Raw genomic sequence first — 72089 nt, forward strand, 5'->3', positions numbered from 1 at the left:
GTTATTCTGAGAAAATGATTTTTATTATGAACATGAAACTATATCCAAAAATTATGGTTAAACTCAAAGTGGAAGTATGTTTTCTAAAATGGTCATCTAGACGTCATTCTTTCGACTGAAATGACTACCTTTACAAAAACGACTTGTAACTTATTTTTCAGACTATAAACCTATACTTTTTCTGTTTAGATTCATAAAATAGAGTTCAATATGAAACCATAGCAATTTGATTCACTCAAAACGGATTTAAAATGAAAAAGTTATGGGTAAAACAAGATTGGATAATTTTTCTCATTTTAGCTACGTGAAAATTGGTAACAAATCTATTCCAACCATAACTTAATCAACTTGTATTGTATATTATGTAATCTTGAGATACCATAGACACGTATACAATGTTTCGACCTATCATGTTGACACATCTATATATATTTCGGAACAACCATAGACACTCTATATGTGAATGTTGGAGTTAGCTATACAGGGTTGAGGTTGATTCCAAAATATATATAGTTTGAGTTGTGATCAATACTGAGATACGTATACACTGGGTCGTGGATTGATTCAAGATAATATTTATCGATTTATTTCTGTACATCTAACTGTGGACAACTAGTTGTAGGTTACTAACAAGGACAGCTGACTTAATAAACTTAAAACATCAAAATATATTAAAAGTGTTGTAAATATATTTTGAACATACTTTCATATATATGTATATATTGTTATAGGTTCGTGAATCAACCAGTGGCCAAGTCTTACTTCCCGACGAAGTAAAAATCTGTGAAAGTGAGTTATAGTCCCACTTTTAAAATCTAATATTTTTGGGATGAGAATACATGCAGGTTTTATAAATGATTTACAAAATAGACACAAGTACGTGAAACTACATTCTATGGTTGAATTATCGAAATCGAATATGCCCCTTTTTATTAAGTCTGGTAATCTAAGAATTAGGGAACAGACACCCTAATTGAAGCGAATCCTAAAGATAGATCTATTGGGCCTAACAAACCCCATCCAAAGTACCGGATGCTTTAGTACTTCAAAATTTATATCATATCCGAAGGGTGTCCCGGAATGATGCGGATATTCTTATATATGCATCTTGTTAATGTCGGTTACCAGGTGTTCACCATATGAATGATTTTTATCTCTATGTATGGGATGTGTATTGAAATATGAAATCTTGTGGTCTATTATTATGATTTGATATATATAGGTTAAACCTATAACTCACCAACATTTTTGTTGACGTTTTAAGCATGTTTATTCTCAGGTGATTATTAAGAGCTTCCGCTGTCGCATACTTAAATAAGGACGAGATTTGGAGTCCATGCTTGTATGATATTGTGTAAAAACTGCATTCAAGAAACTTATTTTGTTGTAACATATTTGTATTGTAAACCATTATGTAATGGTCGTGTGTAAACAGGATATTTTAGATTATCATTATTTGATAATCTACGTAAAGCTTTTTAAAACCTTTATCTATGAAATAAAGGTTATGGTTGTTTTAAAAATGAATGCAGTCTTTGAAAAACGTCTCATATAGAGGTCAAAACCTCGCAACGAAATCAATTAATATGGAACGTTTTTAATCAATAAGAACGGGACATTTCAGTTGGTATCCGAGCGTTGGTCTTAGAGAACCAGAATTTTGCATTAGTGTGTCTTATCGAGTTTGTTAGGATGCATTAGTGAGTCTGGACTTCGACCGTGTTTACTTGAAAAATGATTGCTTAACAAATTTTGTTGGAAACTATATATTTTTAACATGTGAATATTATGTGATATATTAATCTCTTAACGCGTTTGATATTATGTGATAGATGTCTACCTCTAGAACAAGTCCCATTGACTCACCTAATAATAATGAAGAGTCAAATGTAAATTGGAATGATTCGTGGACTGATTCACAAGTTCCCGAAGAGGAACCGGAAGAAGAGTCGGAACCGGAAGAAGAATCGGAACCGGAAGAAGAATCGGAACCGGATGAAGAAATAGAACCGGTGGGGGAAGTAATAAAACGGTTAAGTAAAAGAAAATCCTCAACCAACCGACCAAGGTTAATTATGGTCAATGGCGTTTCCGCCAAGGAAGCAAAATATTGAGAGGATTACCAATTCTCTGATGAATCGGATTCCGACGAGAATTCCGATGATGTTATAGAAATTACCCCAACTGAATTTAAAAAGGCAAAAGAAAATAATAAGGGAAAGGGCATAAAAATAGATAAATCTAATTCCAACCCCGATGAACTTTATATGTATCGTCAACCCCCGAAGTCCTTAAGTTGTAACAATGACCCGGGAACCTCTAAACCACCAGGTTTTTCTAAACCGTTGTGGAAAACGACAGTTAGTATTAGGGGAACATCATATATCCCTAGAAACTTGGCAAAACGAACCAAAACCAAAGAAGAAGAAACGAGCGAGTCGGAATAAGATAGTTGTATTCTTGTGGTGTAATATATGTAATATAGTGTGCTTATGCTTTATGATATATGTAAAAATTGCTTGTATTAATAAGTATTTTTTTATGAATCTAACTCTTGTCTATTTTACAGTTTAAAAACACAAAATTGATAGACAACCCAATATTTTAAGAGACCTACCCGGAGACATGATTGATGAAATCTTATCTAGAGTCGGTCAGAATTCCTCGGCACAACTATTTAAGGCGAGATCAGTTTGTAAGACATTCGAAGAACGTTCCAAGAATATCTTGGTTTATAAGAGACTTTCGTTTGAAAAATGGGGGATATCACATTGGGAAACCTATAAGTTACGATGTGTTTACTTTGACGCATATATTGCGGGGAACCCAAATGCTATTTTACGCAACGGGTTAAGAAATTATTTTGACTCAATATATCCGAATATTGGACTTCGTGATTTAGAAAAAGCGGCTAACATGCAACTTAAAGAAGCATGTTATGCTTACGGATTAGTAATGTTCGCTTCTCACCAAAGTGAGAACAAGAACATCGGGCTACAACTATTAAACAAAACGTTTCCACAAGTGACGGAGTCGGTAATTGGGGTAAGAAATGAGGTTTTTAGATTGTTACGGGACTGTTGGACATTACGTAACCCTCGTCCCTTTGACGACGTTACAACACGATGTCTTATTAATGGCCATAACGGTTATGTTCCACAAGACCAAGGATGGGAAGTAGTCCTAGTAAAACTAGAATGCATGACTTGTTTCTGGACGTATGAATTATGTGTCTTTATTGCCTTTGCTGAACGACTTGTGTACTAGCTAGAATTATCTTCACAACTATCTTGTATCAAAGTTATTGTGTGCTATATTTCATGCTTTATGTAAAATAAGCGGTATTGTAAGTTTGTAAAATATTGTATAAAAGTTTGAACGCGAAATATTATTATAATCAGTTTTTCATATAGAATTGTAGTAGTTGAATTGTATATTAGCTACTAAGTATGAACTTAACGGGTAGGTACTACCCGAATTTAAACTTATAAAACGCTAATATGAAGAAAAAGCTTTTATAAATGAGTTCATATTATGCTACGAAATACTATTAACTACTCTTAATATTCTGTATGATTAACTTGTTCCATTTGACTATTTTGAAGGAAATGGCACCGACTACTCGACACACTGTGAATATGAATGAAGAGGAATTCCGTACTTTTCTAGCTTCAAACATAGCCGCAGTACAGGCTGCGCTACATACCAACAATAACCTTGGATCTAGCAGTACAGGAAATCGTGTAGGATGCACCTACAAAGAATTCACTGCCTGCAAACCTTTGGAATTTGATGGAACCGAAGGACCGATCGGATTGAAATGGTGGACTGAGAAGGTCGAATCGGTGTTTGCCATAAGTAAGTGTACTGAAGAGGACAAAGTGAAGTACGCTACGCATACCTTCACAGGTTCTGCGTTAACATGGTGGAATATCTATCTAGAGCAAGTGGGACAAGACGATGCGTACGCACTACCGTGGTCAGCATTCAAGCACTTGATGAACGAGAAGTACCGTCCCAGAACCGAGGTCAATAAGCTCAAGACAGAACTTAGAGGGTTACGAACCCAAGGATTTGATATTACCACATACGAAAGACGATTCACAGAATTGTGCCTATTGTGTCCGGGAGCATTCGAAGATGAGGAAGAGAAGATCGACGCGTTTGTGAAAGGATTACCGGAAAGAATCCAAGAAGATATAAGTTCACACGAGCCCGCCTCCATACAACAGGCATGTAGAATGGCTCACAAACTAGTGAACCAGATTGAAGAAAGAATTAAAGAACAGACTGCTGAAGAGGCCAATGTGAAGCAAGTCAAAAGAAAGTGGGAGGAAAACGGTGATAAGAATCACCAATACAACAACAACAGCAATTACAACAATAATCGCAACAATTATCCCAACAATCGCAACATCAATCGCAACTACAACAAACGACCCAACAACAACAACAACAACAACAACAACAACAACAACAGCAGCAACTACAACAATCATCCCAACAACAATAATAACCGCAACAACAACAACAATCAGAAGCAGCTATGCCAAAGGTGTGAAAAGTATCACTCGGGGTTCTGCACCAAATTTTGCAACAAGTGTAAAAGAAATGGTCATAGCGCGGCGAAGTGTGAGGTATACGGACCAGGGGTTAATAGAACGAAAGGAACAAATGGTGTCGGAACGAGTAATGGCGGAGTAAGTAGTGTTGGAGCAAGTTATGCCAATGTAGTTTGTTATAAATGTGGAAAACCGGGCCACATTATTAGAAATTGCCCGAACCAAGAGAACATGAATGGACAAGGCCGCGGAAGAGTTTTCAATATTAATGCGGAAGAGGCACAGGAAGACCCGGAACTTGTTACGGGTACGTTTCTTATTGACAATAAATCTGCTTACGTTTTATTTGATTCGGGTGCGGATAGAAGCTATATGAGTAGAGATTTTTGTGCTAAATTAAGTTGTCCATTGACGCCTTTGGATAGTAAATTTTTACTCGAATTAGCAAATGGTAAATTAATTTCAGCAGATAATATATGTCGGAATCGAGAAATTAAACTGGTTAGCGAAACATTTAAGATTGATTTGATACCAGTGGAGTTAGGGACTTTTGATGTGATAATCGGTATGGACTGGTTGAAAGAAGTGAAAGCAGAGATCGTTTGTTACAAAAACGCAATTCGCATTATACGAGAAAAAGGAAAACCCTTAATGGTGTACGGAGAAAAGGGCAACACGAAGCTACATCTTATTAGTAATTTGAAGGCACAAAAACTAATAAGAAAAGGTTGCTATGCTGTTCTAGCACACGTCGAGAAAGTACAAACTGAAGAAAAGAGCATCAATGATGTTCCCATTGCAAAAGAATTTTCTGATGTATTTCCGAAAGAATTACCGGGATTACCCCCACATCGATCCGTTGAATTTCAAATAGATCTTGTACCAGGAGCTGCACCAATAGCTCGTGCTCCTTACAGACTCGCACCCAGTGAGATGAAAGAACTGCAAAGCCAATTACAAGAACTTTTAGAGCGTGGTTTCATTCGACCAAGCACATCACCGTGGGGAGCTCCTGTTTTGTTTGTCAAGAAGAAAAATGGTACATTCAGGTTGTGTATCGACTACCGAGAGTCGAACAAACTTACCATCAAGAACCGCTACCCACTACCGAGAATCGATGACTTATTTGATCAACTACAAGGCTCGTCTGTTTATTCAAAGATTGACTTACATTCCGGGTATCATCAAATGCGGGTGAAAGAAGATGATATTCCAAAGACTGCTTTCAGAACACGTTACGGTCATTACGAGTTTATGGTCATGCCGTTTGGTTTAACTAATGCACCAGCTGTGTTCATGGACCTTATGAACCGAGTGTGTGGACCATACCTTGACAAGTTTGTCATTGTTTTCATTGATGACATACTTATTTACTCAAAGAATGACCAAGAACACGGTGAACATTTGAGAAAGGTGTTAGAAGTATTGAGGAAGGAAGAATTGTACGCTAAGTTTTCAAAGTGTGCATTTTGGTTGGAAGAAGTTCAATTCCTCGGTCACATAGTGAACAAAGAAGGTATTAAGGTGGATCCGGCAAAGATAGAAACTGTTGAAAAGTGGGAAACCCCGAAAACTCCGAAACACATACGCCAGTTTTTAGGACTAGCTGGTTACTACAGAAGGTTCATCCAAGACTTTTCCAGAATAGCAAAACCCTTGACTGCATTAACGCATAAAGGGAAGAAATTTGAATGGAATGATGAACAAGAGAAAGCGTTTCAGTTATTGAAGAAAAAACTAACTACGGCACCTATATTGTCATTGCCTGAAGGGAATGATGATTTTGTGATTTATCGTGACGCATCAAAGCAAGGTCTCGGTTGTGTATTAATGCAACGAACGAAGGTGATTGCTTATGCGTCTAGACAATTGAAGATTCACGAACAAAATTATACGACGCATGATTTGGAATTAGGCGCGGTTGTTTTTGCATTAAAGACTTGGAGGCACTACTTATATGGGGTCAAAAGTATTATATATACCGACCACAAAAGTCTTCAACACATATTTAATCAGAAACAACTGAATATGAGGCAGCGTAGGTGGATTGAATTATTGAATGATTACGACTTTGAGATTCGTTACCACCCGGGGAAGGCAAATGTGGTAGCTGATGCCTTGAGCAGGAAGGACAGAGAACCCATTCGAGTAAAATCTATGAATATAATGATTCATAATAACCTTACTACTCAAATAAAGGAGGCGCAACAAGGAGTTTTAAAAGAGGGAAATTTAAAGGATGAAATACCCAAAGGATCGGAGAAGCATCTTAATATTCGGGAAGACGGAACCCGGTATAGGGCTGAAAGGATTTGGGTACCAAAATTTGGAGATATGAGAGAAATGGTACTTAGAGAAGCTCATAAAACCAGATACTCAATACATCCTGGAACGGGGAAGATGTACAAGGATCTCAAGAAACATTTTTGGTGGCCGGGTATGAAAGCCGATGTTGCTAAATACGTAGGAAAATGTTTGACGTGTTCTAAGGTCAAAGCTGAGCATCAGAAACCATCAGGTCTACTTCAACAACCCGAAATCCCGGAATGGAAATGGGAAAACATTACCATGGATTTCATCACTAAATTGCCAAGGACTGCAAGTGGTTTTGATACTATTTGGGTAATAGTTGATCGTCTCACCAAATCAGCACACTTCCTGCCAATAAGAGAAGATGACAAGATGGAGAAGTTAGCACGACTGTATTTGAAGGAAGTCGTCTCCAGACATGGAATACCAATCTCTATTATCTCTGATAGGGATGGTAGATTTATTTCAAGATTCTGGCAGACATTACAGCAAGCATTAGGAACTCGTCTAGACATGAGTACTGCCTATCATCCATAAACTGATGGGCAGAGCGAAAGGACGATACAAACACTTGAAGACATGCTACGAGCATGTGTTATTGATTTCGGAAACAGTTGGGATCGACATCTACAGTTAGCAGAATTTTCCTACAACAACAGCTACCATTCAAGCATTGAGATGGCGCCGTTTGAAGCACTTTATGGTAGAAAGTGCAGGTCTCCGATTTGTTGGAGTGAAGTGGGGGATAGACAGATTACGGGTCCGGAGATTATACAAGAAACTACCGAGAAGATCATCCAAATTCAACAACGGTTGAAAACCGCCCAAAGTTGACAAAAGAGCTACGCTGACATTAAAAAAAAGATATAGAATTTGAAATTGGAGAGATGGTCATGCTTAAAGTTGCACCTTGGAAAGGCGTTGTTCGATTTGGTAAACGAGGGAAATTAAATCCAAGGTATATTGGACCATTCAAGATTATTGATCGTGTCGGACCAGTAGCTTACCGACTTGAGTTACCTCAACAACTCGCGGCTGTACATAACACTTTTCACGTCTCGAATTTGAAGAAATGTTTTGCTAAAGAAGATCTCACTATTCCGTTAGATGAAATCCAAATCAACGAAAAACTTCAATTCATCGAAGAACCCGTCGAAATAATGGATCGTGAGGTTAAAAGACTTAAGCAAAACAAGATACCAATTGTTAAGGTTCGATGGAATGCTCGTAGAAGACCCGAGTTCACCTGGGAGCGTGAAGATCAGATGAAGAAGAAATACCCGCATCTATTTCCAGAAGATTCGTCAACACCTTCAACAGCTTAAAATTTCGGGACGAAATTTATTTAACGGGTAGGTACTGTAGTGACCCAAACTTTTCCAAGTTTATATATATTAATTGAGATTGATATTTACATGATTAAATATTTCCAACATGTTAAGCAATTAAACTTGTTAAGACTTGATTAATTGAAATATGTTTCATATAGACAATTGACCACCCAAGTTGACCGGTGATTCACGAACGTTAAAACTTGTAAAAACTATACGATGACATATATATGGTTATATATATAGTTAACATGTTTTTATTATAAGTATGTATCTCATTAGGTATTTTAACAATGAGTTATATACATAAAAATGAGACTATTAATTTAAGAAACTCGAAAACGATATATATAACGATTATCGTTATAACAACGTCTTACTAGGTACATATGAATCATATTAAGATATTGATACACTTGGTTAATTATGTTAAATGATAAGTAAATATATTATTGAGTGTATTAACAATGAAATACATATGTAAAAATAAGACTACTAACTTAATGATTTCGAAACGAGACATATATGTAACGATTATCGTTGTAATGACATTTAACTGTATATACATCATACTAAGATATATTATATATCATAATATCATGATAATATAACAATTTAACATCTCATTTGTTATAATAAACAATGGGTTAACAACATTCAACAAGATCGTTAACCTAAAGGTTTCAAAACAACATCTACATGTAACGACTAACGATGACTTAACGACTCAGTTAAAATGTATATACATGTAGTGTTTTAATATGTATTCATACACTTTTGAAAGACTTCAAGACACTTATCAAAATACTTCTACTTAACAAAAATGCTTACAATTACATCCTCGTTCAGTTTCATCAACAATTCTACTCGTATGCACCCGTATTCGTACTCGTACAATACACAGCTTTTAGATGTATGTACTATTGGTATATACACTCCAATGATCAGCTCTTAGCAGCCCATGTGAGTCACCTAACACATGTGGGAACCATCATTTGGCAACTAGCATGAAATATCTCATAAAATTACAAAAATATGAGTAATCATTCATGACTTATTTACATGAAAACAAAAATATGAAATGATTATATTATTTATTAGATATGTATATTAACTTTGTTTGTGTTGTTCTCAGATTATAAGGACAAGGAGGAAGCTCAGAAATAATAACTGAGCAGTTGCTGGTAATTGGTGAGTGGGTCTATCTCCGGATAGAGTTTAAGTAGCATATCATGCTACTGTGGTTGACTCTTTTACCATGCATAGTGTAGAAATTGCCATGTTAGAATGATATAGTATGCCTAATGTTGTATGTGATCTATGTGTACATTGTGTGAATGACACCAGTCGGGCCTAGGGAGACTGGGGACTCGAGACCGTGCCTAGGAGAGGTTAGAGTCCGTATGAGGTCAACCGTGCCTAGGGGAGGTTGGGTCCATAGGCTACTGATTGTAGAGTATAGTGTGAACGATGCATCCCCTGCATCTAGATAACTATACTGTGAATTGAGCAGCAGGGGCTATCGGTAGACTCAAGTCCGATCAGCTAGGAGTCGTGTGCTCCTACAAGCCGCCGATCCTCGTATTGTCTTATTGTATGCTAGTTGATAGTTAGCATGTGTTGTTGTTAGTATATAGCTTGTGTGTGACTTAAGCTATATCTGTTAGATAGATTCCATTCACTTAGCGGTGCGCTAATCCCCCACATATTCTCCTCTTGCAGGTTTACGTACTGCTAGTCGGGATGGGTGCAGTTGCAGAAGACATGTTTGACAACCCAACTCTGATGTGGACTTTTGTATAAATAATGTTTTGTGATAACGTAACACCGTTGTGTAAACTTAAACTTAATTACTCAGATTAATGTAATGACGCGACTTATAGTGTGTTTGTTAATAAAGTCTTCCGCTGTGCTTTAAAAAAAAATAAAAAAATTTGCCGGTGTTACATTTTCGCTCGATTTGAATCACACACATACACAAATATATATATACTCCGTAATATTATTTATTTATTATTATTATTATTATTATCATTATTATTATTATTATTATTATTATTATTAAGATTATTATTAATCTTATTATTTTTTTTATTATTAGTGTTATTATTTTTGCGATACAAAAATAATAATGTACATAAAATATTACGACGGAGTGCTGTCCAAGTAATTTTCAAAACGAGTTTCCGAGTGAGCTAGAGCTAAGGAAAATATGGGTTATTTCCAAGGAAATTATGGGTAATGTTCGGGGGTATTTTTGTGAATCAAACCTCGTGTTTATCATCTCCGATGCGTCTACGTGCTTTCCTGCAATATTGTATATCAATATTAAACTGTGAGTTTCATTGATCCCTTTTTAATTGCTTTTGCAATATATATTTTTGGGCTGAGAATACATGCACTTTATTTTAAACGCAATGGATACAAATACATACTAAATTCTACACTGAGTTTGAACCGAAAATCCCTTAGCTTTGGTAACTGTTAACTGCCAGTTATAAGAACTGGTGGGCGTGAGTAGTAGTATATAGATCCATAGGGCTTGACATCCCCGTCCGTTTCAGGTATAGAAACCCTAGCCTGAACTATAAAACAGACGTATGCTATTTGAGGTTAGTACACGTTAGTTTGCGTGTATTGTACATGTTGGTTGCATGTATGTTAAAACAGGGGTACTTATTAAAACGTTAAAGTTTAGTTACCAGGGTGCTCTGTTACGTAGAATCTATTGACAAACTTTTGAAAAACGTTTCTGGATGAAACAACTGAAATCTTGTGATCCACTTTTATATACAGATTATGCGAAACACTAAAACTATGAACTCACCAACCTTTGTGTTGACACTTGTTAGCATGTTTATTCTCAGGTTTCCTAGAAGTCTTCCGCTGTTTGCTTATATGTTAGACAAGCTATGTGCATGGAGTCATACATGGCATATTTTTCAAGGAAACGTTGCATTCACCAAATCATCACCATGTATCTTATTTTGACTTCATTGTCAATGGAAGTACTATTATAAACTATTATTTACAGTGATTGTCTATATGTAGAAATCATCAGATGTCGAAAACCTTTGATTTAAATATTCATTTATGGTGTGCCTTTTCAAAAGAATGCAATGTTTACAAAACCTATCATATAGAGGTCAAATACCTCACAATGAAATCAATGAATGACGTATTGTCCATATGGATTTGGAGCGATCGTCACATTCGGTAAAAAGTTGGGTATGATCTATAGTCATGATTTTTGCGTTTTGGAGGTCTAGTAACGCTTCTAACAACATCAACATTTGTGCTTTCTCTGGTCTATTGATGTTTGAAAAGCATATGTTTGTTAAAAAATAATAATCATATTTTGAGCATTCTTGTTAAAGGTGGCAAATGGGTGGGTTGGATAATATATGTAGTGACCCGAACTTTTCCATGTTTATATATATTAATTGAGATTGATATTTATATGATTAAATGTTTCCAACATGTTAAGCAATCAAACTTGTTAAGACTTGATTAATTGAAATATGTTTCATATAGACAATTGACCACCCAAGTTGACCGGTGATTCACGAACGTTAAAACTTGTAAAAACTATACGATGACATATATATGGTTATATATATAGTTAACATGTTTTTATTATAAGTATGTATCTCATTAGGCATTTTAACAATGAGTTATATACATAAAAATGAGACTATTAATTTAAGAAACTCGAAAACGATATATATAACGATTATCGTTATAACAACGTCTTACTAGGTACATATGAATCATATTAAGATATTGATACACTTGGTTAATTATGTTAAATGATAAGTAAATATATTATTAAGTGTATTAACAATGAAATACATATGTAAAAATAAGACTACTAACTTAATGATTTCGAAACGAGACATATATGTAACGATTATCGTTGTAACGACATTTAACTGTATATACATCATACTAAGATATATTATATATCATAATATCATGATAATATAACAATTTAACATCTCATTTGTTATAATAAACAATGGGTTAACAACATTCAACAAGATCGTTAACCTAAAGGTTTCAAAACAACATTTACATGTAACGACTAACGATGACTTAACGACTCAGTTAAAATGTATATACATGTAGTGTTTTAATATGTATTCATACACTTTTGAAAGACTTCAAGACACTTATCAAAATACTTCTACTTAACAAAAATGCTTACAATTACATCCTCGTTCAGTTTCATCAACAATTCTACTCGTATGCACCCGTATTCGTACTCATACAATACACAGCTTTTAGATGTATGTACTATTGGTATATACACTCCAATGATCAGCTCTTAGCAGCCCATGTGAGTCACCTAACACATGTGGGAACCATCATTTGGCAACTAGCATGAAATATCTCATAAAATTACAAAAATATGAGTAATCATTCATGACTTATTTACATGAAAACAAAATTACATATCCTTTATATCTAATCCATACACCAATGACCAAAAACACCTACAAACACTTTCAATCTTCAATTTTCTTCATCTAATTGATCTCTCTCAAGTTCTATCTTCAAGTTCTAAGTGTTCTTCATATATTCTACAAGTTCTAGTTACATAAAATCAAGAATACTTTCAAGTTTGCTAGCTCACTTCCAATCTTGTAAGGTGATCATCCAACCTCAAGAAATCTTTGTTTCTTACAGTAGGTTATCATACTAATACAAAGTAATAATCATATTTAAACTTTGGTTCAATTTCTATAACTATAACAATCTTATTTCAAGTGATGATCTTACTTGAACTTGTTTTCGTGTCATGATTCTGCTTCAAGAACTTCGAGCCATCCAAGGATCCGTTGAAGCTAGATCCATTTTTCTCTTTTCCAGTAGGTTTATCCAAGGAACTTAAGGTAGTAATGATGTTCATAACATCATTCGATTCATACATATAAAGCTATCTTATTCGAAGGTTTAAACTTGTAATCACTAGAACATAGTTTAGTTAATTCTAAACTTGTTCTCAAACAAAAGTTAATCCTTCTAACTTGACTTTTAAAATCAACTAAACACATGTTCTATATCTATATGATATGCTAACTTAATGATTTAAAACCTGGAGACACGAAAAACACCATAAAACCGGATTTACGCCGTCGTAGTAACACCCCGGGCTGTTTTGGGTTAGTTAATTAAAAACTATGATAAACTTTGATTTAAAAGTTGTTATTCTGAGAAAATGATTTTTATTATGAACATGAAACTATATCCAAAAATTATGGTTAAACTCAAAGTGGAAGTATGTTTTCTAAAATGGTCATCTAGACGTCGTTCTTTCGACTGAAATGACTACCTTTACAAAAATGACTTGTAACTTATTTTTCCGACTATAAACCTATACTTTTTCTGTTTAGATTCATAAGATAGAGTTCAATATGAAACCATAGCAATTTGATTCACTCAAAACGGATTTAAAATGAAGAAGTTATGGGTAAAACAAGATTGGATAATTTTTCTCATTTTAGCTACGTGAAAATTGGTAACAAATCTATTCCAACCATAACTTAATCAACTTGTATTGTATATTATGTAATCTTGAGATACCATAGACACGTATACAATGTTTCGACCTATCATGTCGACACATCTATATATATTTCGGAACAACCATAGACACTCTATATGTGAATGTTGGAGTTAGCTATACAGGGTTGAGGTTGATTCCAAAATATATATAGTTTGAGTTGTGATCAATACTGAGATACGTATACACTGGGTCGTGGATTGATTCAAGATAATATTTATCGATTTATTTCTGTACATCTAACTGTGGACAACTAGTTGTAGGTTACTAACAAGGACATCTGACTTAATAAACTTAAAACATCAAAATATATTAAAAGTGTTGTAAATATATTTTGAACATACTTTGATATATATGTATATATTGTTATAGGTTCGTGAATCAACCAGTGGCCAAGTCTTACTTCCCGACGAAGTAAAAATCTGTGAAAGTGAGTTATAGTCCCACTTTTAAAATCTAATATTTTTGGGATGAGAATACATGCAGGTTTTATAAATGATTTACAAAATAGACACAAGTACGTGAAACTACATTCTATGGTTGAATTATCGAAATCGAATATGCCCCTTTTTATTAAGTCTGGTAATCTAAGAATTAGGGAACAGACACCCTAATTGACGCGAATCCTAAAGATAGATCTATTGGGCCTAACAAACCCCATCCAAAGTACCGGATGCTTAAGTACTTCGAAATTTATATCATATCCGAAGGGTGTCCCGGAATGATGCGGATATTCTTATATATGCATCTTGTTAATGTCGGTTACCAGGTGTTCACCATATGAATGATTTTTATCTCTATGTATGGGATGTGTATTGAAATATGAAATCTTGTGGTCTATTATTATGATTTGATATATATAGGTTAAACCTATAACTCACCAACATTTTTGTTGACGTTTTAAGCATGTTTATTCTCAGGTGATTATTAAGAGCTTCCGCTGTCGCATACTTAAATAAGGACGAGATTTGGAGTCCATGCTTGTATGATATTGTGTAAAAACTGCATTCAAGAAACTTATTTTGTTGTAACATATTTGTATTGTAAACCATTATGTAATGGTCGTGTGTAAACAGGATATTTTAGATTATCATTATTTGATAATCTACGTAAAGCTTTTTAAAACCTTTATCTATGAAATAAAGGTTATGGTTGTTTTAAAAATGAATGCAGTCTTTGAAAAACGTCTCATATAGAGGTCAAAACCTCGCAACGAAATCAATTAATATGGAACGTTTTTAATCAATAAGAACGGGACATTTCAGTATACATGCTTTGGGTTGACCCAAACACAAAGTCTAAATATAAAAGAGTCTAAACATGGGTGTATGGGTCTTTATATAAACCAATTTCTCTTAATAAATTTGTTTAGGAGGTTCCTAGATTATGTTCAGACTTTTATTCAAATATCGTAAGTCTGAAGCTAAAAGTAAAGAGTACTTATAAAAATAAATATTGTACCTCGAACAGGATCACAATCAAGGTTCAATGGTACATGCTGTGACTGTATCACAATCGTTTTGATTTGATATTCGACACAAATCCGGTACTAAGAAGCCTCTCGACATACTTACCCAATATATCCACTTCCAAATTCACCTTTTGCCCGATTTTCTTCAACTCAATCAGAACTTTCTGTTGTGTATACTCAACCAACATAAAATTAAAACATGATTCTTCATCGAACACATTAATTACAGTCAAACTAGTCCCATCTACTGCAATAAACCCTTTCGGCACAATAAACTTCAAAATCTCGGGAGACATTTTAACCTTGACCCATAACGAATCCCCTTCTGTATCCAGCGAAACAATTTCTCCTGTACCATCCACATGCCCCTGCACAAAATGCCCGCCCATTCGGGTCGAAGGTTTCACCGCTCTCTCCAAGTTAACAACCGAACCTTTTTCCAGTTCAACCAACGACGTTTTCCTTAACGTCTCGGGTGCTAACCCGACCTTGAACTCCAACCGTTCAGAGTTGAACTCGGTAACGGTTAAACACGTCCCGTTTACAGCGATACTGTCGCCTAGGTTTACGTCTTGGAGTACAGTTGGCGAACGGATTATTATATCGAATGATTCACCGGATTCGTCGAAACCTAATTGTTTTACTTCTCCCATTTCTTCAATGATTCCGGTGAAGAGTGATTTTATCTGAGTTCTACATGCTACCGATTGGTTCAATTTCGATGTGTGGGGTTTGAAAATAAGAGGTTGCCCTAATTTAGGTTTAAGATCTGTTGCATTTGTCAATCTAATTGGAGGTTGGATTCTGCTGAAATTATTGTTAACCGAGATTTTTGTAATCGAAGCTGGTGTTTTTCTTAGGGTTTTGGAGAGTGTGATGCCATTGAAGACGGATAATATTGTCATTTCTGTTTGATCCGTATAGGATTTAGGAGCTTTTTTCACAATGTTTTAGTTTTTGTTACAGTATCTAGATGACCTAATTTCTAAAAAGAATAAGAGTAAATTCGGATTTAAAGATTCAATACAATAAGCTACAAACCTGAAGCTGATGTGGTGAAAGTGAGTGAGTATAAAGGCAATTTGTGAGGAAATGCCCGAGCAATGGCAAGCTGAGAATGAGATTAGACCCAAAGGTGTTGAGAGGGCGTGTTGACTTGTTACCATATCATATGAGAATTTCTCTTTATTATTAGAAGGGTGATGACATATACACAACCATTGTTTACACATACACAATCAAATCTGCTTTATAATGTTGTACTGTACAACACTGTAAAACATATTTGGTTGTGTATGTGTAAAAATTGATTGTGTACATATCACTCCCCTTTTTAGAAGCTTCCTTCTTCTAATATTAAATATTTAGGCCCCGTTTGACTTACGGAATCTAATGAGATTCTGACAGAATTGATATTGAATCTAGACATGCGTCGTGTTTAAATTTAAATACGCGTAAATTTTTTTCTTTTAGAAACTTTTTTTTTTAAGTGAGAGAGACTAAACTTTAATATGTGGACATACTGATTTTTTTTAAAAAAGACAAAATTCCACATGGCTTATTAAGCTGTTATACATTCAATTTATATTTATTTATATTTATATCTATACATTATTATACTACATTCGTCTCATTATAAGTGTCAACTTACTTTTAACACATAATTTTAGAAAAATTTCATTAACTTTATTTTTCACCAATCAAAAATCTTCTCTATTCAAATTTTTTGAATTACCTCTTCTTATTGGTTGAAATATATAGTGGACTTTAAATGAAATTGGACATCCCGAAATAGAAATGTTAACATTTAGACCATTTGTAGTGGTCATTCGTGTTGTAGGTTCGTGTTGTGAATTTTTTTGCACTTTATTGCTGACTAGTTTGTGTTGTGTTAGTGAATGGAGTAGTGGTGGTGTTGGATGTTGGTGTTGTTTGTTAGTAGAATGCTGATGTGACAAAATATAATTGTCAAATATTATAAAAGGGATAAAAATAATATTTATATAATAATAAAAAATTAATAAAATGGCGAAAACGTGCGTTGGCTACCTCGTTGGACTCTCCCCAACGCCTGAAAAACGTGACCGGCCAATGCCGGGATACGGCCGAGCTTCGGCGTTGCCGGCTTGCCACATAGGCTTCAACGGGGTTGAACCCCTGGCTATAGTCTTATGGTTGGTGTGACGATCATTTTTCTAGAAAAATAAAAATTGAAAAATCATAAATAAGTAACCCGTGAAAGTTGTATTATCGGGCCGGGTACTTGAAAGGTAGTTGATAAGTTAAAATTCTGTTTCGAATTTGCTCCGATTAAGCACAAGTCACATCGCCGGTTACCGGAGCTAAGGTCTATTATATTATAATTTCATATATTTCTATTTAACTTATACGCAAATATTGCTTGATTTGTAAAACTTATAATCCGATTAGGTTTTTGTGATTGACTAGATTTGTTATCACACACGCTGGTTAGGATTTGATTGGCAATCTAGTTCCAATGGGGTTTATCCTTACAACCCTAATTTTCATTGTAATTGGAATCATTGCTTCCTTTTGCACACGTGTCTGCTGCAACAAAGGCCCTTCTGCAAATCTGTATGTTCTCATCTTACTTCAGATTTGGTCAAAAAAATTATTTTTTTTGATAATTATGGCATTATGTATGTATTATTAGTCTGTATTTATTTTAATCATTCAATATGTATATGCACAATTATGCACACATGTGTTCATGTATCTATCACTGATGAGTGTATGCATTGATTGAAATTTCATTAATCATTGGTAAATTGTAATTATAGATATTTGATTTTGTATTTCAGTTTGAAACTATCGATTGCTTGAAATATTAGGATATTACTGTAGTAGACATTACTTACTATTAGGAAGTTAGTAATGTTAATCAAACTTACATTATTTGGCCTTGAGCAGTGTTTGGTTAAAAAGCGTTGAATATTATGCTTTTCAATTTAGCTAAACAATGACTTTGGCTTTCAGTATATTCTTCAACGATTAAAGCTACATTGTCTTTGATTATTAAAGTGTTTCTTATGGTAATATTGGATTGGTACAAATACAGTATAACTATTCAAATACAACAACAACAACAACAACAACAACAACAACAACAAAAAAACCCAATACCACATAAGTGGTGTATGGGGGAGGTGAGATGTAGACAATCCTTCCCCTATCCGAGAATAAAGACAAGTCATTTCTCCACCCAAAGTGGAAACACTTTCAAACGTAGAGAAAGTCATCCCTCTTTCTATTCGACGGATAGAGAGATTGCTTCCGAGTGGACCTCCGGCCAATAAGTAGGAAAACATTTTAAAAAAATTAAATTAAATTAAAAATAAAATTGAGACGCCATGAAAATGGTAAAATCAAATTTCCATGGGTTTTAAATACTGCCTGAAATTTAATTTAGGCTCTAAGAGTCAGTCAAGTCGCCAATAAATCGACAAATGTATTTATATTTTAAGTGGGTTCCGGCACCATATATCATTCCTTGAAGTTTTGATCAAATAGTGAAACTTGTGTGCGATTACGCAACAAAGTATATGTATATTTATAAATGTGTAGGATGTGCTCGGCTTTCTGTAATATATTCCCGATGTTCATCACCATTAATGGACAAAGATTATAATCGAATGCTACTAAAAATGCACTTTTGTTTTTTCTTTTGCAGGTTCCACCTTACTTTGGTGATTACTGCTACTGTGTGCTGTTGGATGATGTAAGTTTGGTTCCTTGATTCTTTAAAAGTCTCGGTGTAAATTCTGAACATTACATCACCTATTGTAGATTCTTATACATGCTACTTTATTTATCCCTAATTTGCACTCTTCATGCCTTTAAATGAATTTGGTAAAATCCTGACATTTTTTACGAAGATACTGGTGTGAGTATACAGACGCATCATGTATATAAGAGAATTCTGGATTCAACGATATTAAAGTTCATGGATATGAGGCTGCATTTACATATGTGCATGTATAAGCATATTTTTGGTCAAAACTTACGTCTTACTTTTTGTTTTTTTTTTTTTTTTTTTTTTTTTTTTTTTGGTGTGTGTGTGTTGCAGGTGGGCAATTGTTTATCTTGCACAGATGAACCCACTCATTGTCCCAATTTTGAGTGAAGGAGAATGAATCATCTTCATTCTTCACAAGGAAATTGCAGCAACATACACCTTGGACTTTTAGCATTTGTGAGTTAAGGACTGAAGGGATCTCAGTTTGCTGAAGAGTGATTATCTGAATTTTTTTATTTGATTCTAAATATAATGTGTTAAGATCCGTAAGAATCGTAAACATCTACGCATTAGTTTTCTTGTATTGTTTCTGAGAATTAAATTGTTGGGTTGGTAGTAGCTTTCTTGTTCAATTTTGAACATGTGAAATGAAATAATTTGATTATATTTAGAACTCCTAAACCTGCTTTCTTTGTTATATTGTAATTGTAGTATCATATAAACTCATTGTTGTATATTGAAGGCAATTACAAACCATGTAAAGAGGTTTATTTGTGTTAACCTTGATTTCAACATTACTATGACAAATGAGTACAATAGAAAGAACAGAAGAAAAAAAACAACACTTGTTATTATTGCAATTTATGATACTATTCACCTATGGACGTTTTTGTTAATGTTAATTAAAACACTTTCTTCGTGTTAGTGCAGGTGCAAGGTGTAATTTTCCACTTGCGAGCCAGGTTTGTGTTATAGCCTCTTGTTGGTTTCTTTCATCTTGTGATGACAGATCTTAGTTATTTGCACAAGGTGTAATAATGTATGAGTGAGTGAAGTTGTTTACAACTTTTTGCAACTTGCTATTTGCATAATGTAAAAAAAAAGTCTTTGCAACTTCTTTAACTGAACCACTTAGTACTTAACTATTTATACAAATTTTAAAGGTAAAAAACAAACAGTACAGATGAAGGTCAAGAGCATTTCTCAACATTTAATTATTATAAGAAAATATAATAATATAATTGTTACCCAAGATTCTTATATCACAAGTACTTTATGATCATCCAGATAGCCACAAGTAGCACAACGATCCCCAATAACAGACAACTACAAGCCTAAACAAGAGCAGACACCCTTGGTTTGTTTATTCAAAATCGCCAGGTTCTTCTGCACTCTCTTTTCCAGAAAGCACGAAAATTTTCAATAATTGACCACCAAAACAACAGTTATCTAGTAGCATGTTGTAAAACTCTCGGTAAGTGGCTTAGAGTAGCATTACTTACTGAAGAAATTAGGGAGATAAACATACAATGAGCCTAGTGTGCAAAGGTAAGTTCCTTATTAACTGCCAATACAATATGTTTGGTGCTTATAACTGTCTCCTCCGGTTTCCTTAAGCCATCATCCTGCTCTGTAGATCAAAATATCATGACTGAATAACAGATAATGAACCCATGAAAAGATAATGAACGCATGAAATTGAAAGGCACGTTGGGCCTAGAAAATAACAAAATTATCCATAGAGCAATAACATTTTTGATCCGTTCTCATTTTTATTGTTTCAACTCGTGTACAGTATATACATTATAGCCTTAGAGGTGACAAATTAGGAGGGTCGTTAAAACTACCAGTTTATATTTTCCGTTAACCAGCAGCCATAAGAAAAAAGAAAGAGCTCAGAAGGGCCTAAGTTGTCAACCTTAAATTCAGGTAAATCTGATGAACCCAACATCAGGAAGGCATGTCATCATAGCTCAATTATATGCACCAGCCGGGAATCGAACCCGGGTCTGTACCGTGGCAGGGTACTATTCTACCACTAAACCACTGGTGCCTTGTTGTTTCCTATCTTAACAATACTTATTTATCCAACAGATAGTTTCATGGAACCATAGTTGTTTTTAGGGTTTGTTTACGCAGCAGTTGGCCATGGATGATCGCATCCACAATAACCGGTAGATTCTTCTGTAACTCAAACTCATTTACCTGTTTCATTCATTGATTTCATCACTTATAATTAATAATTAATCGTGATTTGTTTTTAAATATATGCGATGGCGCGCAATCCAACAGTAACAAGAAGAATATTACATCTCAGAATGCTTTATATACACGTAAAGCTCTGATTTTTTTTTTAATTATAAGTAGGTTATTGCTGTTGCTTTGGGCTAGGTTTATTAATTCCTTTGTAATGATGGTAAAGAAATTAAAACACTAGATTTCCAAGAAAAAAAAAAGACTGAAATGTCATGCAGGTATGCATTTCTTTGATAAAAAATGAAAAATCGTCGAGACCGTTAACATACATTTTTTAATGGTTTGATAGAAATTACACCAGAAACTCCAAATGATACTCTGATCGATCAACCGTTTTACAACTTGAGTACAAAACGTGGAATATGTTTGTGTATTGATTTCACTCTTCGATATTCGTGAAAACTCGATCGGGAATCAGTGTTGTAACAAAGGTTTATCATGAGATTGGCTAAATGGAAGAAACTTTCTTATGTTTGGCGTGAAATTTTAAAGTTGTAAAATACAGCAAAGTTGGCAATGAAAGATTAGAAAAGATGGACGCATTGCATATATGTTTTACATCAATGAAGACAGGTCAATGGCGTGGGATTTTGGGTTGTCCGGTGTTCTTGATGAGTATGAAGAGAATCAATTACTAACGTTGTAAAATTTAGTGATGCACACGATTTTTGTTCTTGACAGAGAAAATGGAATACAATAGGTACATTCGGTTGACGAAGTGTATATGGGTGCGGTAGGGGTGGGAGTTATGATTGCGTCTAATTTGGATATAAAATTTGGTTGGATTATTGTTGTATGGAACAAACAAGTTTCCTCAAAAATACCTATATTCCATTTGTTAGCGATTCAAGGTGGTGTTCCCGTTAAGGAAGTCTTGAGTTATAGGCAATGCTTGCGAGATGGAGCCGATAACAAACGTGGTTGGTGCTTAACGTATAGGGAATTGATAAACCACTTACTTCTTCATTGCTCATGGACACATAATATTTGGTCGACTTTATTTAATTAGTGGAACTTGTGTTGGGCTATGCCATCATTATTGAATTCTCTTATGATTGTTATAATGGTTTGGGCATTAAGGTCGGTAACTTTTGAAACTTAATTGGACCGATAATTTATCAACTTACTAAATTAACCTACTTATCAACACTTATCAAGGTCAATGATATAATGACACGTGGAAGATTCAAGATTAATGGGTTGAAGAGAGAATTAGTAGATTGAAATAGTTGAAGAGAGAATTAGTAGATTAATGAGGAGGTGATCCTCATCAGGGGCGGATTTACTTAATACCCAGTGGTAACACGAGCTACCACTGAAATACGCGATGTAGTGGAAATTTTTTTGAAATTTTAAATAATGACACTACTGAATAATGTAATTTTTTTTTTTTTTGTGACACCATTAAATGGTGTAAATTTTTCTGAATCTTTAACTAGTGACACAAGTAGCTACGATTTTAAATCCGCCACTGATCTTCACACATCATTTTTTGATCCATGTACACTTTTATCTAATAAACACTTATATTATTATTTTAAGTATAATTAAGTGTCGAGTAAACAAAATTACTCATTTCGTCCTGTATTTTTCACTTTTTGCCCGTTTCATCCTTGTGTTTTATTGTTTTCATTTTTCATCCTTAAAAGCATTTTAAAGTCCCAATTTCATCCTTCACTCTGACGAAAGTTAACTGAGTCCGTTAAAACTATTCACATGGACTATCCACGTAATCTTTAACTAATTTATCTTCAATTATAAATTATAAATGAATCTTAAACTACACAGATAAAAATTAAAACATCCAAATTAACTAATTCTCATGTCTCCCTCACCGCCCTGTATCATCTTCATTCAACAAACCCTAAATGAAGTAATTTAGTTAACAAAATTAGACAGTTAATCAAGTTAACATAGAGAATAAAACAAATAATAAAGGGAACAAAACTCACCAAATTTGTTTGTTAGGAGGCAACTTCACCGGTAGATTTGCCTCATGAAGTATTAATAATAATGAAAGATCCATATTAATAATTACACATTCCAATACACTATGATTCATATCTAGAGTTTCTCAAACCATTTTGATTAACCACTGTTGCTAACAACATTTACACCACCAATTCCATAAGTATAAAAAATAAAAATTAAAACAAAAGATAACTTCCATAGATACAGTTGACTGTGGTCCTGGTCGAGAATACGCTGTCAGAGATGAAACTTTTAGGTGATACCGGAAGTGTTGTGTGGGTCGATGCGGCAGTATGTTGAAGAAAACTCCATCAATTTGATTTGTTGTTTCCTTTGCGATAGAGGTCGGTTTCTTTCTTTAGATTCAATTCGCATAGTTACGTTTCATTAATTAATTTCACTGTTAATTTATAAGGTCAAAAACGATTTAATAGCTTTGAAAAATTATTTGATGTGCAGCTTGAATTTTTGATGATGAATGTGGTTACGGCGTGACCTGATTTCTGATAGGGGACCAATCATGAATTATTTTCTTTTTTACTTAAAGATTACGTAGATAATAGTTACTGTGAATAGTTTGAACAGACTCAGTTAACTTTCGTTTGAGTGAGAGATGAAATTGGGACTTTAAAATTCTTTTAAGGATGAAAAATGCAGAAAATAAAATATAGAGATGAAATGAGCAAAAAGTAAAAACTACAGGGATGAAATTAGCAATTTTGTCTAAGAGTATTATACGGTAGTTAATTATGTGTACATGGTGGTGTGTGGGTCTATCGATATGACCCACCAGAGACAAAAATCAAGACCATCATAAAATTTCAGCTGAAACTTAAACATCGGGCGATCGGAGAAAATATCACTCCGCCGCCGCCGCCGCCGCCGTTGTAATCAACTTATATTAGAAAAAAGGGAGGTATGTCAGACCTAGACAGACAAATCGAGCAGCTGAAAAACTGCGAACCACTTAAAGAATCTGAAGTGAAATCTCTTTGTTTAAAAGCTATGGAAATACTCGTTGAAGAAAGTAACGTTCAAAGAGTCGATGCTCCCGTCACTGTAACTTCACTTCTTTCTACATTTATATACAAATATATATACATACACACTTTGTATCCATCTATCTGTTCATATAATACTTAATTCTAGGGTTTTGTTTGTATTTAGTTATGAAAACTTAAATAATTGAACTGAATTGTAAATTAGTTAGCTGGAATTGTGTTTAGTACTGTATTGAGTGGTTTCAATTGAAGCTAGGGTTTATACGATTTGATTGTTTATTTGAAATTTTGTCAGCCTGCTGCTATAAAGTATATGCGAATATCTTTAAGCCATATATGATTGATTGTAATTCATTTTTTATTTTATTTTTTATTTTAATGAACAAAGTCGTTATTTTCATATTAGAGATATGAAAGACTTGAGAATAATTAAATTAGAAATTATTTTCATATTCCGAACAAGTTTATTTAGAAAGTAAAATTGAACTACTTAGCTATAGGATGTTTCAAATAAGCTACATAACTGAATTGTTATTACACCTTGCTTTGATCGGTTCCTTTTTAATTATGTCCCTTTCTTAGTACTCAGGGTACCCTTTTTTAGTAATTATATAGTAATTATAATAATGTTGTTATTTTTGGCATTGTTTTCCTATTGTAAGATATGCGGCGACATCCATGGGCAATTTTATGACATGAAAGAGCTCTTTAAAGTAGGTGGTGATTGCCCGAAGACGAACTACTTGTTTCTTGGAGATTTTGTTGATAGAGGATTCTACTCTGTTGAGACCTTCTTGCTTTTACTTGCCCTCAAGGTAAAGTTTGATTTTTTAACAATATAATTGAATACCAAATAAACAAATATCGTGAGACCAAGTATAAGATGCAATGATGCGTGCAATATGATATCTTTGTTTTACTCAAGGCAAAAATGTATTGATGCGGTGTAACCATCATGTATTTGTTCATTACTAAACAGTTTCATGAAGCCTAGCTGCATATGTATATAATGTTTTTTATGAACTTGTAGCTTTCTAGAGTACTCATATTGTTATTATATTCATTTTTCTTGGTTTTTTCATTTTTTTTTTAATCGAGGACTGCTGTAAACAGGTAAGGTACCCTGATCGCATAACACTGATTAGGGGCAATCATGAGAGCCGACAGATCACTCAGGTATCAGATTGTGATTTACTTATGGCTTGATTTGTTGAGTGTTTTAGAGCTCACCACTATGTTATATGGTAGGTATATGGATTCTATGATGAGTGCCTGAGGAAGTATGGTTCGGTCAATGTTTGGAGATATTGCACTGATATATTTGATTACCTAAGGTTTGCAGCCTTTGCTAACTTCTTGCACTTGGGCAAATTGCCATTATGTTTATATGAGGTTTCATAGATTAAATTAATGCATACTTGAAATAATATTGGTAACTAAAAATAGTATTGTTCAAACTTATAGTGACTCGTGCAATCAATGATATTGTAAATCTTGAAAGGCATTCCACAAGCATAAAGAAAATGATACTCAGGGTTGCTAGCTCAGGCTACCGTTTACTTTTCTTTAAGTTAGATTACTTCTTTAAATTTTGCATAAACCAATTGCAATTAGGCCATTGTTTTGCATAGACCTATTGCAAGCAGCACATTTTTTTTTGTATAGACCAATTGCAAGCAGCCATTATTATGCATAGACCAATTGGATAGATAATAGGTTATATGAATAATAGGTGACCAATTGGCATGTTGGGTAAACAGGTCAAAATAGTTACGATTTTAAGACGTGTGAATACAGGTTGGCCTGACCCGTGGACATGATGTCCGTTAAGTTGTATTTATAATATGTAATGTAATAAAACTTAATTACAGAACTATCATTTAAAAATTTAAAATTATGATCTTGTCTTTCGTTTAGGAGGTTTTAACACTTGTTCTGGGTGAGTTTAATGTTAGTTGCCTGGTTTCGTGACTTAATTTTTTTAATTATAATCGCTCACTTATAATGGGAATTGACCGATTGTCACATAATTTGCTTAAAATTGCAATCTAGTATTAACGTTAATTTGACCTGAGCATAGCCAGCATCCCCGATTGCACGATTCTTTGGCAACCTTCTGATATTCGTTTCTTGTTCTCTTGGTTGTAGCCCTTTTTTAAAAAGGCGAGTTTTAAAATTATCATATCTAGGTTGTACAATTGTTGATACAAAGCACCATTCTAAGTCGCTTGTGAATTATGATTTTTCTTTTTCACAGTTTGTCAGCTCTCATTGAGAACAAAATATTTTCTGTTCATGGTGGTCTCTCTCCCAACATCAACACGTTAGATCAGGTTAAACCTATTTGCTCATATTATCTCAAACTCTTTAAAATATGTAATGTAATACTAACAGAACTGATTTTCTAGATTCGGACAATTGATCGAAAGCAAGAAGTACCACATGATGGTGCCATGTGTGACCTCCTATGGTCCGATCCAGAGGACATTGTTGACGGCTGGGGTTTAAGTCCTCGTGGTGCTGGTTTTTTGTTTGGTGGCAGTGTTGTTACTTCTTTTAACCACACTAATAATATTGATTATATCTGTCGTGCACATCAATTGGTAATGGAAGGTTTTAAATGGATGTTCAATAACCAGATAGTTACAGTCTGGTCAGCTCCAAATTATTGTTACAGGTAATTTGGCTATTACTTTAATTTATTATCTGTTTGATTGTTTTGAATATATATTTTGAAACTTTGTGTTGCAGGTGTGGTAATGTAGCTGCGATTCTTGAGCTAGATGAGAATCTCAATAAACAGTTCCGAGTATTTAAAGCAGCTCCACAGGTTTGTTATCGATAAATTCGTTCCTGCTATATGAATTACAATTTGGGTATTTTATAATTAGTAATTTTGATAATAATTTGAATGTTTGCATAAAAGAATATAAGAGGTTATATCATCTATAACTTGAGATGACCTTTAATCTGTTTGACTTATCTATCTTTAAGCTAGTATTTCATTCTTCTTCTTTTACGAACACAACCCCAATATCAACTTGTAACAAATTGGGTCGAAACTGTCTCATCTTCTACCCATAATGACGATCTTTTGAAAATCTATTACTTGCTTGACTTGCAGGAATCTAGAGGGGCTCCGGCTAAGAAACCGCCACCAGATTACTTTCTATAACATCGATTCCCTCAAATTCTGTATCTATCGCATCCTGTTTACATGCATTATCAGGAAGATGATTGTATGCTTCACCAAATCAAACATGTGTCATGACACCGCCGAATTAGTGGACCAATTAGCCATGGGTTTGTGATTGGGTGGATATATTGGTGCACCCACTGCATCCTTATTCCTTAAAACTGTTTGGATGGCTATTCTTCTTCGGTTCTATTTCCTATCTTATGGGGTTCATCTCAGGGGTGTTTACAAGTGGTGTTATGTCTGTTAGATTGTAGTATAGTGGTTGTTATGATTATTTGTGCATGTACGCAAAATATGTAATTATAGCGACAAACCGCCACCAACCACCATGGGTTTGATTGGTGGAAGAAACTTTGGGAGAGTGAAGTTCAATTGGGAGTTGTCATAGGGATCTTATAAAATGTTTCATCTGTTTAGATGCTTGTGTTCTGCGTCAATTTCTAATGACATTAAAAGTAAAACACTAATGACATTATTCACTTTTTCATATGGACTTTTCTAATGACAACTCTTAAGAGTTGTCATTAAAAGTAAAACACTAATACATTAACTTGGTGTCTTGGTCAATATGAAAATGGCGAAACAAATTGGTTCATGGCGCAACTGAAAAAAGGGGATCAATTTTAAGGGAGAATGTATTTGCATAAACTCGGCTGCTATCTCACTTAAGATGCTCGAGTAGGTACAACTCGAATGATGCTCGAGTAGGTATAACTCGAATAATGGCGATTTGGATACATGGCAGGAAGACTAATCTGAGGAGCTTCGTTACATAAGGATGTTTTTAGAGGTCAATATTGAGGGGTGTACAACATTGATTTCATATATGTAATTGTTCTATAATCGTTGGTTTTTGCATGTTTCTTGTGTGTCGTTTTTAATGAAATTCAGCTTTTCAGAAGAAAAAAAAAAAAAGTAGTTGATTAGTTTAATTGTACAAACAATTGAAGCATATAGGAATTCTTTAGTGACAACCCTTGGGTTGTTTCTGCCCCGTCTCCTTCAATGGTCAACTTGGAGACGAAATTGACTTCGATTGATGCCTCTAATTCTCTAGGTTCGGTTTGTTAGTCTTTAGGTTTGCTTGTGTCTCTAGGGGCAGAGGATTTGTTGCTTGTTTTGTTCCGGTTTGGCTTGCATGTAGATTAAGGGTTATGTTTTCTAGTTTCAAGTTAAGTCGTTATTATGTTGTATTTTATTCGGCTTTTTCATCTTTTGATGAATTCGCCTTTGTTTATATAGTGTTTGTTATTTACGTCAAAAAAGTAACTTTTGGATTTGCTAACGGCAACAACCCTTAAGGTTGTTGTTAACACGTTTTAGATTATTGTACACATTGATAACCGCTAGTTAAAAAAATGATTGATAACCGGCATGTACAATTATTAATGAATGTTAAACGCACCCTGAAAGCGCTATTAACTAAGTGTGAGATATGGGCGTGAGATGATGTGGGAAACAAGGTGGCAGCTGTCTAACACCCTGAGGCCTCAATGAGGCCTCAGTCACCAATCTGACGAAAAAAAATTGGAAGTATATAGATTTTTTGTTATCAGAATCTACCATTAACTTTTATATATAATTAATTAATTAATTTATATTTATTTTATAAACAACTTCCAATCATATATTACTACATTCTACGATACCCAAAATCTTTTCATTCAATTAAATTTAATACTCACTACTATTTAATTTCATTGTCACGTGACACTCAAAAAATTGATTCCCTATCGTCACTGTTAGGGTTAAATAAAAGATGTTAATAAATTCATTTATTATTTAATTTTGTATTTTAATTTAATTTAATTTAATTAATTTAATTTGACATGTTTATCAAGAAAGTCAACTGTATACTAATCTTGGAACTCGAATATACGTATAAAAGTAGGTAACGTTATTACTTGATTCGCTTCCAAACTCTCAATTCTCAACAATCATTCAAAATTCATTCCACCAATAAATATATAATATTATCACATAAGCTGATGATCACGCATTCACTCACACACACGTAAGTTTAATATGATCCTCAAATCAATCGTCCACCATCTCTTTACTCCTTCAAACTCAAAACATGTTTTTTAATTCAGCTAACACAATAACCTTTCACTTTCATGCCTAAATCTTCATGGGTAACAATAAAAATTTAATCTTTTTAATCCCCATATTATTAATTATCTCATCATCATCATCATCATCATCGACATCATATGCTAGTAATAATACTTATGTTTATTCAGCTGATGCAAATGGGTATATATCCTTTGGTATATCACAAAAAGGTCTTGAATTTGCTAAAGATTTATTGATAAACACTGCAATTTCATCTTTGATTCCTTTACAGTTACCTGAAATTGAACAAACTGTTCAAATCCCATTATTGGGTAAGGTTAAAATGGTTGTTTCAGATATTGTTATTTATCAAGTTAATGTTTCTTATTCAATTGTGCAACCTGGTGAGATGGGTCTGACTATAGTTGCTGCCGGTGCAACTGCTGATTTGAGCTTGGATTGGAGTTATTCTTATAGTAATTGGTTGTTTGAGTATTCTGATAGTGGGATTGCTTCTGTTCAGGTAAAGATTTACACCAATTTGTAGGAATTTGTTACTTTATATTTAGCTGATTTTATTTTATGTTTTTTTGGTGGTTTTTGTGATTTTTTTTCTTTTGTTTTGTTTTTCAATCTAACTTACCCTAATCTTGTAACCAAAGTGGAATGAATTAATTTACTAGTTTTTTGCTTTGAACATAATAGAAACTATAACCAAGTACCATAAATTATTGTCATCTGCCCATATCTATATAGCAAATGTGGTTACTGGTTATAGCTAGATTTGCTGACATCAGTAAAAAGTGATGTGCATGTTCCAATATTGTGTTTGCCTGTTTGGTACTTTTTCTAAAAATGACACAATTTATAATACCATATAGCCAATTTCTTTCTTAGCTAAAATTACAAAAAGTTTCAGATTTGACCCGTAACCGATAGATGAATACCTAAATTGGCCCGTTTTCTTTCGAACGGGTTGGAATGTCCACCTTTAGTTGATTCCAAATTTCTATACTGTCTTTTTTCTTTAATTAATTGGGAAACTATTTTATATGGTTAACAGGTTAAAGGTATGGATATTGGGATTACTCTTGGTTTACAGAACGAACAAGGGACTCTAAGGCTTACACCCATAGATTGTGGATGTTTTGTTCGTTATATCTCCATAATTATAGATGGAGGAGCATCTTGGTTATATCAGGGGTATGTTTCAAATATTCTTTGCATTTTTACACAAACCAAATCGACCCATTGATAAGTTGACTTGTTAAAATTATCCCATTTTAAAACTTTCTTTGACGGACCTATTTGTTGTATTTTGCAGGATAGTTGATTATTTTACAGATGACATAGGTTATGCAGTTGAAGATGCTATTACCAGTAATGTCAAAGATGCAGTAATAAAACTCGATTCGGTTATTCAATCACTTCCTAAACAAGTCTCGTTTGGCGACATTGCTACTTTAAACGTCACCATTACCGACGGCCCTATCATGAGCAGCAACTCTCTTCTTATTGGTATCGATGGGTTATTTACACAAACGAACAATGAATTAACTTCTGTTCGATATGGCAACAGTTTACTATCAACTGAATCGTGTAATAGTCAAGACAAAATGGTTGCAATTTCAGTAAATGAAAATGTTCTCAACTCTGCATCATCAGTATACTTCAATGTAAAATCTCAATACCCATTTTACATTTTAGAGACCAAACATAACCCAAATTGACCCATTAATACTCAGTACTGTTTTATATTTTCTAATTTTCAGACAAATAAGATGCATTGGATCGTTGATAACTTACCAGATCAGAAGCTAATGAACACTGCTGGATGGAGATTTATAATTCCAAAATTGTATAAAGAATACCCAAATGATGCTATGAGTTTGAACTTTACCGTATTGTCACCTCCAATAATGAAAATTGAAAAAAATGGTATTGCTGCTACAATAAACTCGGATGTCGTCATTAACGTCATGGATGATGGTGAAGTTATCTCAGTTGCATGCATCTCAATGGTATTTCACCCCGACCAATCAAATCAAATATCTTTATTATAGGTGGCATATTGGGCCGGTTGCAATGGCGAATTCAGGATCAAAACTCAATGCGGTCCTTAATTTTTTTTTCACAACTAACTATATTTGACGGATACTTAAGCGGTTGTTTACCTCCAAAAAACTATAAATCCTAAAAATATATGAGGTCGTGTAGTAAAATTTAGTGGTGTCCTGTACAATTTGAAGAGTAATTCGTAAAAAGAATTTCCAGACTAGTGGGGTCACAGGACCCCACTCCTCATTACCTAGAATCGTCATTGGCCGGTTGGGTTGACATGTCAACACTTTATTGCCTATATGTTTTAGAAAAAAATTACATGAGGCGTCTATGTGGTTTACCCTAGATTTCGTGAGGGGTCCCTGTGACTAATGGCCGTCAACTTTACGGACAAAATTGAAAGCCCTTAGTCACAGGGACCCTGTGAAAAACGAATGTAAAGTACGGGACCCCGCACGTAAAAAAAAAAATTAGGGACCCGCATGAAATCTGGGGTAAAACACAAGGACACCTTATGTAATTTTTCTATTTTTTATTTTATATCGTTAATGAAATTATCATATTTTATGGATGGCAAGATGGTGAAAATGGTAATTTATACTTGTATATAACGAGTTGACTTATATTTGCAGGAGATCGAAGCTTCCGGATTTGCAGGATTTTCATCGAGCACTCTTGCTGGCAGTGTTACTCTAAGCAAATTAACGATGTCGTTAAAATGGAGTAACATTGGCACACTGCATATGGTTCTTGTTCAGGTAGATTCATCTTTATTCTTTAACTGCATGAAGTTAAATAACATTTTTATTCAATTAGATCTTCAATTAGTATGAAATTTAACAGAAGTTAATTCTCTGCAGTCTGTGATGTCAACGCTTTTAAAAACAATTATCGTGCCGGTTGTAAATTTACGTCTAAAGATAGGCTACACGATACCAGATTTTCATGGCTATGCGCTTCAGAATGCTTCCATTGTCTATGGCGATTCAACGATAATTGTTTGTAGCAATGTTGGTCAAGCATATGAATACATTCCTCGCAGAATATATACATAAATACGAGTTTCAATAGACGCTTGTATACTTTGTATACATATGCATATGTATCAGGTGACCTTTGTATATTGTACTAGCACTAGCATTAGAATTTAAGGTGTAAATAAATGCAATAAACACACTATTTTCGTGCATGTTACATATCAAACATTTAGACGTCTGCGACTATAATGAAGATCGGTGTTGCGTAATTGTGGATCCGGTAACCACATTCAGTGGCGGATCTAAGAGTCTAGTCACGAATGTCACTAGTTAAAACCTCAAAAAATTAGACTATCCAATGGTGTCACACACAAAAAGTTACATTATCTAATACATGTTGCATTAGTTAACATCCCAAAAAAAATTCATTAGATCGCATATTTTATTGGTGTCCCGTGCCAACACTGGTAATAATAGTAGTACCGCCATTAATCTAGTTTGATATTTTTTTAATTGCTACAAACGAAAGATATTGGTACGTTGTATGCATTACATCCGCGATAAATATTAACATTGTATCAGTAGTTTATTTATCATATAAATTAAGTACCATTCTAGCTACCAGGGGCGAAACTTATGGAGGGCATGGAGTGGCAACCGCCCACTAAGTTTTGAATAAGTAATAGGATTTGTAGCCTTTTGAGTTACGAACGTTTGAACTTTTTAATCAACTAAATCAGAATTTGTGTGAAAAAGTTAATGGCCAAAATGGTGACAGCCTCGTAAACTTTGTAGCTGACATCGGCGTCCGTATTCGGAGCATACTGAAATCGATTTCCATAATTTGACTAATGACGGCTACTTCAACCGTCGAAGCCTTCGTTCCCTGATAATATTTTAGTTCGTTTTTTTTTTTTTTTTTTTTTTAATTTGATTTTGCCACTTTCGATTGTAGTGTTAGATGCTTTCGATTTCTTCTTTTGCGTATGTCTGTGTGTTTTTGCGTTGAAGACTCAACCGATTTCATGGTGGTGTGTGTTTGATTTCAGATTGGGTTTTTATTAATGGTGATGTCATAATATATATATATATATATATATATATATATATATATATATATATATATATATATATATATATATATATATATATATATATATATATATATATATATATTTTTTTACGAGGAACCTAGCGACGAGCCATAATGGCTCCCCTCTAGTTGGTAAACCCCGGGTAAACGGCAAGCCAGACCTCCACCGCTACCAGACAAAGCATCATCTAGTCAATCAGTCACTAAATGGAGCTCGCCCCAAGGTATTTGCCTTGAAGGGAATCAAACCCGTGACCTCTTGCTTTATTGGAAGTCCTGGTGGCCACCCAGGCTATGCCTGGATGGTTATGTCATAATATATTAATGTGATAATCTACATTTAGTTTTTGTTAATTAATTAGTTTAATTTTTTTTTTTTTTCAGATTTGTTTATTTTCAGAATGAAGATGAAGGTTAATTTTAGTTTAATTTTTTTTTATCTTCAACCTTAATTCCACATATAGCTGGATAGATCTTGAATAGAGCTAGCACAATAAGTTTGAATAGAGCTAGCACAATAAGCAAACGACGTGTAATAAAGAAGTGACGTGTCATGCCACGTTGACGTTTAATGGAGAAAGTTAACGATACTTCTCTTTTTTATTAATTTTTTAAAAAGACTCATTTTTTATATACGCATGAAATAGATTACCGTAAATAGGAAAACATGAAAAATAAGTTATTTTTTAATGTAATTTGCCCAATAAAAAATTTGGAATCCAAATCCCAATGGTCTTGAAAACCCAATGGTTAAATGTTTTGCTTTCTTCGTCCAAAAAAAATTGTCTACATTTCTACTTTTTTTTGTTCCAAAATTATTGTTCATTTTCTAAATAATCATTAAATATATTAAAGTTACAATTATGTCTCTTTCATTTCTGAAAATTTCAACTTTAAATATGGGAGGCGATGCTCACACGTCACTTTTTAATTCATGTAACCTAATTATCTATTATAACCTTAATTATACTTAAAATAATAATATAAGTATAACTCCCTAGATTAATCTAGGAGCATAACTGTAAATTAATGAGAATAAAGTGTACATGAATCAAAAAGTTGTGTGTGAGAATCATCTCCTTAAATATATCAATGAATGTATTAATTACTTTTTATAACTACATTAAATGCTGAGCAAATTAGATAATTCGTTAAATGCAATAAAAAAAGTCAAACATGATTTTTTTTTTTTTTTTTTTTTTTTTTTTTTTTTTTTTTTTTTTTTGACGGAGGGAGCATATTATAGTGTACAAGTATAGATAGTATGGCGTCTTCTTTTTTTCTTTCTTTCTTTTTTTTATCATGTATGTATTTATTTTATTCACTGTATTTATTTATTTATTTCATTTTATTTAAAGGATTTTCTTTATTTATTTCTATTCTTATTTGTTTTTGTTTTATTTTATTTTCTTCTACCTTTTGGGCCGGAGGTCCTCCTGGAAGCAATCTCTTTACCCGTCGAATAGAGGGAGGGATGACTTTCCCTACTCTTTTGAGTGTTTCACTCGGGGTGGAGAAATGATTTCTCTTTATTCTAGGATAGAGGAAGGATTGTCTACGTCTCACCTCCCCCATACCCATACATGTGGGATTGGGTATGTTGTTGTTGTTGTTGTTGTTCATTTTTAAAGTGCATGCAGCTTTTTTTCTCAAAAGTATGCTACGGAGTACTTTTTTCGAAAAGAAACAACTCAAATATCACGATAATGTTTAAAACCCGACTTTCACAAAGTTTTAAACTAACTCAAATACCAGATGATTTTAAGTGTGATTGACAGAGCTTTTGGAATGAATTTTTTCATTTGTGATGCTTTTTTTTTAAGTCCTGCAAATTGAAAACGAATGAGATATTTGCTTATTCATGTCATTCGTGAAGGACGATTATTTTTTACTTAGATGCACACAGTCTAACTGTATTATCCCGTTACAAAATATGATGTTTACAAAATTTGAACCTTAAACTTATTGGGTGTGTTTGGCTGAACTAGCTGGAGCTGGAAGCTTATAGATGGAGCTGAAAGCTGGAGCTTATTATTTTTGGCGGGAAGCTGAAACTTATTTTTTTGTAAGTTTTTGGTAAATGACCTGGAGCTTATAGCTGACGCTTATTTTTTCTATAAGCTCTACATTTTATTGTCTACCAAACAAAACTTATGACTTGTAGCTTGATAAAATCATAAATCCAAACTCCCATACACTAGTAAAAGCTAGTCACCTAAACACACCCATTATCTAGGTATCAATTATCACTAAGTTATCTTTTGAAAGTTATCAAACTGAAAATAACTAAAAATATATACTATATTTTACTTATAATCTTGATATGTATATCAGTATATGTATAGATCTAAAGAATAATAGAGTTTTCATAAAGGTTATCTATATTCATGGCTGGATAATACAAAACTATTCTTGTTGTTTTATATACGTATAAAATAAAAATAGTGTTTTTTCAATAAAAAAAACTGAATGTTTTAGATTATGAGAATTTTACTTACAAGAAATGTATGGAGTTTTATCAATGAATTGCATATTTTTATCTATGATGGTGATTTATTTCATAAGTCATACTCAAACATAATATTGTAATTGTAATTTGTAATTTATAATTAAAATAAAAACAAATACTTGTATTATACTTTCAAGACTGTTAGAGGACTGACAGTGATAACCTGTCCGTTCGATGTCCAGTCCAAATTTTACAAGATATTTTTTTTTTTGAAAGGCTGCATATGTATTATATATAAAAAATTTATACATAGGTGTTTATGCAGTAAACAGAATACTGCAAAACAAAATCACAAAATATAACACAACTTCTAAACTAAAGATACACAAAACTATTTACTTTAATTTACAATACAATCTCGAAAATCGCATAGAATCAGCCCGGATCGATATTGAAAGAGTTCGGGCATCCTAATTCTCTCGGGTTTGACAGCCACTGTAGCCAAGAGAAGGTGTGTTTCTTCGACCGGTTAGAGATCCACTCATATGTCTTTACTTGAATTTTGCATATGACCTTCGAAGATGCCCATGAGTCTTTGTCAAAAACTTTTAGGTTCCTATTCTTCCAAATATAGTACCCGGTAGCCCATTGGACCGCTTGCCACGCTTTCTCTAGAGGACCTGACATGAGACTATCACCGTCGCCTAGGAATGCGTTAGTGATATTCATATTACCGGGAACATTTAGATTCCACCAACTATAGCCACCTTGCCAAATATTTATTGCGAAACTACAAGATACAATAGCATGATCCACGGATTTTACAAGATATTTGAAGCTGAAATATTGGAGGAGTTGTTTATTATTGTTCTATTCAAAGTTTTCACCAAAATAAAATAATGTTATTTCGAATTGAGAATGAATTCAATTTAATTTATTTAATAATTATAATATTATTTTTGTTGTTACGTAAACAAATAAAATAAACTTTAAATAACTAAAATATAACTAATTTTATAAAACATAACTAAAATTAATAAGTACATAAATAATTGTATTTTATATTACATTTATACTTTCAATATTTGTTATTATTACAAGAAAAATAAACTAAAAGTACATAAAAATAATAATTTTCTCATGACAACCCTAAAGTTGTCATTAATAAATTATAATATGCATTATTTTCTTGTACAATTAAAAGAACCGTTCATTCCGCACAATTAACTTAACAAAAAGTATCATCATTTTTTTTTACAATTTATTCCCTAAAGGCATGTCATTAGATTTTTTTTCTAAAATAAACATATTCCATATATTATGCTCTCTATATACACATATATGAATATAAATACATAACAAAAAAACTTTGAATATAACAAAAGAATGTTGAACAACATAAAAGCAATTGAAATAGTATTGGCGTTTCGAATGGTAGACAACGAAGTAGACGAGCTATTTCCAGATCTCTTACTACAAGTTACAACTATCACTATCACTATTCATTATTCACTATATACGTTAAAAGAGAGTCTTGATTAGCTAATAAAATATTTTCAAAACCCCTTTAATCACCGTTAGATTAGAAAATTACATTACAATACCCCTTCATCCAATGGTTCTTAATCATCCACTAAAAATATTAGCTAATAAATCAATTTTAAAAATACTCATCCCTAAAATACCCTTTTCTAATAATTAATTAAAAAAACACGAAAGAAAATTAACAAAGAAGGGTTTCATCGAGGTCATTCATTCACGACCCTCGGGAAAAACAAAACCCTAATCATCGACACTGCCGCTTATCTCATTTTCTTTGAATCAGATTAGAATTCCCAACTTGTTATCTTCCTTCAATTGCCGATATTATCAGCGTTTGTAATTGTGTAATTCTAGGGCTTGATTAAATTAGTGATCGCATCGACAAATTGGGTTTCATCGATGATGGATGACGGTTCCATCGCTGCTATTTGCATCCGACCAACCTTTCGTTTCAACCTCCCGTATGCTGTGATGACCCAGAAATTTCGACTAAATTTAAACTTAATCTTTAAAGGATTAATGATTTCGACACGATAAACAAAGTCTGTAAAACTGAATCTCAAAATTTTTGAATTACTTTTATATATTTAAATACCCTTCGGTTGTTTTCGACGATTCGCGAACAATTATATGTAAATAGATACATATATACTATAACATGAAAAGGTAACAATGTATTAATTGTTTGATACCGTACATTAAACTTATTGGTTTAAATATCTATTTGAATGTATATGATAAGTTGAAATATTTATTATTAAAATTTATTTATAAATAACTTTCAATGTGTATTTAAAAACTGATTTATGTATATTAAAAAGATATATACATATATATAATAAACGATAGTAACATTCGTTTATTGATTCAATTGATATTTAGATAAGTTAACTAAAGCGTTTAAGATGAACCAGTTAAACACTAATTTGTTACAGTGTTTTCAAATTGCCACATTACTCAAAATGCTACAGTGTTTTCGAAAATCACTATTTGCTACAGTGAAATTAACTTTGCTACAGTGAATTGCTACAGTAAAATTTGACTTTGCTACAGTAAAACACTATTATAAAAATGTGTTTTAACAAATAGCGAGACGATGATTTATAGAAGTAAATGACCAAAACACTCGAAAGTTTAAGATACACTTTGAGTGATATAATTAAGGGATAATTTAAGGCTATATTTTGACAAAGGTACGTGTCACGAAATGTAAAATGCAAGTTTTCTAAGCGTACGAAAATGCGTTCGAGAAACCGGAACCGGGACATAAGTCGAGTGATGACGTACGACTTATCGGAACAAAAATTACAAGTCTACTATGCACAAGAATAAAATATAATATATAAATAATTATATTAATTATTTATATATTTATATTTATTTTATATTATGTCGACAAGCTAGGAGCCAAAACAATGTGAGCTGTCCCTGGTCCTCATGCGAGTCGCATGGTCAGAAGGCCATTTCCATGCGAGTCGCATGACTCCAGATTTCAGGCCAGGTTCTATAAATTGCAACATTTTTTGCCGAGTGAAGAAAGAAAAAAAAAACATACACAAATATACATATTACTCCGTATTTATTTTAATTATTTATTATTATTATTATTAATAATAAGATTATTATTAATCTTATTATTTTTATTATTAGTATTATTATTTTTGCGATACAAAAATAATAATGTACATAAAATATTACGACGGAGTGCTGTCCAAGTAATTTTCAAAACAAGTTTCCGAGCGAGCTAGAGCTAAGGAAAATATGGGTTGCCAAGGAAATTATGGGTAATGTTCGGGGGTATTTTTGTGAAACAAACCTCGTGTTTATCATCTCCGATGCGTCTACGTGCTTTCCTGCAATATTGTATATCAATATTAAACAGTGAGTTCATTGATCCCTTTTTATACATATTTTTGGGCTGAGAATACATGCGCTGTTTTATAAAATGAATACAAAAACTAAAACTGATTTGAGTGAGTTTCATAAGATCCCTTTTACTCTCTACATTTTTGGGCTGAGAATACATGCAAATGCTTTATTAACCGATATACAATATTTATATGCGTGAGTTTCATTTGCTCCCTTTTTAATTGCTTTTGCAATCTATATTTTTGGGCTGAGAATACATGCACTTTATTTCAAACGCAATGGATACAAGTACATACTAAATTCTACACCGAGTTTGAACCGAAAATCCCTTAGCTTTGGTAACTAGTAACTGTCAGTTATAAGAACTGGTGGGCGCGAGTAGTAGTATATGGATCCATAGGGCTTGACATCCCCGTTCGAGCTAGAGCGCTAGCCTTTTAACGGACGTATGCTATTTGAGAAGCGTACACGTTGGTTTGCGTGTATTATTAAGATGATTATACAGAGGGTACAAATTATATAAACGTTAAAGTTTAGTTACCAGGGTGCTCAATTTTGTAGAACCGATTGATAAACGTTTCGGATGAAACAACTGAAATCTTGTGATCCACCTTTTATGTAAAACCTATTGATAAACGTTTTGAATAAAACAACTGAACTTTTGTAATCCACATTGATATACGGATTATGTGTAATATTAAAACTATGAACTCACCAACCTTTGTGTTGACACTTGAAGCATGTTTATTCTCAGGTTTCTAGAAGTCTTCCGCTGTTTGCTTATACGTGATACAAGATATGTGCTTGGAGTCATACATGCTATATACAAGAAACTTGCATTCACCAAACCATTACCATGTATCTTATTTTGACTGTATTGTCAACAGATGTATTATTGTAAACCATTAAATGGTGATTGTCTATACGTAGAAATCATCAGATGTTAAAAACCTGGAATTTATATATTCATTTATGAAATACCTTTTCAAACGAATACAATGTTACAAAATGTATCACATAGAGATCAAATACCTCGCAATGAAATCAATGAATGACGTGTTCGTCCATATGGATTTGGAGCGATCGTCACATATGCCATTCTAACCTTAAGCATTTCGGAAAGACTCATGGATCTCCAAACCATATCGAGATAAAGGTTAATGGCAAGGTTTTTGAAATGAATATCCAAGCTTCTATTAAAGATCACAAGCTCGTCTTCAACTTTAATAAAGATAAATATTCGTGGTGTTTGATCGAAGAAGACAACAAGGGTTCTTGTTTTGCCCAGGATGGTGACTCCCCTATTGGAGTTGAGTTGAAGATGGAAAAGAGCTCGGATGACGAGTTCATTGTTCTCGATACTAGGGAAGCTAACTTCTCTGCTCCACCTCCACCACCATCGTCGCCTAACCAAGAAGAAATTGGCATGTTTGGGAAATTCCCGGTCACCGGAAACGTGTCTTCCGGTGTCTCTATGGTGGCTGGGGAACGTGTGTTTCAAGATGATCATGGTGGAGCATCGTGCATCTCCTTCTTCGAGAATTTTGCCTCGAGCTCTCAACCCGATATGTATGCCATTGACCCGTTAGTCGAGGTGCAGGTTCCAAGTCCCAAGAAATCTTGTTCAAGTTCAAATGAATTCAAATTACACAATTTGGCGGACTCCATTGAGCTGACTAAAAATGTTGTGCTCAAAAAATCATTGGGCCTCAATGTTGGGCCTGTTAAGGAGAATGAAGAATTATCAAGTGGGTTGAATGATTCTTTAAATAAATATGACAATTCACTTCATATTAATGATGCGTTGAATTCAAAGGACTTTAATGGAGGATGTGAAGAAGTAAATGGGATGGGCCTGGGTACAGACGATCGTGATGTAGGTGACCCTAATCCAAACGGAAGTGATTGTGCTGACTTGCAAGACGTGTCCTCTTGTTCAAAATATACCGCGGTAGCTCGTTTCCGTGTTAAAAGGAAAAAACTCATCCTTTGATTAAAAGTCATTTTATTAAACATGTGTGGCATAGGAGAAATATGAAGCGTAACCGACGTCGGGATAATTTTCGATGGCATGAGCGATACTTTATCGAGAATGTGATGAATGATTCGGAAGAGAATATTGATAGTTACTCATGCTGCTCTTCATGCGCGTCATCGGACTCGGAAACATAATTTATTTTAGTATCGTGTCGTGTTGCATCTAATGCCCTCGTGTTTGTGTCCAATATAGTTTCATGTTTATGGTTGTGTGTACGTTTTAATTGTGCGGGTGTGTGTTGCCTCGTGTCCTGTCTAGCTCTTTGCTAGTTTTTATCTCGTGTACCTTTTATATTTATAATAAAATTTACTTGCCTTTCGAAAAAAAAAACAATATTGAAGGTACGTGGTAGTAAAATCTAATTTTCTGGTGATCTTTCTAAAAATACAAATAGTATACAAATAGGGCCGAGTAGGATAATTTGTAATTTTAAAATTCTGTTTGTATATATGGTTATTACTTTTTTATTTTGATTGACCCATGAATTCATCGCTTGCAGGTAAATTCTCTATCAAATTTGCTAAATTCAATCATTAATTTGATTGTGAGTCTTTTAATTCTCTATCAAATTGCTTGTGAGTCTTCAATTTCCTATATACATCTACTGATTATCTTACTTTATGGTGGGTTGTTTTTAGTTTCAGTTTTATTTATGGATATAGAGACTGAAGCAGGCGATCTTGCAATCACTAATAGAGACACCTGGAAGCTGACCCTACTGAAGGGGTTGAAATTGAAGAAATTGTTGTTGAGATTGTAAACTAAGACATCAAACCTTGTTCTGCAGGTTGAAATTTTAAGAATGCGCTTCTATATGTTTGTAGTATGTTTATGTACAACCTCTTATATCAAAAGTACAACTGAGAGTTCTCGCATTATCGGGGACCTATAGTGGAAATAGAAGTTACCTCTTCAAGAATTACCGAAGAAATATTTCATGAAGAAATTGAGTACAAGGAATAATCCACCCTTAAAGGACGATGTAGTTAATACCAATAAGACATCAATAGAGCTTTCCATTGCACAGGTTAAGGTCAATTGAACTTAATTTGTTCGGTTACTCTGTTTAATCATTATACAATCTTGGTTTATAATCTATTTCTACCTTCATGTGGATTTAGGGTTTATATCGATTTGTGGAGATGGTGAACTTGAAATCAGAAGTATAGAATGTGTGGATTTAGAAATCATGAGGTTTGATCGGTCAAATTGTATGGATAAGATTGTCGGTGGAAAGTATAAACTCGACTATAAGATCGGAAGTGGATCCTTCGGTGAAATTCATCCAGGTTCTACTTTTTTCATTAATCTTAGTTTTATACATCATGATTTTGTTGAAGATTAAATTGAACTTGATTGAATTGAATTTTTGGTGCAGCTACATATGTTGATACATTTGAGATTGTCGCCGGTAAGATCGTAAGTATTGAAGTAAATTTGTATTTTCATTTCATGCTTTTGATTATCTATAAATAAAGTTATTATTGTCATAAGTGAATTTGAAGTTTATAATCCAAAATTGAACTGATTTTAGGTTGATATCTGATTGCTAGCAGTTGTAGTTCATCTTATGATCATAATAGATATAGATATTGTATGATATTTGTATGATATGATATTAACTGTTGAACATATCTATATATACTTGTATGCTGATCCTAATTGCTACTACATTATATGTGTATGTATTCAGATGGAAACAGTCTTTGAACCCGCTGAGGGAAAGAATTGAGAAATGGGATTCAGATGAGGGCAAATGTCTTAAAATAGCCGCTAGACTATTTGGAGCAAAGAACTGGAACAATATGTATATTTGTCTCTGGAATGACTCAATTGCAATGTCGAGAAAGGTTTCTCTAGGTATAGATAATTTATTGCATGTATATCATTTTCCACATTTCAAATAAATATGTCAATTCCAGGATCTCTCAAATCGACTTGGTCATTTCCATATCCGATTCATTGAATAACTGAAGAATCAGATTAATCAAAGAATTAGATTACAATATCCGATTTCAAAGAAATAGGTAATTTCAAATAAATAGGTCATCTGCAGGAACAGATGTACGAACTCGACGATTATCATACCATGTTAGGTATTTACTCTTCTAAATGTCATTTGGTTAATTTTGATTGTTGTTATTCATAAAGTTCGTTTTTAACTGATAATAATAACTGATTATTCAGTTGTTCCATTTATAGTGGCTTGATGTATAAAGTTGATTTCTTATCTTATTATTATTGTTAACAACATCAGTTTAGGTTTGTATGTATGTTCTGGGTATTGATTGTCTGATGTGTTGGATTTACAACACCAGTTTGATTATTGGCCAAACATAGTCATGTAGTTTGAGACCTCTCCTTCATCAAACGATACATTGAGGTATTAGAGTTTTCTGTAACATGTTTCTTTAAAAATTATATATATCACCTCATATCCCTGATGTACGAAGGTAACATCAATGCACAGTAAATAGGAGACTATTGCTAATTGTACAATACATAGGCGGAACTATGCATAGACCAAAGAGGGTTTTGGCCATCCCACATGTTTGGGGTAGTAGTGTAAATATATTGTCTTTTAAAGTTTGATATTTGTATGTTCTAACAATCTTATACGGAGTACGTTCTAGTGAATATATTGGCCTCTCTAATCTTTTTTACAGTTACTCTTCACTTTTTATGAGTGCTACATATACTCCCTATAAATTAGTTCAAAATATTTTTTTCTATGATTTTTAAGGCTAGCCATCAGGTTATTTTTTGTAGTCAAATTCCCATCGATCCAAACAAATTAAAGAGTTTACTACAGGATGAGTATTTACAGATGGCAATTTTCTTATCAAAATTAAAATTTATGTATTTTAAAATTTACATTGTCCTCGCCTCCTCGGTCCTCCTAAAGAAATTGTTCCAAGTTCCGCCACTGGTACAATACATACACTCTAACGAGTGTATGTATTCTTCTTATTCACTTTGGTAAGAACATAACAACAGGTAAGTGATTTTGAAGGGTCAATATAGGCATAACTGACCCTTCAAAAGGAGGATCAGAGGTGGGAATACTAATGTTATACTAGCTGATAGCAGTCATATAGTCATTTTGTGATTTTGTTTCTATCCATTCTCTGCATTTAGTATTAGAACTACATTGTAAATATTATATATATATATATATATATATATATATATATATATATATATATAATGAATGTTTTGTTTTAAAAAATAATAATTTATGGGTGTAACAAGTAATTCACTTGTTTACTCCTTGCAAGAAGAGGGAATAAATGTTAAGAGTACCTATTTTGCCTATGTATCTAATTATGTATCTAATGTATGTAGTGTATGCAGACAATCTATTTTAAATAGATCATAGCTACTTTGTTCCTGTAAATACATAACGCTATGTTAAATATGAATATGTAACTCGAAACACTCCGCCGCATCGCGCAGGCCGAACTGAAATGTCCCGTTCATATTGATTATAAACGTTCCATATTAATTGATTTCGTTGCGAGGTTTTGACCTCTATATGAGATGTTTTTCAAAGACTGCATTCATTTTTAAAACAACCATAACCTTTATTTTATCTATAAAAGGTTTAAAAAGCATTACGTAGATTATCAAATAATGATAATCTAAAATATACCGTTTACACACGACTATTACATAATGGTTTACAATAAGAATATATTACATCAAAAATAAGTTTCTTGAATGCAGTTTTTACATAATATCATATAAGCATGGACTCCAAATCTTGTCCTTATTTTAGTATGCAACAGCGGAAGCTCTTAATAATCACCTGAGAATAAACATGCTTAAAACGTCAACAAAAATGTTGGTGAGTTATAGGTTTAACCTATATATTATCAAATCATAATAATAAACCACAAGATTTCATATTTCAATATACATCCCATACATAGAGATAAAAATCATTCATATGGTGAACACCTGGTAACCAACATTAACAAGATGCATATAAGAATATCCCCTATCATTCCGGGAAATCCTTCGGACATGATAAAAACGAATTCGAAGTACTAAAGCATCCGGTACTTTGGATGGGGTTTGTTAGGCCCAATAGATCTATCTTTAGGATTCGCGTCAATTAGTAGATCGGTTTACTAATTCTTAGGCTACCAAGCAAAAGGGGCATATTCGGCTTCGATCATTCACCCATATAATGTAGTTTCATTTACTTGTGTCTATTTCGTAAAACATTTATAAAACTGCATGTATTCTTATCCCAAAATATTAGATTTTAAAAGTGGGACTATAACTCACTTTCACAGATTTTTACTTCGTCGGGAAGTAAGACTTGGCCACTGGTCGATTCACGAAAACCTATAACAAATATGTACATATATATCAAAGTATGTTAAAAATATATTTACAACATTTTTAATACGTTTTAATGTTTTAAGTTTATTAAGTCAGCTGTCCTCGTTAGTAACCTACAACTAGTTGTCCATAGTTAGATGTACAGAAAATAAATTGATATATATTATCTTGACCCAATCCACGACCCAGTGTATACACGTCTCAGGCTAGATCACAACTCAAAGTATATATATTTTTGAAATCAACCTCAACCCTGTATAGCTAACTCCAACATTACTGCATATAGAGTGTCTATGGTTGTTCCAAATAATGTATATAGATGGGTCGATATGATATGTCAAAACATTTGCATACGTGTCTATGGTATCCCAAGATTACATAATATATTAGAATACATGTATAATACAATATAAGTTAGCTAGGATATGATTAATATAGATTTGTTACAATATTTCCCGTAGCTACAACAATCAAAAAATATCCAATCTTGTTTTACCCATAACTTCTTCGTTTTAAATCCGTTTTGAGTGAATCAAATTGCTATGGTTTCATATTGAACTATATTTTATAAATCTAAACAGAAAAAGTATAGGTTTATAGTTGGAAATATAAGTTACAAGTCATTTTTGTAAGAGCTAGTCATTTTAGTAGAAAGAACGACGTCTTGATGACCATTTTGAAAAACATACTTCCACTTTGAGTTTAACCATGATTTTTGGATATAGTTTCATGTTCATAAGAAAAATCATTTTTCCAAAAGAACAACTTTTAAATCAAAGTTTATCATAGTTTTTAATTATCAAACCCAAAACAGCCCGCGGTGTTACTACGACGGCGTATGTCCGGTTTTACGGTGTTTTTCGTGTTTCCAGGTTTTAAATCATTAAGTTAGCATATCATATAGATATAGAACATGTGTTTAGTTGATTTTAAAAGTCAAGTTAGAAGGATTAACTTTTGTTTGCGAACAAGTTTAGAATTAACTAAACTATGTTCTAGTGATTTCAAGTTTAAACCTTCGAATAAGGTAGTTTTATATATATGAATCGAATGATGTTATGAACATAATTACTACCTCAATTTTTGTGGATAAACCTACTGGAAATGAGAAAAATAGATCTAGCTTCAAAGGATCCTTGGATGGCTTGAAAGTTCTTGAAGCATAATCATGACACGAAAACAAGTTCAAGTAAGATTTCCACTCGAAATAAGATTGTTATAGTTATAGAAATTGAATCAAAGTTTGAATGTGAGTATTACCTTGTATTAGAAATATATCTTACTGTAATTAAGAAAGATTTCTTGAGGTTGGATGATCACTTTACAAGATTGGAAGTAAGCTAGCAAACTTGGAAGTATTCTTGATTTTATGAAACTAGAACTTATAGAATTTATGAAGAACACTTAGAACTTGAAGAGAGAACTTGAGAGAGATCAATTAGATGAAGAAAATTTAAGAATGAAAGTATTTGTAGGTGTTTTTGGTCGTTGGTATACGGATTAGATATAAGGGATGTGTAATTTTGTTTACATGTAAATAAGTCATGAATGATTACTAATATTTTTGTAATTTTATGAGATATTTCATGCTAGTTGCCAAATCATGATTCCCACATGTGTTAGGTGACTCACATGGTCTGTTAAGAGCTGATCAATGGAGTGTATATACCAATAGTACATATATCTAAAAGCTGTGTATTGTACGAGTACAAATACGGGTGCATACGAGTAGAATTGTTGATGAAACTGAATGAGGATGTAATTGTAAGCATTTTTGTTAAGTAGAAGTATTTTGATAAGTGTCTTGAAGTCTTTCAAAATTGTATGAATACATATTAAAACACTACATGTATATACATTTTAACTGGGTCGTTAAGTCATCGTTAGTCGTTACATGTAAATGTTGTTTTGAAACCTTTAGGTTAACGATCTTGTTAAATGTTGTTAACCCATTGTTTATAATATCTAAAGAGATGTTAAATTATTATATTATCATGATATTATGATATATTAATATATCTTAGTATGATATATATACAGTTAAATAGTATCACTACGATAATCGTTACAGATATGTCTCGTTTCGAAATCATTAAGTTAGTAGTCTTGTTTTTACATATGTAGTTCATTGTTAATACACTTAATGACATGTTTACTTATCATTTCATGATTAAACATAGTGTATCAATATCTTATTATGATTCATATGTATTTAGTAACACGTTGTTATAACGATAATCGTTATATATATCGTTTTTGAGTTTTCTTAATTCAATAGTCTCATTTTTATGTATATACACATAGTTAAAATACCTAATGAGATACTTACTTATCATAATATCATGTTAACTATATATGTAAACATATATATGTCATCATATAGTTTTTACAAGTTTTAACGTTCGTGAATCACCGGTCAACTTGGGTGGTCAATTGTCTATATGAAACCTATTTCAATTGATCACGACTTAATAAGTTTGATTGCTTAATATGTTGGAAACACTTAATCATGTAATTATCAAATTCAATTAATATAAATAAACGTGTAAAAGTTCGGGTCACTACAGTACCTACCAGTTAAATAAATTTCGTCCCGAAATTTTAAGCACTTGGAGGTGTTGACGTATCTTCTGGAAATAAGTGCGGGTATTTCTTTTTCATCTGATCTTATCATTCCCAGGTGAACTCAGGTCCTCTACGAGCATTCCATCGAACCTTAACAATTGGTATCTTGTTTTGCTTAAGTCTTTTAACCTCACAATCCATTATTTCGACGGGTTCTTCGATAAATTGAAGTTTTTCGTTAATTTGGATTTCGTCTAACAGAATAGTGAGATCTTCTTTAGCAAAACATTTCTTCAAATTCGAGAGTGGAAAGTGTTATGTACAGCTGCGAGTTGTTGAGGTAACTCAAGTCGGTAAGCTACTGGTCCGACGCGATCAATAACCTTGAATGGTCCAATATACCTTGGGTTTAGTTTCCCTCGTTTACCAAATCGAACAACGCCTTTCCAAGGTGCAACTTTAAGCATGACCATCTCTCCAATTTCAAATTCTATATCTTTTCTTTTAATGTCAGTGTAGCTCTTTTGTCTACTTTAGGCGGTTTTCAACCGTTATTGAATTTGGATGATCTTCTCTGTAGTTTCTTGTATTATTTCCGGACCTGTAATCTGTCTATCCCCCACTTCACTCCAACAAATTGGAGACCTGCACTTTCTACCATAGAGTGCTTCAAACGGCGCCATCTCAATGCTTGAATGGTAGCTATTTTTGTAGGAAAATTCTGCTAACGGAAGGTGTCGATCCCAACTGTTTCCGAAATCAATAACACATGCTCGTAGCATGTCTTCAAGCGTTTATATCGTCCTTTCGCTCTGCCCATCAGTTTGTGGATGATAAGTAGTACTCATATCTAGACGAGTTCCTAATGCTTGCTGTAATGTCTGCCAGAATCTTGAAATAAATCTGCCATCCCTATCAGAGATAATAGAGATTGGTATTCCATGTCTGGAGACGACTTCCTTCAAATACAGTCGTGTTAACTTCTCCATCTTGTCATCTTATCTTATTGGCAGGAAGTGTGCTGATTTGGTGAGACGATCAACTATTACCCAAATAGTATCAAAACCACTTGCAGTCCTTGGTAATTTAGTGATGAAATCCATGGTAATGTTTTCCCATTTCCATTCCAGGATTTCGGGTTGTTGAAGTAGACCTGATGGTTTCTGATGCTCCGCTTTGACCTTAGAACACGTTAAACATTCTCCTACGTATTTAGCAACATCGGCTTTCATACCCGGCCACCAAAAATGTTTCTTGAGATCTTTGTACATCTTCCCCGTTCCAGGATGTATTGAGTATCTGGTTTTATGAGCTTCTCTAAGTACCATTTCTCTCATATCTCCAAATTTTGGTACCCAAATTCTTTCAGCCCTATACCGGGTTCCGTCTTCCCGAATATTAAGATGCTTCTCTGATCCTTTGGGTATTTCATCCTTTAAGTTTCCCTCTTTTAATACTCCTTGTTGCGCCTCCTTTATTTGAGTAGTAAGGTTAGTGTGAATCATTATATTCATAGATTTTACACGAATGGGTTCTCTGTTCTTTTTGCTCAAGGCGTCGGCTACCACATTTGCCTTCCCTAGGTGGTAACGAATCTCAAAGTCGTAATCATTCAACAATTCAATCCACCTGCGCTGCCTCATGTTCAGTTGTTTCTGATTAAATATGTGTTGAAGACTTTTGTGGTCGGTATATATAATACTTTTGACCCCATATAAGTAGTGCCTCCAAGTCTTTAATACAAAAACAACCGCGCCTAATTCCAAATCATGCGTCGTATAATTCTGCTCGTGAATCTTCAATTGTCTAGACGCATAAGCAATTACTTTCGTTCGTTGCATTACTACACAACCGAGACCTTGCTTTGAGGCGTCACAATATATCACAAAATCATCATTCCCTTCAGGTAATGATAATATAGGTGCCGTAGTTAACTTTTTCTTCAACAATTGAAACGCTTTTTCTTGTTCATCCTTCCATTCAAATTTCCTCCCTTTATGCGTTAATGAAGTCAAGGGTTTTGCTATTTTGGAAAAATCTTGGATGAATCTCCTGTAATAACTAGCTAGCCCTAAAAATTGGCGTATGTGTTTCAGAGTCTTCGGGGTTTCCCACTTTTCGGCGGTTTCAATCTTTGCTGGATCCTCCTGAATACCTTCTTTGTTCACTATATGACCGAGGAATTGAACTTCTTCCAACCAAAATGCACACTTTGAAAACTTAGAGTACAGTTTTTCTTTTCTCAGTAACTCTAGCACTTTTCTCAAATGTTCTTTGTGCTCTTGATCATTCTTCGAGTAAATAAGTATGTCATCGATGAAAACAATGACAAACTTGTCAAGATATGGCCCACACACTCGGTTCATGAGGTCCATGAATACAGCTGGTGCGTTAGTCAATCCAAACGGCATAACCATAAACTCGTAATGACCGTAACGCGTCCTAAAAGCAGTCTTCAGAATGTCATCCTCTTTCACCCGCATTTGGTGATATCCAGAACGTAAATCGATCTTCGAATAAACCGACGAACCTTGTAGTTGATCAAATAAGTCGTCGATTCTCGGTAATGGGTAACGGTTCTTGATGGTAAGTTTGTTCAACTCTCGGTAGTCGATACACAACCTGAATGTACCATCTTTCTTCTTGACAAACAGACCAGGAGCTCCCCATGGTGATGTACTTGGTTGAATGAAACCACACTCTAAAAGTTCCTGTAACTGACTTTGTAATTCTTTCATTTCGCTGGGTGCGAGTCTGTATGAAGCACGAGCTATTGGTGCAGCTCCTGGTACAAGATCTATTTGAAATTCAATGGATCGATGTGGGGGTAATCCCGGTAATTTTTCAGAAATACATCGGAAAATTCTTTTGCGACGGGAACATCACTGATGTTCTTTTCTTCAGGTTTAACTTCCTCGATGTGTGCTAGAATGACGTAACAACCTTTTCTTAATAGTTTTTGCGCCTTCAAACTACTAATAAGATTTAACTTTGCGTTGTTCTTTTCTCCGTACACCATTAAAGGTTTTCCTTTTTCACGCATAATGCGAATCGCATTTTTGTAACAAACGACCTCTGCTCTCACCTTTTTCAACCAGTCCATGCCAATTATTACGTCAAAACTCCCTAACTCGACTGGTATTAAATCAATTTTAAACGTTTCATCCCCCATTTTAATTTCTCTCTCCCGACATATATTATCTGCTGAAATTAATTTACCGTTTGCTAATTCGAGTAAAAATTTACTATCCAAAGGCGTCAATGGACAACTTAATTTAGCACAAAATTCTCTACTCATATAGCTTCTATCCGCACCCGAAGCAAATAAAACATAAGCAGATTTATCGTCAATAAGAAATGTACCCGTAAAAAGCTCCGGGTCTTCCTGTGCTTCTGCCGCATTAATATTGAAAACTCTTCCACGACCCTGCCCATTAGTATTCCCCTGATTCGGGCAATTTCTAATAATGTGACCCGGTTTTCCACATTTATAACAAACAGCGTTGGTATTACTTGCTCCGACACTATTCGTTTCGGCATTACTTGTTCCGACATTATTTGTTCCTTTAGTCTATTAAACTTTGGTCCGTAGACCTCACACTTTGTCGCGCTATGACCATTTCTTTTACACCTGTTGCAAAATGCCGTGCAAAACCCCTGATGATTTTCTTCACACCTATGACATGGCTGTTTTTGATTTTTGTTGCCGTTGTTGTTATTGAGGTTGTTGTTGGGGTTGTTATTGTTGTTGAAACGGTTGTTGTAGTTGTTGTTGTTGTTGGGATGTTTGTTATAGTTATTGTTAGGATTGCGGTTATTGTTGCGATTGTTGTTATGGCTGTTGGGATAGTTGTTGCAATTGTGGTTGTAATTGTTGTTGTTGTTGTACTGGTGACTCTTGTCACCGTTTTCCTCCCACTTCCTCTTGAGTTGTTTCGTGTTGGCTTCTTCGGCCGCCTGCTCTTTAATTCTTCCCTCAATCTGATTTATGAGTTTATGAGCCATTCGACTTGCCTTCTGTATAGAAGCGGGCTCGTGTGAACTCACATCTTCTTGAATCCTTACTGGTAACCCTTTTACAAATGCGTCGATCTTCTCTTCTTCATCTTCGAATGCTCCTGAATACAATAGACACAACTCTGTGAATCGTCGTTCATATGTGGTAACGTCGAACCCTTGTGTTCGTAACTCTCTAAGTTCTGGTACTGCTCGTTCATCAATTGCTTGAATGCCGACCACTGTAGTGCGTAAGCAGCATTTTGTCCTACCTGTTCAAGATAGGTGTTCCACCACGTTAACGCAGTACCTGTGAAGGTATACGTAGCATACTTAACTTTGTCCTCTTCAGTACACTTACTTATGGCAAACACCGATTCGACTTTCTCGGTCCACCGTTTCAATTCAATTGGTCCTTCGGTTCCATCAAATTCCAAAGGTTTGCAGGCAGTGAATTCTTTGTAGGAGCATCCTACACGATTTCTTGCGCCGTTAGCTGCATTTCTAGATTCAGAGTTATTGTTGGTATGTAGCGCAGCCTGTACTGCGGCTATGTTTGCAGCAAGAAAGGTACGAAATTCCTCTTCGCTCATATTCATGGTGTGTCGAGTAGTCGGTGCCATTTCCTTCAAAATAGCCAACTGAATCGAGTTAATCATACAGAATATTAAGAGTAGTCAATAGTATTTCGTAGCATAATATGAACTCATTTATAAAAGCTTTTTCTTCATATTAGCGTTTTATAAGTTTAAATTCGGGTACTACCTACTCGTTAAGTTCATACTTAGTAGCTAATATATAATTCAACTACTACAATTCCATATGAAAAAACTGATTATAATAATATATCACATATAAATATTCTTCAAACTTACAACAACGTTATATTACATATAACATGAAATATAGTACACTTTGATACATGACAGTTTTGAAGATAAATCTAGTTAATACGCAAGTTGTTCAGCAAAGAAAATAAAGACACGTAATTTATAAGTCCAGAAACAAGTCATGCATTCTGGTTTTACTAAGACGATTACCCATCCTTGGTCTTGTGGAAAATAACCGTTATGACCATTTACTAGGCAGCATGTTGTAATGTTGTCAAAAGGACGAGGGTTTCTTAATGTCCAACAGCCCCGTAATAATCTAAAAACCTTGTTTCTCACCCCAACTACTGAATCCGTCACTTGTGGGAAGGTTTTATTTAAAAGTTGCAATCCGATGTTCTTTTTCTCACTTTGGTATGAAGCGAACATCACTAACCCGTAAGCATAACATGCTTCTTTATGTTGCATGTTAGAAGCTCTTTCTAATTCACGAAATCCTATGTTGGGATATGTTGAGTCAAAATAGGTTCTTAACCCGTAGCGTAAAATTGCATTTGGGTTTCCCGCATTTAACGCTTTAAAGAAAACACGACGTAACTTACGGTCTCCCCAATGTGATATACCCCACCTATCAAAGGAAAGCCTTTTATAAACTAAGGCATTTCAGGAAAGTCTTTCAAATGTTTGACAAGTTAATTTTGTCATAATTAATTGTGCTGATGAATTCTGACCGACTCTAGACAAGATTTCCTCAATCATATCCTCTGGTAGATCTTCTAAAATATTCGGCTGTCTACCCTTAACGTCCATTTTATTTTTATACTGTAAAATAGACAAGGATTAGATTCGTAAAAGATAATTAACAAACAATACAAGCAATTTTTACATAGAACATAAAAGTACAAGCACACTATAATATATATAATACACAACATGATAACAACCCTCTAATCTGAATCACTGGTTTCTTCTTCTTCGGACTTGGTTCGTTTTCCTAATTTTCTAGGGATATATGGTGTTCCTCTAATACGAGCTGTCGTTTTCCACAATGGTTTAGAAAAACCTGGTGGTTTAGAGGTTCCCGGGTTATTGTTACAATTTAGGAAGTACGGATGTTGCCGATACATATAAAGTTCATCGGGGTTGGAATCAGGTTTCTCTATTTTTATACCTTTTCCCTTATTATTTTCTTTTGCTTTATTAAATTGGGTCGAGGTAATTTCTATAACATCATCGGAATCCTCATAGGGATCCGATTCATCGAAAAATTGATAATCTTCCCAATATTTTGCTTCCTCGGCGGAAACACCATTGACCATTATTAACTTTGGTCCATTGGTTGAGGATTTTCTTTTATTTAATGATTTACTATAGGTATCAATATTTATTCCTCCGGAACCTCTTCTTCTTCCGATTCCTCCTCTTCCGGTTCCTCCTCTTCCGGTTCCTCCTCTTCCGGTTCCTCTTCTTCCGATTCCTCTTCGGGAATTTGTGAATCTTCCCAAAATATATTCGACTCTTCATTATTATTAGGTGAATCGATGGGATTTATACTAGTGGTAGACATCTATCACACAATATCAAACACATTAAGAGGTTAATATATCACATAATATTTACATGTTAATAATATATAGTTTCCAACAAAAGTGTTAAGTAATCGTTTTTAAAGAAAACACGGTCGAAGTCCAGACTCACTAATGTATTATAACAAACTCGGTAAGACACACTAATGCATATTTCTGGTTCTCTAAGACCAACGCTCGGATACCAACTGAAATGTCCCTTTCATATTGATTATAAACGTTCCATATTAATTGATTTCGTTGCGAGGTTTTGACCTCTATATGAGACGTTTTTCAAAGACTGCATTCATTTTTAAAACAACCATAACCTTTATTTTATCTATAAAGGTTTAAAAAGCATTACGTAGATTATCAAATAATGATAATCTAAAATATACCGTTTACACACGACCATTACATAATGGTTTACAATAAGAATATATTACATCAAAAATAAGTTTCTTGAATGCAGTTTTTACATAATATCATACAAGAATGGACTCCAAATCTTGTCCTTATTTTAGTATGCAACATCGGAAGCTCTTAATAATCACCTGAGAATAAACATGCTTAAAACGTCAACAAAAATATTGGTGAGTTATAGGTTTAACCTATATATTATCAAATCATAATAATAGACCACAAGATTTCATATTTCAATATACATCCCATACATAGAGATAAAAATCATTCATATGGTGAACACCTGGTAACCGACATTAACAAGATGCATATAAAAATATCCCCTATCATTCCGGGAAATCCTTCGGACATGATAAAAACGAATTCGAAGTACTAAAGCATCCGGTACTTTGGATGGGGTTCGTTAGGCCCAATAGATCTATCTTTAGGATTCGCGTCAATTAGTAGATCGGTTTACTAATTCTTAGGCTACCAAGCAAAAGGGGCATATTCGGCTTCGATCATTCACCCATATAACTCACTTTCACAGATTTTTAAAACTGCATGTATTCTCATCCCAAAATATTAGATTTTAAAAGTGGGACTATAACTCACTTTCACAGATTTTTACTTCGTCGGGAAGTAAGACTTGGCCACTGGTCGATTCACGAACCTATAACAAATATGTACATATATATCAAAGTATGTTCAAAATATATTTACAACATTTTTAATACGTTTTAATGTTTTAAGTTTATTAAGTCAGCTGTCCTCGTTAGTAACCTACAACTAGTTGTCCATAGTTAGATGTACAGAAAATAAATTGATATATATTATCTTGACCCAATCCATGACCTAGTGTATACACGTCTCAGGCTAGATCACAACTCAAAGTATATATATTTTTGGAATCAACCTCAACCCTGTATAGCTAACTCCAACATTACTGCATATAGAGTGTCTATGGTTGTTCCAAATAATATATATAGATGGGTCGATATGATATGTCAAAATATTTGCATACGTGTCTACACTATCCCAAGATTACATAATATATTAGAATACATGTATAATACAATATAAGTTAGCTAGGATATGATTAATATAGATTTGTTACAATATTTCCCGTAGCTACAACAATAAAAAAATATCCAATCTTGTTTTACCCATAACTTCTTCGTTTTAAATCCGTTTTGAGTGAATCAAATTGCTATGGTTTTATATTGAACTCTATTTTATGAATCTAAATAGAAAAAGTATAGGTTTATAGTCGGAAATATAAGTTACAAGTCGTTTTTGTAAGAGGTAGTCATTTCAGTCGAAAGAACGAGGTCTTGATGACCATTTTGAAAAACATACTTCCACTTTGAGTTTAACCATGATTTTTGGATATAGTTTCATGTTCATAAGAAAAATCATTTTTCCAGAAGAACAACTTTTAAATCAAAGTTTATCATAGTTTTTAATTATCAAACCCAAAACAGCCCGCGGTGTTACTACGACGGCGTATGTCCGGTTTTACGGTGTTTTTCGTGTTTTCGGGTTTTAAATCATTAATTTAGCATATCATATAGATATAGAACATGTGTTTAGTTGATTTTAAAAGTCAAGTTAGAAGGATTAACTTTTGTTTGCGAACAAGTTTAGAATTAACTAAACTATGTTCTAGTGATTTCAAGTTTAAACCTTCGAATAAGGTAGTTTTATATATATGAATCGAATGATGTTATGAACATCATTACTACCTCAGGTTTTGTGGATAAAACTACTGGAAATGAAAAAAATAGATCTAGCTTCAAAGGATCCTTGGATGGCTTGAAAGTTCTTGAAGCATAATCATGACACGAAAACAAGTTCAAGTAAGATTTCCACTCGAAATAAGATTGTTATAGTTATAGAAATTGAAATAAAGTTTGAATATGAGTATTGCCTTGTATTAGAAAGATATCTTACTGTAAATAAGAAAGATTTCTTGAGGTTGAATGATCACTTTACAAGATTGGAAGTAAGCTAGCAAACTTGGAAGTATTCTTGATTTTATGAAACTAGAACTTATAAAATTTATGAAGAACACTTAGAACTTGAAGGCAGAACTTGAGAGAGATCAATTAGATGAATAAAATTGAAGAATGAAAGTGTTTGTAGGTGTTTTTTGTCATTGGTATACGGATTAGATATAAAGGATGTGTAATTTTGTTTACATGTAAATAAGTCATGAATGATTACTAATATTTTTGTAATTTTATGAGATATTTCATGCTAGTTGCCAAATGATGGTTCCCACATGTGTTAGGTGACTCACATGGGTTGCTAAGAGCTGATCATTGGAGTGTATATACCAATAGTACATACATCTAAAAGCTGTGTATTGTACGAGTACGAATACAGGTGCATACGAGTAGAATTGTTGATGAAACTGAACGAGGATGTAATTGTAAGCATTTTTGTTAAGTAGAAGTATTTTGATAAGTGTCTTGAAGTCTTTAAAAAATGTATGAATACATATTAAAACACTACATGTATATACATTTTATCTGAGTCGTTAAGTCATCGTTAGTCGTTACAATGAAATGTTGTTTTGAAACCTTTAGGTTAACGATCTTGTTAAATGTTGTTAACCCATTATTTATAATATCTAAAGAGATGTTAAATTATTACATTATCATGATATTATGATATATTAATATATCTTAGTATGATATATATACAGTTAAATGTTGTTACAACGATAATCGTTACATATATGTCTCGTTTCGAAATCATTAAGTTAGTAGTCTTGTTTTTACATATGTAGTTCATTGTTAATACACTTAATGACATGTTTACTTATCATTTCATGATTAAACATAGTGTATCAATATCTTATTATGATTCATATGTATTTAGTAAGACGTTGTTGTAACGATAATCTTTATATATATCGTTTTTGAGTTTTCTTAATTCAATAGTCTCATTTTTATGTATATACACATAGTTAAAATACCTAATGAGATACTTACTCATCATAATATCATGTTAACTATATATGTAACCATATATATGTCATCATATAGTTTTTACAAGTTTTAACGTTCGTGAATCACCGGTCAACTTGTGTGGTCAATTGTCTATATGAAACCTATTTCAATTAATCACGTCTTAACAAGTTTGATTGCTTAACATGTTGGAAATACTTAATCATGTAATTATCAAATTCAATTAATATAAATAAACATGGAAAAGTTCGGGTCACTACACGAACCGGATCTTGTTAATAATGAAGATGGAGGTTAGAGAAATTCTTTTGCCTCTTACTATTATAGTATTTGTAGTGGTGATATGGGCGGGTGGGAATGGCTAGGTAACATGACAAATTGGGTTATTTTTTCAAGGCTTAAATGGGTTTAGAGTTTCGAGTAGATCTCGTCGGTAACAATTGTCTTTTTCGTTAGCTCAAACAAAATATAATATAAAAAATGGTATTGTTAAAACTCTTTTCTTTTAAGTCTAAAAAAAATATGATATTGAGGTCTAGGTATTTGAGTACTCTTTGGGTGATTCTTAGCTCACTTGAACGGTTTGAGCTAAGCTTAACTTTTTCTATCCATTTGACCTATTGTAAATGTGATATGACCTAAATTGACTAATAATTGAGGTTTAATACCCATATCAGTTATTCTTGTATGGACTAATGTGTGCATATTTTTTTATATGGTTTTTAAGGGTTAGATCAAGAGATCTGCTAATGGTCAGGCTGTTAGGAAAGATAAGCTGCAACTTGGGCATAATGCAGATGTGAGTACTTCAAATAATACATTTAGTCTCAAAATAAATTTTATGAAATTTATTTCAATTAAATACCTATATCAGTTAGTAAAAAATCAATGAAATTGAATAAAAATTAGAAACTCTCAATTGAAAAGATAATAGCGATAAATGTAAGAAGATGAGAAAATTATAATCTATGAAAAGTAAAAGATACCTGACACAATGTAGTTGTATGACAGGTGTCATGGATAAGAGTAGTCTTAGTTTTGCCAATGTCCCATCTTTCCAGTTTCTAAACAAGATTATACGATGGTTCTAAAATGGTTTGTTACTCGGGTTTTCTTTGTTTCTTCTTCTTCTTTATTTAAAGCATTGCAATCTTTGCTTTTTTACATCTATAGAAGCTGTACATCTCAATCAGTTATGTAGTTCAATGTTGTTTTCTGAGTTCTGTATTGTATAGTATATAAAATAATTTGAATTTGTAAAGAGCTTACATGAATTGTTACGGTCTGTAGTAGGATGGGAAATGAAATTATAATGTGCCTATAATAAAGTTAATTCTTACTATATTCTTAGAATAGTTGAGTAATGCAACACTAAAATTTAGAATACAAGTTCGTAACAAATTAAAATAAAAGCGAGAAAGAAGGAAAGAGGTACATTTTTCTTTAAAAAAAAATATGCAATTTTTTCTGAAAATTATACAATAATGATCAAATACAAACTAAAGCCTAACAGTACAAAAAAATACACCTGGAATAGTCGGACATACTTTTCATTAGTTTACATCCTGGTCTAATGACGTAATCAATGAGTTTTCCCAATTCAACAACTTTTAATCTAACTTTTTACCCACATTAATACATTCAACCTGGTGTTGTGTTTAATATGACCAAATACATTTTTGTCAATCTGAATTGTTCAAGCCAGAACATTTTCCTACAACATACATTCCATCATCCATTGTGATGACAACAAAAAAAAACAAAAAAAAAAAAAAAATGATAAATTACATTTGTCATGTAGCATATACATCATATTACAAAAATTATTAATATGTCTTTACTTCTTTCAATAAAATGAATAAACAATTATTGCAAACATGCGTATTTGACTACAATAAACGGATTAAACCAATCATATTGGACGACAATGGAAATGATTAAATACCACCAAGAATGTTGTTTATAAGAAAGCCTTGATATGTATCTAACTGAGATGTAAACGTTCTATGGTTAAATATCCTTTAAATATTTTTGGTACAAATCTAATTATATATACTTATAGTACAAACTAAATTCGATTTGACAACTAATATAAGCTTAATGGATAAAAAGGATGCACGATGAGAGTTAATGGTTTAAGGTTAAGGAATTGCTATTTGGGGTTTACAGTTTATGGTTTACAGTTTAGGATTTTGGGTTTAGGGCTTAGGGTTAAGATTTTAGAATTTATGTTTTAGGATTTAGGGTTTAGGTTTTAGTGTATTGGGTGTACAATTTAGTGTTTAGAGTTTATGGTTTAGGATTTAGAGTTTAGGCTTTAGAGTTTAGGGTTTAGTTTTTAGAATTTATGGTATATAGTTTAGTGTTTAGGGTTTAAGGTTTTATGGTTTAAGGTTTAAGGTTTAGCGTTTAGGGTATACATATAGGGTTTAAGGTTTAGGGTTTAGTGTATATTGTTTAGTTTATAGGGTATAAGTTTTAGAGTTTAGGGTTTAGATTTTAGAATTTATGGTTTATGGTTTATGGTTTAAGATTTAGGGTTTAAGGTTTAGTGTGGTTAAGGGTTGGTGGTTAAGGGTTTAGAGTTGATTTAGGGTTTAGGGTTTAGGGTTTAGATATAGGGTTTATGGTTTAGAGTTTAGTGTATAGGGTTTAGTGTTTAGGGTTTAGGGTTTGAGGTTTAGTGATTAGGGTTTAGAGTTTAGGGTTTAGTATTTAGGGTTTAGGGTTTAGAGTTTGGGGTTTAGATTTTAGGGTTTAATGTTTAGGGTTTAGTGTTGAGTGTTTTGGGTTTAGTGTTTAGGGTTTGGGGTTTAGGGTTTAGTGTTTAGGGTTTAGTGTTTAGGGTTTAGGGTTTAGTGTGTAAGGTTTAGTGTGTAGGGTTTAGGGTTTAGGGTTTAGTGTGTAGGGTTTAGGGTTTAGGGTTGGTGGTTTAGGGTTTAGGGTTTATGGTTTAGGGTTTAGAGTTTAGTGTATAGGGTTTAGGATTTAGAATTTAGGGTTTAGTGTGTAGTGTATAGCTGATATCGGGCAAAAAGTCACGTTTTTACCTCCTAAATTAAGCCCTAAAATAATAAAGATTAAAACTTTGTCGGCAAATGTGATGACCCGGAAATTTCGACTAAATTTAAACTTAATCTTTGTATGATTAACATTTTCGACACGATAAGCAAAGTCTGTAAAACTGAATCTCAAAATTTTTGAACTACTTTTATATATTTAAATACCTTTCGGTTGTTTTCGACGATTCGCGAACAATTATATGTAAATAGATACATATATACTATAACTTGAAAAGGTAACAATGTATTAATTATTTGATACCGTACATTAAACTTATTGGTTTAAATATCTATTTGAATATATATGATAAGTTGAAATATTTATTATTAAAATTTATTTATAAATAACTTCCAATGTGTATTTAAAAAACTGATTTATATATATTAAAAAGATATATACATATATATAATTTCAAGTTATTTAGTAAACGATAGTAACATTTCAAATTGCTACAGTACCCAAAATGCTACAGTGTTTTTGAAAATCACTATTTGCTACAGTGAAATTGACTTTGCTACAGTGAATTGCTACAGTAAAAATTGACTTTGCTACAGTAACTTTGCTACAGTGGTATATTTTATGGATGATTTAAGACTATATTTTGACAAAGGTACGATTCACGAAACGTAAAGTACAAGTTTTCTCAGCGTACGAAAGGGCGTTCGAAAAACCGGAACCGGGACATAAGTCGAGTGACAACGTACGACTTATCGGAACAAAAATTACAAGTCAACTATGCACGTGAATTTAATATAATATATAATTAATTAATTTAAATTATATATATTATATTTATATTTATTTTATATTATGTCGACAAGCTAGGAGCCAAAACAATGTGAGCTGTCCCTGGTCCTCATGCGAGTCGCATGGCCAGAAGGCCATTTCCATGCGAGTCGCATGACTCCAGATTTCAGGCCACATCTATAAATTTCAGTGTTTTCGCTCGATTTAAATCACACACATACACAAATATATATATACTCCGTAATATTATTTATTATTATTATTATTATTATTATTATTATTATTATTATTATTATTAATAAGATTATTATTAATCTTATTAATTTTTTTTATTTATTATTATTGTGTTATTATTTTTGCGATACAAAAATAATAATGTACAAAAAAATATTACGACGGAGTGATGTCCAAGTAATTTTCAAAACGAGTTTCCGAGCGAGCTAGAGCTAAGGAAAATATGGGTTATTGCCAAGGAAATTATGGGTAATGTTCGGGGGTATTTTTGTGAATCAAACCTCGTGTTTATCATCTCCGATGCGTCTACGTGCTTTCCTGCAATATTGTATATCAATATTAAACTGTGAGTTTCATATGATCCCTTTTACTCAATATATTTTTGGGCTGAGAATACATGCGACTGTTTATAAATACTGAAAATACTAGATTTATATGCGTGAGTTTCATATGATCCATTTTTCAAATTATATTTTTGGGCTGAGAATACATGCGCAGTTTTATAAACTGTTTTACTAAATGGATACAAATACTAAAAATGATTTTGTGTGAGTTTCATAAGATCCCTTTTACTCTCTACAGTTTTTGGGCTGAGAATACATGCAAATGCTTTATTAACCGATATACAATATTTATATGCGTGAGTTTCATTGATCCCTTTTTAAATGCTTTTGCAATATATATTTTTGGGCTGAGAATACATGCACTTTATTTTAAACAATGGACACAAGTACATACTAAATTCTATACTGAGTTTGAACCGAAAATCCCTTAGCTTTGGTAACTAGTAACTGCCGGTTATAAGAACTGGTGGGCGCGAGTAGTAGTATATGGATCCATAGGGCTTGATATCCCCGTCCGAGCTAGAGCACTAGCCTTTAATGGACGTATGCTATTTGAGAAGCGTACACGTTGGTTTGCGTGTATTATTAAGATGATTATACAAAGGGTACAAATTATATAAGCATTAAAGTTTAGTTACCAGGGTGCTCAATTTCGTAGAATATTTTGATAAACGTTTCTGGATGAAACAACTGAAATCTTGTGATCCACTTTTATATAATCTTTTGATAAACGTTTCTGGATGAAACAACTGAAATCTTGTGATCCACTTTTATATAATCTATTGATAAACATTTCTGGATGAAACAACTGAAATCTTGTGATCCACTTTTATATACAGATTATACGAAACACTAAAACTATGAACTCACCAACCTTTGTGTTGACACTTGTTAGCATGTTTATTCTCAGGTTTCCTAGAAGTCTTCCGCTGTTTGCTTAGATGTTAGACAAGCTATGTGCATGGAGTCTTGCATGACATATTTTTCAAGGAAACGTTGCATTCACCAAATCATCACCATGTATCTTATTTTGACTGCATTGTCAATGGAAGTACTGTTGTAAACTATTATTTATGGTGATTGTCTATATGTAGAAATCATTAGATGTCGAAAACCTTTGATTTAAATATTCATTTATGGTGTGCCTTTTCAAAAGAATGCAATGTTTACAAAACGTATCATAGAGGTCAAATACCTCGCAATGAAATCAATGAATGACGTGTTCGTCCATATGGATTTGGACCGATCGTCACAGCAAAATTATCGCTTTTTCGGTTGATTTTGTAGATTAAGTAATTACAAAGGCAATGCAAAAAGAATCAAGCAAAACGGAGTAAAAACGAAGATTCTAGAGCGAAAACGGTGAAAGACTAGAAATCAAGTTACGATCCAGTGAATCAAGGCTGACCAGCACCAGATACGGCCTGCCATATGGCCTGCCAGTATGAAGTACGGCCTGCCAAACGGCCCAGCAAACGCCCCCAAGAAACGGCCTGCTAGTCAAACGACCTGCCAAATACGGGCCACCAGACGGGCTGCCATACGGCCTGCCAGCCGTATTTTGGCAAAAACCTGGTCTATTTAAAGGGCCTTCTCCATCCATTCCAAAACACACTCAACTTGCAATTCAATTTATATTTTCAATCTTTTAGTTAATTTTTAGTAGTAGTTAGCTTAGCTTTTATTTTTCGGAGGATATCCCGGCGAGTCCCTGCGATCTCGGACAGATTTGTTCGGCCTTTTCAGGTTTTTATCCGAAACGCTTGTCTTTTGTATTAAACATGTGTTCTTATTTTTTATATTTAATAATGCATTCTGATATTGCCATGATAGAAGTTTGGCTTAGCGTAATTATGTTAATTTAGTACGATTACTATTATAATACTGAACTAGGAAGTCTGATAGATTTGTATGCTAGCATCTTAAGGATTGACCAACTTAGGTTGTGATCAGGACTTGTCTACCTATATGAAATTAGCTACTTCATAGGATTAAGACCCCTGGTTATACTGTATCTGAAGATTCTATGAACTCGGTATGGCCGGAGTTCCCGAGAGGCATCTAATGCACTTTTAGGACACGGAACCTAGGAATTGAGACATAAATGACCTAGTATGCCTATTGACTGTTCCGAAGAGACCTCTTAGGAGCTATTAAGATCTAGTTAGTGCCTTTACTGTATGACCCAAGCCTATTGCATGTTCTTGTCTGATTGTTGCCCTAGGTCTTAGTCATATCAACTGTTTAGGTATTCATTAAGTTTCTATCTGTTTTACTATCAGTATATTGACTGTAACGCTGTATAATGTTTGATTTGTTGTGATCTCATTAGTATGATGGAATGGTTGTTAGTTTTCACCTAAGGTTTTGCCAACTTAAACCGACGGACTCCTTCAATTTGTGATCAGTGTTCAATCAATACGGCACGTTGTTATTCAGTTACCTAAACTGATGATGAGGGTTAGGATTAGAGCTTAACTCACTAATAAACCTAGTACTCTACTGAGGATAACCTCCGAGGTATTGTTACACTTCAGTTATACGACCAAGTGACATACTTCTCACTGCTCAAAGAGAACTCCGAGAGTTCAGCGATAAGTAGGTCTGTGTAATTGGCTCATCCAACCAAATCTACATCATTCCAAGCACAGTCTTAACATAAGCATAATTACCTTTCCCTAACCCAATACTGATATCTTGGTCAACATTTCCCTGATCTGCATACTCCGGATATCCTCCCACTTTATTTACTTTTCTGTATTTAGGACTTTTAGCTAAATGTAACACCCCGTTTTTCTAAACATGATGCTCGGGGCATCATTTGAAGTCCAAGAATGATTATTTAATAGTTTGGATGTAATGCATTGACCACGATTGACTTTGGGATGTTTTAAAAGTGAAATTGGAGTACATCAGATAAACTGCCGAGTTTGAGTGAAGTTTGTCGCGTTCTGGTGCGTCGCGTTTCGTGACAAACATGGTTGAAATGCAACAACTTCTGATGGTGATTTCTGTCCACTTTGTCGCGTTTGAATGCTGTTTACCGCGTCCTGGTGTCGCGAAACGCGACAAATGTCGCTGTAATGACATTTTTAACCCATTTTAATGGAATCTTTTGAGGGTGTTTTGGTAAATTCACATATGGCCAGTTCTAGAGCCATAAGACTGATTCAAGGCTCATCTTATCCCCCATTTTCACTCACCAACACTCTCATCTTCAAACCCTAGAGAGAGAGGAGATATTTAGAGAGAGAGAGAGAGCTCCATTTGGAGAAGAAGAAGTGTGTTTCGGGTCAAACCTCAAGTATTAAAGTTGTTCTACTTGTCAACGGCATCATTTTGGCGGTATTGGTAAGTTCTAACTCTGATTTTCATTGTTTGATTTGAGATTCAAAGTTAGGGTTTTGAGATTTGTTAGTTGTAAAACCTATTTAGATGATGAAGAAGATTTATGGAAACTTGTTATTTTGATATTTGGCGGGTTTTGGGTTGGTTAATGATTTAACCATCTTTAAGGCTTGTAAGTGGTGTATAATCACTAGTGTTAGTGATTATAGAAGTGTTGGAACCACTTTGGGTGTATTTGGATTGACTAATTTTGAAATGGGTCAAAATTAGGGTTTAGGTGTCAATTTGGGCAAGATTGGTGTTTAACACCTATGCTTGGGTTTAATTGGCGTATTAGGACCATTTTCACTTGTGTTAGTGATTATTGGTTAGTTTGGGCGCGGTTTGTGCTTGGAAGTGCATTTGGGTCAAAATTGCACTAAGTGTCGAATTGGGTTGGTTTGTAAGTCAACCCTAATTGTATTGTTGTATTGTGATAATGGAATAGGTACATTCCATCGGCGAGTTGCGGATCTTTCGGTTGCATTCATCAAGGCGACAATGTGAGTGTTAATATACTATGTGCATATGTATCTGTAGGATGGGTGCGGGTCGGGTGAAGTGATTCTCGGCTATAGAGCTCACTTCACATATAGGTGGATTTGATGGACTTGTGTATAGGTCCAATTGGCACGTTTGTGCGTTTGGTTGACCACCTTTGGCGAGGTGCACATTTTGGTGTACGATATCACATGGTATTGTGACGTGGATTTGTATAACCCCAATGGCGAAGGGTTGATATTGAGTTGGAGAAGTGAATCACGTGTGGATGCGGATTCACGATGACGCGTGTAGTTCGGTCATTTTATCGGAAGTGAGTCTCGTGTAGTTCGGATTCACGATGACGCGTGTAGTTCGGTCATCTTATCGGAAGTGAGTCTCGTGTAGTTCGGATTCACGATGATGCATGTAGTTCGGTCATCTTATTGAGGTAGTGATCTCGTGTGTTTGCGGATTTACTAAGGCTCGTGCAGTTCGGCCAACCTCGATGTTGTTGTGATATTGAAGATAGTAGTCTCGTGTGGTTGCGGATTTACTAAGGCTCGTGTAGTTCGGCCAATCTTTATTGTGGTATTTGGTTGTCGGTATGGGGCTAAGGGGTTAACCTTAGACGTTTATATATTGTTATATATATTAATGTATTGTTGTGATGTAGCTAACCCTCCGGGTGTAGCTTATTGGCTTTGTTTATGTCATCGTTGGTGAACTTACGTTATTGTTGATGTTATTAGCTTGTTGCTTAGTGATCGTACGGTATGCTTAGACTAGCTTGCCTTTATGCTTGGATGCTCCGGTATGCGTTATTTAATTTTTTGTGGCGTGTCCATTTTATGCATATATATGTATGTAGTATATTCTCACCCACTAAGCGTTAGCTTACCCTCTCGTTGTTGATATTTTTATAGGTTCGCATGATGGCGGCTCGGGTAAGCATGGGGATTAGAGATCTTGGCTAGGTTGCTTTAGAAGATCTTGCTTTTGTACTCGATTAGGATTTGGGTAGCGTAGTCCCAAATCACCATGCTCGGTTTTATGTAAACGTAACTAGTCGGGTCATAATGATTATAACCGGTTTACGATTTAATTAATGAATCATTGTATTAGGGAGTTTAAATTATTAATGTATGTTTTAAGTTCGATGAACTTACTTTGATAATAAATACGTTTTGGAAATTGTGTAATGGGACCTAAAGTGTTATTTAATGTATATTAAAAAGGAAAAATTTTTATGGACCGGTTTAATACGGGTTGGGTTGTTTCAAGTGGTATCAGAGCATGGTCTAAGGGATTTAGGTGACTTGAGATAGGTGCCTAGACTTAGACTTTTGTGTGTGCTTATTTGTTGCGGGACTTGTAGGAGTACGGGTCGGAATAGGTTATAGTTAGTGCCTTGTTTGTAGGTGGACTAACGTTTATATTAGTAATGCGGATATTATTAATACATTATTGTGTTGTGATAATAATTCTTGCGTGTGTCTATATCGCGTAGGATTTTGTTTGTGTTTGTTTATATCATCGAGCGAGGAGGTCGTTGTACTAATGAGTTGATACGGCGTGTGTGCGTAATAAGGACTTGCAAACCTTATTATGAGTGCAAATCGTGTAGTGACCCGTCCTAGTCCATCTGGACGAATACATTACATTTGGTAACATCGCGAGGTACTTGACCTCTATATGATACATTTTACAAACATTGCATTCGTTTTTAAAAGACAAACTTTCATTACATCGAAAGTTGACTGCATGCATACCATTTCATAATATATCCAACTATAATTGACTTAATAATAATCTTGATGAACTAAACGACTCGAATGCAACGTCTTTTGAAATATGTCGTGAATGACTCCAAGTAATATCTCTAAAGTGAGCAAATGCACAGCGGAAGATTTCTTTCAAACCTGAGAATAAACATGCTATCAAGTGTCAACCAAAAGGTTGGTGAGTTCATAAGTTTATCATAAAACAATAAAAATTCATCATTTTGATAGACCACAAGATTTAAATCCTGCATGGTACAAATGGGCCCGAATCCTATACCCACCTGTAATGTACATGCGATATCTTTTAAATACAGTACACCTTTCTCGTGTACGAAATCTTTTTTTATAAATCATAGTAACCGTACACATATCTCGTGCACAAAAATAACATACACATAACCTGTGTATAAAATCATTCTCTCGATACATAACATTCATATCAATTGGTGGCAATTAACATGTCCACATAATTCAATGGTGGCAATTATCATGTCCATATAATTCAACGGTGGCAATTATCATGTCCACATAATTCAACGGTGGCAATTATCATGTCTACATAATTCAACAATAATCCGCAGAACTTCTGTCTGCATAATAATTCATTCGAGGAATGTTTTGCTTGTGTCTATCTCGTCAAACATTTATAAAAGCATTTCATGTATTCGCAGTTCAAAAATATATTTCAAAAGCATTTAATAAAGCAGTTGTAAAAGTAGCGCATGTATTCTCAGTCCCAAAAATGTAAAGAGTAAAAGGGAATCAAATGAACTCACGCATATAAATATTGTAAAACAGTTAATAAAGCATTTGCATGTATTCTCAGCCCAAAAATGTAATGAGTAAAAAGGGAGCAAATGAACTCACCATACTGTATTTTGTAGTAAAAATACATATGACGTCATTTAACAAATGTAGGGTTGACCTCGAATTCACGAACCTATATCATTTATATAATATTAACACATAAAATTTTAATCGAACAAATTTATATATTATTATTGGTGATATATGTTATTTATGATTTATTTGTTCTTTTAATAACTTAAATATTTATTCATTTTATATATATTACTTATATATTAAAAAAATATAAAAATAGAGTTAGGTTATATGTATTAAATATATTAATATAGTTAAATATATTTTTATATAAAGATCATTTATTTGTTAAATTAAAAATTGAAATAATACTAGATTAAGGATAATAATAATAGTAAAAATAGTAATAATAAAAATGTTAAATTTTAAAATGATAATTTTAATAAAGATAATAACTTTAATAAAAATGATAATTTTACTAAAATGATTCTTTTAATAATAATATAGTTGTAAATGTAATAATAAGGATACTAGTAGTAAAAATGATGATAATAATAATAATAATAATAATAATAATAATAATAATAATAATAATAATAATAATAATAATAATAATAATAATAATAATAATAATAATAATTAAAGTGAGTAGGCTACCTTCAAGCTTTTTCATAAAAGAAAAAAAAATGCCTAAGACAGGGCTCGAACTCGCGACCTCTCGTTAACGCAAGCACCTCTAAACCACTGAACCACTTTGTTATATCTCCTACGATTCGCAAGCTTATATAATTAAACCTTAATAAACTGTTACGGCCCAATATTTACTTCAAAGTTCACGGCCCAATAACCAAGATCCGGCCCAACTCTCTTCAATTGATAATAGTAAAAAAAAAATTAAAACGCAGCTTGTTGGAATCGAATCCGGAACCTTTTTGTTTAAACACAACACTCCTAACCAACTGAGCTAATTTGTATTTCCTGATTTATTACACAACTAAATCCTTAAAACCCTTAACTTCGATTATGGCATTTTTCCTAAAACAAAGTTGCTGTAAACATGTCATTCATCATCATCATTACCTCATTCGTATATCATCATCATCGTAATTCTATAATATGCAAGACATGATCATCATTGTTAAAAAAATTCATCATCATAATCTCACGGTTTATTATAACCATAATCTCCACATCATTTAATCATAATCAAATTAAACACTAGGGCCCTCTTTTAATAATACTTGATTAGGTAAAATGCTTTACCTATATTATTAATAAAAAGAACCAAATTAAGTGGATGAGATTTATAGCGGCCCACAACAAATAATTCGGCAGTTTGTTGTCTAGTTCACGAAGGAATGAAACAAAGAAATGAGAAGAGGTGACTTTTTGTATTAAAAAAAAAATGATTCAAAGTCTTTGTTGGATGGAATCCAAGGTGTACGCTTTTATTAAGTCTCCCACTCACCTCTTCTTTTATTAGTAAAAGCACTCCAATCAATCACTTACTTTATTTGTTTCTTTCTTGTTTCTTTATGGTAAACAAAAAAAATTCGATGGGTTCTAGCTGATTGTCGAACAGAAAGGTGGAGAACAAAAACAATAATAATTAACTAGTGGTTGTAGTTGTGGTTTAATAGCAGGATGTTCAATTTTTATATAAAGGTGGTGATGTAGGTTTATTCAAACAAAAACAGAATAGTTTACAAGGCGTGTGGGTTCATGAGCTGCATATCACCTGTAGTTTGTCGAATGGCTTGCTGGACCACAAGTGAATGTGAGGTAACAAACATGTCATAACTAGTGGATGTACCATGGTAGTTTGTGTTAGTATGACGGGTTTGTGATGATCGTAGATGGTTCAATTCTTGATCATGGATTTTGAGAGAGTGAAGATGTATAGATAAAGAGAGATAGGTGATGGTATGTATCATACCTTCTCTAAGAATTTGCATATCATATATAATATATGATATGTGAGATAGTGGGTGAATGAAATGAAAGCAAACAGTATTAACTCTCGTGAATGATTTGCACAATGTAAAGTAGCCTCAATTATTCTAGTATGTCGACATGTGAATTTAATATATAGTATAAGAAAGTTGATGAAGAGAAGCAATGGATTCGGTTGATTGCAGAGAGAAAAAAAAATACTAAGTGATGGCTAACGGAATCCATCAAAAATTTATATTTATTGTATATTAATAATAAATATAATTATATTAATAATAATATTTTTAATATTAATAATATTAACAATAATAATATTGATAACAGTTATGTTAGTAAGAATGTTATTAATGATAATAGGAATTAATAAAACAATAATAATAATGTTAATTCTTAACAATAACAATTTTAATACAACAAAATAATATTACTACATATCTATTTATGTGAAATAAAACATTATAAATTTCTATATATATTATTCACAAATTACCCATGTTACTATAATTATATATATTTACATTTATATTTATATTTGTATTTATATATATATATATATATATATATATATATATATATATATATATATATATATATAATTATTTACACAATGGTTCGTGAATCGTCGGAAACAGTCGAAGAACAAATGAATTCATGTAAACAGTTCTAAAAATTTTGAGACTCAACTTTACAGACTTTACTCATCGTGTCGAAATCAAATAAGAATTAAGTTTAAATTTGGTCGAAAATTTTCGGGTCATCACAAATCGTGTCTAGCAAGTGATATACGACGAGTGTTTAGCAAGATAGGGGCGGTATTGTGTGTGTACTTTATACGTTCGTGATCTAATCGCTTTTGCATTCCTTAGAATGGCGACGGGAAACGGGATCGAGACGAACGATCTGGAGTTTAACGCTAGAGTTGCGGCCGCCGTTGCAGAGCAAATGAGTGTGTTTCGAGAAGAAATGGATAGGAAGTATTCCGAACTTCAAGGTAGTAGTGGAATGGAGCGTTGTCTTAAGAGCTTCATGAGGACTAAACCCCCAATGTATGACGGGAGACCGGATCCTTTGGTAAGCACAACTT

At 33.4% G+C, this 72089-nt stretch overlaps 4 protein-coding genes and 2 non-coding genes across 7 annotated transcripts; 3 read left to right on the plus strand and 3 right to left on the minus strand.

The window, feature by feature from the left end:
- Positions 1–15278: 15278 nt before the first annotated feature.
- Positions 15279–16145, minus strand: LOC139848498 (riboflavin synthase-like). The gene has a single exon (XM_071838227.1). It carries the CDS (start codon positions 16143–16145, stop codon positions 15279–15281), a length of 867 nt encoding a protein of 288 aa, XP_071694328.1.
- Positions 16146–17367: 1222 nt separating this feature from the next.
- LOC139850292 (V-type proton ATPase subunit e1-like) lies at positions 17368–19611 on the plus strand. 2 transcript variants are annotated; one of them, XM_071839880.1, is made up of 4 exons: positions 17368–17587; positions 17671–17835; positions 18932–18979; positions 19328–19611. In XM_071839880.1, the coding sequence occupies exons 2-4, from the start codon at positions 17738–17740 to the stop codon at positions 19392–19394; spliced, it is 213 nt and encodes a 70-aa protein (XP_071695981.1). In that variant the 5' UTR covers positions 17368–17587; positions 17671–17737; the 3' UTR covers positions 19395–19611. The 2 variants fall into 2 exon arrangements, with proteins under 2 accessions (XP_071695981.1, XP_071695980.1); XM_071839879.1 differs by having other exon boundaries at positions 17369–17587; positions 17689–17835.
- A 1277-nt stretch (positions 19612–20888) lies between these two features.
- On the minus strand, positions 20889–20972 carry LOC139850968 (small nucleolar RNA snoR114). The gene has a single exon (XR_011760339.1). It is a non-coding gene; the product is annotated as a small nucleolar RNA snoR114 (small nucleolar RNA).
- Positions 20973–20979: 7 nt separating this feature from the next.
- TRNAG-GCC (transfer RNA glycine (anticodon GCC)) lies at positions 20980–21050 on the minus strand. The gene has a single exon. It is a non-coding gene; the product is annotated as a tRNA-Gly (tRNA).
- Positions 21051–24005: 2955 nt separating this feature from the next.
- Positions 24006–27840, plus strand: LOC139846955 (serine/threonine-protein phosphatase PP-X isozyme 2). Its single transcript, XM_071836542.1, has 8 exons — positions 24006–24283; positions 24888–25040; positions 25339–25401; positions 25474–25559; positions 26483–26558; positions 26634–26902; positions 26977–27055; positions 27350–27840. The coding sequence occupies exons 1-8, from the start codon at positions 24143–24145 to the stop codon at positions 27398–27400; spliced, it is 918 nt and encodes a 305-aa protein (XP_071692643.1). The 5' UTR covers positions 24006–24142; the 3' UTR covers positions 27401–27840.
- Positions 27841–29359: 1519 nt separating this feature from the next.
- Positions 29360–32682, plus strand: LOC139850313 (putative BPI/LBP family protein At1g04970). The gene is made up of 6 exons (XM_071839899.1): positions 29360–30002; positions 30543–30682; positions 30804–31155; positions 31252–31500; positions 32173–32298; positions 32401–32682. The coding sequence occupies exons 1-6, from the start codon at positions 29556–29558 to the stop codon at positions 32593–32595; spliced, it is 1509 nt and encodes a 502-aa protein (XP_071696000.1). The 5' UTR covers positions 29360–29555; the 3' UTR covers positions 32596–32682.
- The last annotated feature ends 39407 nt before the right edge of the window (positions 32683–72089 follow it).

This window comes from Rutidosis leptorrhynchoides, chromosome 5, assembly GCF_046630445.1.
Source record: "Rutidosis leptorrhynchoides isolate AG116_Rl617_1_P2 chromosome 5, CSIRO_AGI_Rlap_v1, whole genome shotgun sequence".
Lineage (NCBI taxonomy): Eukaryota > Viridiplantae > Streptophyta > Magnoliopsida > Asterales > Asteraceae > Rutidosis > Rutidosis leptorrhynchoides.

Excerpts from the sequence above, each read along its gene's own strand:
- LOC139846955 (XM_071836542.1), top strand. The coding sequence starts at position 24,143 with ATGTCAGACCTAGACAGACAAATCGAGCAGCTGAAAAACTGCGAACCA. Across the intron at positions 25,041-25,338 it reads TGCTTTTACTTGCCCTCAAG|GTAAGGTACCCTGATCGCAT; the intron begins GTAAAGTTTGAT and ends TGCTGTAAACAG. Across the intron at positions 25,402-25,473 it reads AGAGCCGACAGATCACTCAG|GTATATGGATTCTATGATGA; the intron begins GTATCAGATTGT and ends GTTATATGGTAG.
- LOC139850292 (XM_071839880.1), top strand. The coding sequence starts at position 17,738 with ATGGGGTTTATCCTTACAACCCTAATTTTCATTGTAATTGGAATCATT. Across the intron at positions 17,836-18,931 it reads AAAGGCCCTTCTGCAAATCT|GTTCCACCTTACTTTGGTGA; the intron begins GTATGTTCTCAT and ends TTTCTTTTGCAG. Across the intron at positions 18,980-19,327 it reads ACTGTGTGCTGTTGGATGAT|GTGGGCAATTGTTTATCTTG; the intron begins GTAAGTTTGGTT and ends TGTGTGTTGCAG.
- LOC139848498 (XM_071838227.1), bottom strand. The coding sequence starts at position 16,145 with ATGACAATATTATCCGTCTTCAATGGCATCACACTCTCCAAAACCCTA.
- LOC139850313 (XM_071839899.1), top strand. The coding sequence starts at position 29,556 with ATGGGTAACAATAAAAATTTAATCTTTTTAATCCCCATATTATTAATT. Across the intron at positions 30,683-30,803 it reads GCATCTTGGTTATATCAGGG|GATAGTTGATTATTTTACAG; the intron begins GTATGTTTCAAA and ends TGTATTTTGCAG. Across the intron at positions 32,299-32,400 it reads TGCATATGGTTCTTGTTCAG|TCTGTGATGTCAACGCTTTT; the intron begins GTAGATTCATCT and ends AATTCTCTGCAG.